Genomic DNA, 72,089 nt, shown 5'->3' on the forward strand with positions numbered 1-72,089 from the left:
TAGAGTAATAAATCTGTAGAAACATATATCCAGGTGGTGTGGGAAGGGAAGGAGGTAAGCCGGGGGGGATGGGGAGGGGGAGAAGGGGGAGAGGAAGGAGGGGGCTCAGTGTGGGAAGGCCTCCTGGAGGAGGTGAGCTGTCAGGAGGGCTTTGAAGGGGGGAAGAGAGCTAGTTTGGTGGATGTGTGGAGGGAGGAAATGGGCACTGGGCATGAAGGGGGCATGAGGGGTGGCCCTTACCTGGCAGCGCCGTGAGGAGAAGGCCCCCACATGCGCGCACGCCCCCGCCGCCTCTGATGGTGTTTGTTAAGTGCTTACTATGTGCCAAACACTGTTCTAAGCGCTGGGGTAGATAAAAGGTAATGAGGTTGTCCCGTGTGGGGCTCACAGTCTTAATTCCCATTTTACGGATGAGGTAACTGAGGCACAGAGAAGTTAAGTGACTTGCCCAAAGTCACACAGCTGATAAGTGGTGGAGCCGGGATTAGGACTCACGACCTCTGACTCCTAAGCCCGGGCTCTTTCCACTAAGCCACACTGCTTTCAACCTGGACACAGTCCATGTCCCACATAGGGCTCACAGTCTTCACCTCCACTTTCCAGATGTGGTAACTGAGGCACAGAGAAGCGAAGCGACTTGCCTAAGGTCACACAGCAAACAAGCAGCAGAGCCTGGATTAGAACCTAGGTTCTTCTGACTCTCGGGGTCGTGCTTTATCCACTCCATGATGTTTCTCATGAAACAGCTTAGTACAGTGCTTAGTACAGCACTGAACAAATGCCACAATTCTTCTTATGAGAGCTGGAGACCTACCTCTTTAGCTCCACTGTTCTCCAGGGATCCTCCAGGTTTTGGAGGTAGCCACTGTAGCCACTGTGGCCGTAGGTGGATCGGGGTGATCCACCACAGATGGTCAGTGTACACGGGTGAGATTTTGTTTTGGATTTTAGGTCAGAGCTCCGCCAAAACTGCTGTGCATGAGTTGTTGCTTCAACAGCAGCTACTGCCTATTTGAGGTGAAATCGGGGTCATTACTGCAGTTCCCGTGGGAGGCAGTTGCTATTTTCTGTGACCGCCATACTGACTGTTCCCAACAGTGGACATGGACCGTGAGCCCTTTTCTAGACCGTGAGCCCATTGTTGGGTAGGGACTGTCTCTATATGTTGCCAATTTGTACTTCCCAAGTGCTTAGTACAGTGCTCTGCACATAGTAAGCGCTCAATAAATACGATTGATGATGATGATGATGACCGTCTCTATATGTTGCCAACTTATCCTTCCCAAGCGCTTAGTACAGTGCTCTACACACAGTAAGCACTCAATAAATACAATTGAATGAGTGAATGAATGAATGAATGAACACCCCCCTCAATCATTATTCGGCAATGGATAATACTACCTCTAAAGTCTAGCGAAGCAGATCTAGGCCCCTCATTAATAATAATAATAATAATGGCATTTATTAAGCACTTACTTTGTGCAAAGCACTGTTCTAAGCACTCGGGAGGTTACAAGGTGATCAGGTTGTCCCACAGGGGGCTCACAGTCTTCATCCCCATTTTCCAGATGAGGGAACTGAGGCCCAGAGAAGTGAAGTGACTTGCCCAAAGTCACACAGCTGACAATTGGAGCCAGAATTTGAACCCATGACCTCTGACTCCAAAGCCTGGGCTCTTTCCACTGAGCCACACTGCTCCTCATCCCCCTCTCCCTGTTAACAGCAGATTAATCACTGTGCCTACCCTGAGGGAGAGGCAGGGTTTCCAGGAGGGAAGATTCCTGTTCTGGGTGCTGAAGTTCTGGGCCATTGTAACAAGGCAGAAAACATGGAGAAGCTGCACGGCTTAGTGGATAGAGCCCAGGCCTGTGGGTCGCAAGGATCTGGGCTCTAATCCCGGCTCTGCCACGTGTGTGCTGTGCAACCTTGGGCAAGTGACTTAACTTCTCTGGGCCTCAGTTACATGATCTGGAAAATGGGGGTAAGAGTGTGAGCCCCATGTGGGACGGACTGTGTCCAATTTGATACTTGTATCTACCCCAGCGCTTAGACAAGTGCTCAACGAGTACTTTATTAGTATTATTGTGAACCTGGAGGCCTTTCATCCTCCAGCCCTGCTGCCCCACCCATTTTCTAACCAGTGAATATAGTAACTAACCACCTGACTTACCTCGCTTCTACAACACAGCCCACACACTTCGCTCCTCTAGTGCTAACCTTCTCACTTTGCCTCCATCTCGCCTGTCTCACCGCCAACCCCTAGCCCATGTCCTGCCTCTGGCCTGGAAGGCCCTCTCTCCTCAAATCTGACAGACAATTACTCTCCCCCCCCCACCCCACAAGCCTTTTTGAAGGCACATCTCCTCCAAGAGGTCTTCCCAGACTAGGCCCGACTTTTCCTCATCTCCCACTCCCTTCTGCATCGCCCTGATTCACCTCCTTTGCTCTTCCCCCCTCCTAGCCACATATCACTTATGCACATATCTATAAATTTATTTATTTGTATTGATGTCCATCTTTCCCCCGGCTCCCCTTTAGACTGCAAGCTTGTTGTGGGCAGGGAATATCACTGCTTACTGTTGTGTTGTACTTTCCCAAGAGCTTAGTTCAATGCTCTGCACACAGTAAATGCTCAATAAATACAATTGAATGAATGAATGAGTGAATGAGATGGAGCCAAAGGCAACTCAGAGAAGCATTGCCTGCTGCTGGTGCATATAAGTTTAGCTGGAACTCTTTAGTCACACCTGTTGGAATTCAGCAGCAAAACTTGTGTGCAGGGGAAAGAACAGCCCTCTCCTCAGTGTTGCTTGTTGGTATACATAAACAAGCTTAGAATGTTTACATTCTTTAAACAGTTTGTATTTGGAAAAATAAATGTGCAGCTCTGGAATTTTTTTGGTCTGGCAGGGCTTTATTAGCAGGCCCAGTGATCTCACCATTGCTATTGGGTGCTGCTTTCCAGTCAATCACAGCGTGGGGTGGTGACCCTTATTTCTTTGGAGATAGAAAGAGAAAAAGATGGGTTTAGGGTAATAAAGCGTAAACTTCAGCATATTGTTTGAAACGAAATAATTCTTAATGACATAGGCTCCTATCCTATTTAACTATGGGGATAGAAGTGTGGCTTCCAGGTTTTTTGGGGAAAAGAATAGTTATCCACCAAGAAGCTGGACATGGACAATATTCTGCTTTAATCACAATGATTTTTTTTAACCCAATAAAAATATGGACCCCACACATCAGAACATCAGTGGTGACATGAAATAGGCAAACCCCAGAAACTGAACAGATGAAACATCTCCAACAGCTGTGAAAAGAGAAAGTCTGCCTTGATTCAATTCAGTTCTTGGGGCTCTTCAAATAATATATCCTGCAATCTACACTCAGTTAGCAGAGAAAATATGTTCTGTCACTTACAGCTGAAAGAGCTGGGTCACACAGGTTGAATTTGACCCTTTAAGAACATGCACTCCACTCTGATAAATCAGATCCCAGAGAACCGGCAACCTTCTTTGCAGGGACATCAGAGCTGATGCACAGCCACTAGTTGCTTTCTTAACAACTCTCCATTCAAAGGAGACTCCCAGAAGTGAGAAGGCCAGCTGGAGAAATGAAATGGAATCCACCCATTCAGGACTTTCCAGGATTCAGTGGAACGTTTTTAGAGAAGCAGCATGGCCAAGTGGAAAGAGCATGGACCTAGGGGTCAAAGCACTTGGGTTCTAATTCCAGCTCTGCCATTTTTTTTTAATGGTATTTGTTAAGCTCTTACTACGTGTCAGGCACTGTACTAAGCTCTGGTAGATAAAAGCTAATCAGGTTGGACACAGGCCATGTCCCACACTGGGGTCACAGTCTAATCCCCAATCCCCATTTGCACCCCAACCTCGTCAGGTACAAATTTTGCCCTTTCAGGTAGTGGGATAAAATCCTGAAAAGTGAGACCAGCTCACCTAATGTGGGACACCTGGTCACCTTACCTTATGTGGAAAATGTAGATTTGGGGAAAATTCATGAGTTATCAGGCATCGGAGGCAGCATGGCCTAGTAGAAAGAGCAGAGGGCCCGGGTTCTAATCCCAGCTCTGCCACTTGTCTGCTGCGTGACCTTGACAGAGTTTCATAATTTCTCTTTGCCTCAGTTTCCTTATCAGTAGAAGGGGGAATAAGATATCCGTTCTCCCTTCCTCTTCAAAATTAACCCTCTGGGGAACAGGGAATGTGTATCTACCTACCCCAGTGCATAGTTCATAGTAAGCATTCAATTAATTCTGTAATTATTATCCCAAGTGCATTGTATCCAATTAGGCCTTGTGCCATCAGAGAGAGGCTAGGTAGTGTGTGTGACTGAAGCAGAGCTGGGTAGAGACACAGGATCTCCAAAGTCCTAGTCAACTGAACTTTCCACCTAACTCTTCCATGTCCTTATCATGCCTTTAGTACTCAAGAAGTAAATGGGATTTTCATTATCTTACATAAAATTGATTCCAATGGTAAATATTTTGATTTCCTCTAGAGAGCTTATAGTAGAGTACTTTGGTTCATAGATGTAATTACCGACAGGGAGACTGTATCCAGTAGGGTTTTTTTTATGGAATTTGTTAAGCGCTTACTGTGTGCCAAGCACGGTACTAAGTGCTGGGGTAGAAACAACAACAACCTGACTGTATCAGGTTGGACACAGTCCCTATCCCACATAAGACTCACAGTTAGAATCCTCATTTGTCAAATGAGGTAACTGAGGCACAGAGAAGTTAAGTGACTTGCCCAAGGTCACAGAGCAGACATGTAGCAGAGCGGTGATTAGAACTCAGGTCCTTAGATTCCCAGGCCCATGCTCTTCCTACTAGGCTGCGCTGCTTCTCACATGCTGCTTCTCATAATTGAATCTCTGAGAGAGACTCTCTTACCCACTTCATAATTTGTCCATGAAAAGACAGTCTTGGCCCCCTGCCATTCAGTTGAGAATTGCTCAGACACCAGTGGTTAAAGGGGGAAAGGTTAGGTTATTCTCTTTCCTGGTTCCCAGAGGCATACAAAGAGAAACATCTGATAGGGAGAATGGGTGCATTCCATAGCCACAGAACAGAGTATCTCTGAGAAAGCAGCATGCTGTAGTTGCTTGAAGGTCATGGGTTCTAATCCTGGCTCCACCACTTGTCTGCTGTGTGATCTTGGGCATGTGACTTCACCTCTCTGGGCCTCAATGACCTCATCTGGAAAATGGAAATTGAGGCTGTGAGCCCCACATGGGACAGGGACAGAGTCCAACCCGATTTGCCCCCAGTGCTTAGTACAGTGCCTGGCACAGAGTAAGCACTTAACAAATACCATAATTATTATTATTATTCAACAGCCGCAGACACTACTATGCCCTCACTCATTTGTCAAGCCTTATTGAGGATGAACTTCAGAGTGGCTTAGTAAGGGGGGGGGTCTTTTCCACTTTCTTGTGAGCACCATTAGAGAAGTCAAAAACAAGAAATGAAGAACAAAGCAAAGAGTATCAGTAGCAACGAAAATTGCACAGCTGTCTTCCACATAACATAGACTGGAGCAGGAAAACAGAGGGAATGTCAGAGAAGGACATATGTGGGCAAAGGAAGTTGTGCAGAATCACCAGACTCCCAGTGAGCTACCGCTCCAGTGAGGAAAAACCTCTCTGAAAGGTTTAGGTCCAAACCAAGCAGCCATTACTTTAATGAAAATGAGACTGTTCTGTTTATTTCTTTCTAAAGTTGTTTGTTTCTTGCCCTCCGCACTCCAAGTCACCTCCAGTGAAGAAAAGAAAGTCCTCCTGCTCAGCGGATAGAACAGTTTCTAGGGGCAGACGATGCCTAAAATGCACACCACATTAGGATAATGGACCCTTTTTTGGATTTCTCAGATGGGAAGGAAACATTTTAATCAGCCCCATCCTGCTCTAACCAAAACCAAAATGATTAAATGAGAAAGAAGGCTCCTCTGCCCTTCAGCCCATTTGTGTGACTTTCATGTGTTAATTACTTGGTGAAACATCACATCTAGAAAACAGGCACAAGAGGGGAAAAAGCAAACACTGACCCATCTAATACAGGGAAAAAAAAAAACTGTTTTTGGAAGTCCTAGACCCATTTTTTTTTGTTTTGTTCTGTTTTCTCCTGCAGTTGTTATTCACACATGTTACTCCTGGGGAGAAGACTTGTTATCCACGAATAGCAACTGCCAAATAGGTTCTATCATTCCTGCCTTCAGAGACGCAAACTTATACACATACGGGCAGAAGCTACCACCATAAATCAGGTCTCAAATGCCATGTTGACAACAATGTGAAAGTAAAAAGAATATGAGCTGATACTGCCTGCTCCTTAAGTAGCTAACAAGATTGGACTACATCCTTAGAGCAAGCCAAGAAAAACACAGGCTTGGCCACTGGAGGATACTGTGAAATAGGGACAATATCAAAGTACAGTTATTCTTTGGATAGAAAAATATAGAAAACTTAAAAAATTCATGGTACGATTATATTAAAGCCAGGGAAGGATAGGTGATAACTGCAAAAAAACCCTTAATCAATCAGTGGTATTTATTGAGCGCTTACTATATGCAGAGCGCACTGTTGCCTAGTCAGGACAGACCTGGGAGTCAGGAGGACCTGGGTTCTAATCCCAGCTCTGCCACTTGCCAGCTGTGAGACCTTGGATCAGTCACTTCACTTCTTTGTGCCTCAGTTACTTCATCTGTAAAATGGGGATGAAAACTGTGAGGTCCATGTTGGACATAGGCTATGCCAAACCTGATTACCTTGTATCTATTCCAGTGCTTAGTACAGTGCCTGGCACATAGTAAGCACTTAACAAATACCACAATTATTATTATTATTACAATACAACAGAATTAGCAGACACGTTCCCTGCCCATAATGAGCTTATAGTCTAGAGGGGGAGACAGGCATTAATGTGAAAAATAAATTATAATAAATAATTTAAAGATATGTACGTAAGTGCTATGGGGTAGGGGGTGGGGCGCATATCAAGTGTCTAAAGGGCTCTCGGCAGTAATAGCATCTGTGAACGGCTTACAACATGCTGGGAAGAACAAACAGACATTAATTCAGACACAGTCAATAGATCACAATCTAAAGGCAGGGGGGCCAGGAGGGTAGATATGTGCAAAGAGAGGGAGAGACATCAACAAATTAGAGAGGGGAGAGAGAGAGAGGGAGAGAGAGAGAGAGAGAGATCAACAAATTGGACTTTGTAGTAATAATAATTAATCACGGTGGTAATAGTTAATTGCTTACTTTATGCCAAGCTCTGATCTAAGTGTTGAGGTAGAAACAGGATAATCAGGCCTCTCACAGCTCTAGTAGGAGGGAGAACAGGTATGGAATCCCATTTTGCAGGTGAGGAAACTGAGGACCAGAGGATTTAAGTGACTTGTCCAAGGTCACACAGCAGCCAGGTGGAACCAGGATTAGAACTCAGGTCCTTTGACCCCCTCCCAAGCCCGTGTTATTTCCACTCGGCTAAGCTGCTTCCCTGTAGTCCATTAAACCCATCATCCCCAGCAAGATAAGTACCACTAGAACCAGAAATCTGTGCTTAGGAATTCTTACTGACCAGTCCTAGTCTGACTCTAGTGATACCTTGCTGGAGTTAGGGACAGTTCTGATGCCACCCAAGTCAAATAAAGGGAGGGGCGAGGACAGGAGAGTTGGCTGAAGTGTGGGTTCGCTATTCATCAGGCCAAAATGCTGTGAGAGCGTGATCGATGCAGCAGGCCTCACTAGTGGTTATTGAATCTACGTGACCCACCTATTGCGAGAACTGAGTTCTAGACTAGCTTTGGATGGAATCAGAGCTACAGTGAATCTTTCTACCAAGAAATCGCATTGCCTAGTGTAGGTGCAATAGAAATGTATATCCAGCCCAACTCTCCCACTATGAAAGGAGAACTGTATTGGGATCCACAAGCACTGGGGCATCTACCGAACATTTGAGCACATATAGTTTTCCTTTGAGTTGGAAGAAGACACCACTGATGGTGCAATTCACCTGTGAGTGTCCTCCTCTTATGCCTTCATACACACCTCCACTCTCCCTATGTTCGAAGCCTTTTGAAGTCACGTCTCCTCCAAGAGGTCTTCCCCAATTAAGTCCTCTTTTCCCCAGCTCCCTCTTACTTCTGCATCATCTATGCACTTGGATGGTATCTGCCCCACCCTTAGCCCTACAGCACTTATGTACATACCTATAAAGTATATATTACCAATTATTTATTAATATTAACATCTGTCTCCCCTTCTAGACTGTAAGCTTGATGTGGGCAAGGGAATGCGTCTACCAACTCTGTTGCATTGTACTCTCCCAAGCACTTGGTATAGTGCTCTGCACGCAGTAAGCACTCAATAAATGCCGCTGATTGATTGGTGATTTAAAAGATCAAAGTGGGAACCACGGGCTGCCACCTTGTACACACAAAAATTTTGTCCCTTGTTGTGTTGTCATACATCTGGCACTGTTTCCTCTTTTGCCTCCTTGTCTCTCATTCCTTATTAGGCTTTTGCTCCAAAAGAGACACAAATTTGTTTGTAGCAGTGTGCCATGCTGCTTTATCATCAGTAATTGACTTCCAGTATTCAGCTGGGCTGCAGGAGTATCTGAGCCTTCGTTTTACCGTGTCCTAAAAATGCTTCTTCTGCCTCCCTTGTTTTCAGTTTCCCAATTTCAACTGTCCATACAACAGTTGTTTAGGTATCCTGCTGTTGTTCATTTTCCTCATGAGGTTAAGAAATAGTTCTGATATTTCATATGCAAGTTCCAGTGGAATAGTGCCTAGAAACTTGATTGTGTGTGTGTGTGTGTCTGTGTATGCCATAAATGATGACACTGACCCTGAAATTTATCCACAGGTAAAAGGCTGATGTGGAACTGACAGTCCTAACTTGAATGCACTCACACCAAGACTGCTCCTTGTTGCGGTGATGGGTTTTGTAATTTGCAGTAGCTAGCACTGTCTTTGGTTTTGCCTCTTTGTCCTCTAATCATCTCAAAGCTCCGGCTCCAAAAGAGCCACTCCATTCTAGATTCCAGCCCACCAGGCTGGTCTGAGTGCATTTTTCAACAACTGAAAAACTTCATCTGAGTTTTCATGTCACAATAGGATGTGCAGTTGGGATGTTGAGTACTGGCCATCTTCTCCCTTTGACTTGGTTAGATCAAGTGAAAAACAGCATGACCTAGTGGAAAGAGCACAAGTCTGGGAGTCAGAAGGACCTGGGTTCTGATTCCATCTCCTCCACTTATGTGCCCAGTGACCCTGGGCAAATCATTTAACTTTTCGGTTTCCCACCTGGAAAATGGGGATTCAATCCTCCTTCCTCCAACCTAGATTGCAAGCCCCATGTGGGACAGGGACCGTGTCTAATCTGATTTGCCTCTATGTACCCCAGCACTTAGTACAATGCCTGGCATATAGTAAATGCTTAAAAATTACCATAAAAAAGTGACTGTATATGTAGCTTTCCTTTGGGGTCAGTGATGCTGCACACAGTGGTGAGCTTTTAGTGGTTTGTGCCACTGACTTGAATAAGATGCGTATGTGGCAAATATCATGACAGACTGACCTTTGCAGAATTCTTCCATTTATAACCCACAGAACACAATGCTGTTTTCAGTTTTGTGCCTTGGTCTCATAATTTTTTAAATGCTTTTGGCCTTAAGAAAAGCAGCAGAGCTTAGTGGAAAGACCCCAGAACTGGGAGTCAGGAGACCTAGGTTCTAATCCTGGTTCTGCCACTTGCCTACTGTGTGACCGTGGGCAAATCACTTACCTCAGTTCCGTCATTAAAAATTAAATTAAATAGCTGGGTTTTATTGTTTATTTGTTAAGCGCTTACTGTATGTCAAGCATTGTTCTAAGGAATGGGGTAGATACAGTCACTTTCACAGGTGGGACTCACAGCTTAGGTACCTCTTCTCCCTCCCACTAACACTGAGCCCTGAGTGGGAAAGGAACTGTATCTGATCTGATTGTTTTATATCTGCCCCAGCATTCAGCACACTGCTTGGCACATAGAAAATGCTTAACAAATACCCCAATTATTATTAGTGCATTTTTAATTGCTGTATACCAGACTATTCTGTCTTTATCCACTGTGCCCAACTATGTCATGGCTTTGAGCCCTCATTTAAGGCTATGCTGGGTGCATCTTCAAAACGTTTCTTCCATCTATCCTGTCTACATTTACCCCATTTTAGGTCACCAGAGAGAAGCTGCTTGAGTATTCTGCTGTTGCCCATTCTCCTTGCATATCTCAAAGAGTGAAAGTTGATGCGATTGACATTTCTTCATTGTTGGTAGAATGCCTGAATTCTAGAACCTCAGTGCTTGTGCTCTGGTCTTGCCCCTTGATATAAAGTATGGCCCAGAGATGGTGCTGATGAGATTGATTTAGAGGTTGGATGTGCAACAGTGTTAAATCCAGATGTCACAACTGCCTAGAAGCTTGAAGACTACAATTTCTCTGCGGACCTTCAGATTCTGAAACAGTCTGCCCCCAGCAAACCCTACACCCAACCAAGGACCTCCATCAGTGACCCAGAGCTGATTGCTGTCACTGAATTCTGATACCTGGAAAGCGCATTGTCCAATGATGCAGGAATAGGCAAGGAGACAGAAAATGGAATCGAGAAGACCAGAATAGGTTTTGGGAGATGGGACTGTAATGAGCAGGGAGCATGCTGCTTTTTGGTTGTTGAAGCCACACGGTCAGTATTCTGGAAAAACCAACTTCTGAAGTTTAGGTATCAACACAACAAGTTCTTGCTCCAGAAGTAGGGGTGGTTGGGAATTACTTAATAGTGCTTTTCGGGCTGAAATTGCTAGTCCAATTTCTGAGATTCCAGGGCTTCAAATATTTTAAGGAAAGGTCAGAAATTCTGAGTAGCTGAGTAGTATCCAGAGAAGCTTCCAAGCTTTTTTTTTTAATTCTGCTATTGAGCTTGGACTAGGAATAGAAATTCTTGTTCTTCCATGGGTTTTTGACAAGAATGAAAAAGAGAGTCTTTGGCTAGCCAAGCCCTTTGACCTATTGGGTTTGGAGTATTTAAAATCAGCAAGCCATGTATCTTTCTGTGAAGAGGCTAGTTGAGCATAAGTACTGATAGATTCAGCTCTGGCAGATCTCCCTAATCAATGAACCATACAGAGTGAATTTTAAAATGGTTATGATCTGTAAGCTGTTAAACATACCATCAAGATTAAAAAACAAACACATTGTATTGTCTCAAAGCCATTTCAAATGATTTCCTTTTCTTCTTCTCCCACCAACCAAAATGCAGATTGCCAGATTAATTCTGGCATTTTTCACATCATAATAAGGTATTAGGAGAGTCTCCCCAGCTTGATGAAAATGTGAAATTTAACTCTCAACATCATCCACTGAAATGAAAAGCTTCAAAAAGAGCAGATGATATTTCAGAAGCAACTAAGTCTTCGAATGCATCTTGCACAAGAAAGGAAATTGTTTTTCTGCCCCTTTCATGTCCTAGATGAGAGGTAAGAGGAAAAAACAACAACAGAAAAACCACACAGCTAAACAAACGGGAGCCTGTTCGGCTTTTTGAGAGATTCAGCTCTTCTCGGGTAGGTTTCTGTTAGCTCTCTTGTGCCGTGGCAAATCCAAGAAAATAATTAAAAACTTTAATTTATTTATACATCTTCTCTATAGATATTATAGATCCAACAATTGCCACCTTCTAATTTATTCATACACTGTCCTTCAGGAGCCCATTGAAACTAAACGTATTAAAGCAGGAATCTGTCCCTCTAGCTGAGCAAATCAAATGCTCATATCACTGAATTATTAAGCCGTCGTCAACAGACTATCTAGAGACTTAGGAGAAAGCTTGCTGTAGTACTCCTACCATCAGGCTGTACCCAGAGGAAGCGGGAGCACAGTAAGAGCCGTCTGCGTCTGAGCATTGGAACAATTGCACTTTTCCTCATTCCCTCAATAAATGTGGCAGAGGCATTTTCAGGACTAGAACCCATTGTGTTTTATTGAATTCTCTTCAACCCTTACCGTGACAGGCCCGGAGGATTAACAGTAGTTCTTTTGCTCATTTTCCTGGCTGAAATTTCTGTGTTCTCTAAGGAGCCCATATTTTGCTTGAATGTGTAATAGCCACCTCCACCTGGGTGATGGGCACCTCCCATGTCTCTCTGGGACTACCTGACAACTGCAGGGCTGCAATTTGAATAGACTCCGAGTAGTTTTCTCCGAGAGAAATCTTAAAAACTCCCCAAGGAGAGATCATCAAGCGGAATGGTCCCTGGTGCAGGATTTATTAGCAGGCAGGATGCGGAGGTTGATTAGCCTCCGTGGCTGAACGGACATGCTGTCAGACAGGCCTCTTAATCCAATCAGTTACCTGTCGGAGGGGGAACTGTCTGAGTCCCCCCAGTGCAGCACTGCCACAGAACACCGCTCGACTCTGGTTCTTTCCTCCTGTTACCATCAGGAATGTTTCCCCTGACCAGAAAGACTTGTTTTGAACAACTGGACACCTCTGGGAATATTTTTTTAGTTTGGGTGAAGGAGAGAGTTCAGCAGGCCCAGAGCCCTCCCTTCACTGGCCTGACAGTTTATTTTCATTTCTGAATTCACCCTGCCTTGTTGCGTATGTCTGGGAATAACTGGATGAAATTTCTCTTTCTCTCTCTGTCTCTCTCTCTCTTTTTGTTTCAGTCAACAGTTCTTTCACACTTGTGTTGAGTTTGAAAATTCAAAGTGAGACTGAGGTGCTGATGGGTACAGGGCAGAGGAAGCCCAATCGGGCTCCTCAAGCCAAAGATTGCCTCCCTTCCAACCACCCAGCATGCATAGGCTAAGGCCATGTGGGGACGTGGCCTTCAAGAATGTGGGGAGAAAACGAAAGGGAGCTCAGAAAGGGAGAAAGAACTGGAGAGGGAGACTACCAACTGTTTTATTGTACTCTCTCCAGCACCTGGAACATTGCTCTGCACACAGTAAGCTCTCAATAAATATGATGGATTGATTGACTGATTGACTGGGGCAGTGAAAGGAAGTGAGGGGGTGACAAAAAGGGGGAAACATAGGAGAAACAGAGAGCAATGCCTTTACTACCTCTACCTTGTACATGCTTTGATGCTGCTGTCGCCAAGAAATCCTAAAAATTATACTGGGATTAGGGGACTGGTTAGTGGTGCCCAAGCTGGACAGTGGTGAACAGTGAGGGAGCAGTGCACAGTGGCTGCGAAAGAACTGGTCCTCCCATTGATTTGGGAAAACGGGATTCCTGGGAGGAAGAATTTCCCTGCTTGGGTGAAAAAAGGTGAAAAAAGTGTTTAAATATACTAGGGAAAAGTTGGTGGATCGTGGGTGGGGACAGTTTGGGGTTGCTTTGAATCTCACCTCCAGCTTCACTGGGTGTTCCCTGGTCCTGGGATTCTGAGATTTGATGAACAATAATTTGTGTTCTTTCTGAATATACTTTTCATAATTTCAAAAATTTTGATCAGGGCCCCTGTCAGCCGTCTCCTCTCCAGACTGAAGAATCTACCTTTCTATGGAAGCTACGCTATCCACTTGATTCCCTGGTTACCCTTTCCCAGCTTTATTATGTCCTTAAAATATAGCCATTCAAATTGAACACAGTGTTCCAGGTGTGGGTTAACCACGTTTTTTTGATTTTTTTTTTTTTACAGTGGCAAAATAGTGCCTTTCATTTAGTTTTCTAGCACCTTCCTAATGACTCATCTATCTCACTGTCGACCTCTCGCCCACATCTTGTATCTGGCCTAAAATGCCCTCCCTACTCGTATCCGACTGACAACTACTCTCCCCTCTTTCAAAGCCTTATTGAAGGCACATCTACTCCAAGAGACTTTCCCTGACTAAGCCCTCTTTTCCTTTTCTTCAACTCCCTTCTGTATCACCCTGACTTGCTCCCTTTCTTCATCCCCCCAACTCCCAGCTCCATAGCACTTATGTACTGTAATACATAAATCTGTAATTTATTTATTTATAGTAATGTCTGTCTCCCCCTCTAGACTGTAAGTTCGTTGTGGGCAGGGAATGTGTCTGTTTATTGTTATATTGTACTCTTCCAAGCTTTTAGTACAGTGCTCTGCACACAGTAAGCGCTCAGTGAATACGACTGACTGCCTCCTCACAGTGGTCAATTGGTTTGCTGACACACACTGGATCGATAATTTAAAGAAATAGTGGATGACAACTCCCAAATCTCTTTTCTAGCATATCTGATATCATATGGCCATTCATTCTATAGTCGTAGTCTGGATTTTTTAACTTCAAGTGAAGTAAGAGAGGAGATTAGACCATAAATATATTTAACCAGGGAAACAAGTTCCCTAGTTTAGGGGTTTTCCATTATTTCCATGTTTATATTATTACTACTTTTGGACCAGCCAGCAGGAGGATGGCAAGCATAATAGGCCACCTTTCACTCTGTTTTTGTTCAACCTCCATGGCCTTCCATCAGTTTAGCTAAAAAAAATCAAGGGTTACCGAAAGCATGGTTCCCCTGTCCCATGTCTTCTAGCTAAAATTAATCAGGAAGGTGAGTTTCCTCTGCATTCTATGTAAGCTCCTCTAGACTGTAAGCTCGTTGTGGGCAGGGAACATGTCAGCGTGGCCTACTGGAAAGAGCACAGGCCTGGGAGTCAGAGGTTGTGGGTTCTAATCCCGGCTCCACCACTTGTCAGCTGTGTAACTTTGAGCTAGTCACTTAACTTCTCTGTGCATCCGTTACCTCATCTGTAAAATGGGGATTAAGACTGTGAGCCTCACGTGGGACAACCTGGTTACCTTGTGCCTACCCCAGCGCTTAGAACAGTGCTTGGCACATAGTAAGCACCTAACATATACCATTATTATGATTATGATTATGATTATTACCACCTCTGTTATATTGTGCTCTCCCAAGCACTTAGAACAGTGCTCTACACACAGTAACCCCTCAATAAGTACAGCTGATTGATTGACCTAGGAAGTTGTGTTTTTGGCACGGTCACAACTGCAAAGAAGAAAAATGTGCTGAATCTCCAGGCTATTTGGAACAAAATACTTAAGCTGAAGCATTTAGATATCATTCCGATGATTGCCTTAATACAGAACTCTAGGCAGCAAAGGCCCAATTGCAGCTCCCAAGAAGAATGATGAATCAGGTTACTCTGCTGATAGCTCACATCTGAGTAGAACAATCTGTGAGATTTTCAGAATGCAGAATGGGACAACTGAGAAACTATTACTGGGAAACTACAGTAAACTGGGAGTAAAGACTAGACTGTGAGTTCCTCTAGACTGTAAGCTCGTTGTGGGAAGGGAGTGTGACTGTTTATCATTGCATTGTACTCTCCCAAGCCCATAGTACAGTGCTTTGCACACAATAAGAGCTCAATAAATACTATTGAATGAATGAATAAAGATGATAATATGGACCTCAGTTCTCTATTTTATGCCAGGAACATCCACTTCCCCTTCATGTCCACCACCGAATTTCCTCCCAGATTAGAATAAATCAATCAATAGCATTTACTGAGCACCTACTGAGTGTGGAAAACTGTACTAAGTGCTCAAGAGAATACAAAAGATTTAGAAGACATGATCCTTGCCCTCAAGGAGTTTACAGTCTAGCAGAGGGAGACGGACATTTAAAAAAATGCAGCTAGGGGGAATAACAGGGTATATATAATTGCCTCAGGGGTTATGGTAACCTAAGTGATCAGGTGGCATGGAAGGGTAGAGGTGGCAGTTAGGAGTTTAACTTTAAGGCACACAGTACTACTCCATAAATTCACCCAATTCTCATACTGTAGAGGTTTCATTCATGAAGCACTCCATGTTAAGAAAACAAATACTGTAGTACTCACCCTTTATCCAACACCACATGCATGTGAGTAACTGTTTCTTCTGACTCCATGCCCTGCTGTAACCAGACAGACATACATTGTCAGAACGATATTCCCTAATTTTGCTGTCAAGATCTATCTGAAACCCATAATGAAAACAATCAGTCTGACAAAACTGAATGTACTAAAGAATAAATGGGATCCAGGTCACAGGTGGAGGGATCAGATGCACACAGTAAGCTCCTAAGACATACTTTTTAAATGATATTTGTTAAGCGCTTATGTGCTGGGGTAGATACAAGCTAATCAGGCTGAACAGAGCCCCTGTCCCACATGGAGTTCACAGTCTTAATTCCCAATTTACAGATGAGGTAACTGAGGCAAAGAGAAGTTAAATGACTTGTCCAAGGTCACAAAGCAGACAAGTGGGGGAGCCGGAATTAGAACCCAGGTCCTTCTGGCTCCCTAGTCCGTGCATTACCCAATAGGCCACACTGCTTCCTCTGATTAATTGACTGATTTGTACGAGCAGGCCCGTAGAGATTTCCACCAACTCTCTTCTTGACCACATGCTTCAAAGTCACTAATGACACCCTCGTAACTAAGTCTAATGGACTCTGAACTCCTTAGACACTGTGGATTGTTTCTTACTCCTGGAAATGCTATCCAATCTGAGGTTTATCAATACAGTTCTCTCCTGGGTCTCCTTCCACCAGTCTGATGGCTCCTTATCTGTCTTTTTCACTGGCTTTTCATGCAACTCTGATCCTCTAATTGTTGATGTACACAGGCTCCCTTCTGAGTCCCCCACTCTCTTCACTGTACCCCATCCCTTGGGAAGCCACGAGAGAGCAACAAGGCCTAGTGGATTGAGCACGAGCCTATAAATCAGAAGGACCTGGGTTCTAATCCTGACTCCACCACTTGTCTGCTCTGTGACCTTATTTAATGATGATGATGATGATGGTGGTGGCATTTGTTAAGTGCTTACTAGGTTCCAAGCACTGTTCTACCTCTCTGTGCCTCGGTTACCTCATCTGCAAAATGGGGACGAAGACTGTGAGCCCTATGGTGGACATGGACTATGTCCAACCTGGGTAACTTACATCGACCCCAGTGCTTAGTACAGTACCTGCCATATGGCAAGTGCTTAACAAATACTGGAGCATGCCATACTGAAATTCCAAATTTCACCCCTTAAGTTGCAGCTCATCATCCCTTGGCTCTTTAGGTTAGCACCCTTGGATGTCAGGTCAGTCAGTCAATCGTGTTTCTTGTGTGCATACTGTGTGCAGAGCACTGTACTAAGCACTTGGAAGAGTGCAATAAAGCAGACACATTCCCAAGGAACATACCCAGATTTCAGCTAGACAGTTCTGCTTCCAGTGTTAGTTGCTTCAGCTCAGAGAAGTTTCCCTTCCATTTCCTGCTAGGCTTTTCCCAACCTTCTGCTCAGCTCAGACTCCGTGAAAAGTGATTCCACCTGGTTTTTAATTTGTTCCAGGTTAACAGTAGTCTCCATATAAGGCAATTTAGCTTTAGCAAAATCAATCAATTGATCAATCATATTTATTGAGCACTTACTGGGTGCAGAAAACTTGTATAGTGCAATACAAAACAATTCCCTTCCCACAAGGAGTTTACAGTCTTAGTGGGACTACACAAAATCTACATATGATGGTATTTGTTAAGCACTTATTATGTGCCAAACACTGTTCTAAATGCTGGGGGGGAGGGGGGATACAAGGTAATCAGGTTGTCCCACGTGGGGCTCACAGTCTTTATCTCCATTTTACAGATGAGGGAACTGAGGCACAGAGAAGTGAAGTGACTTGCCCAAGGTCACACAGCTGACAGGTGGTGGAGCCAGGATTAGAACCCATGACCTCTGACTCCCAAGCCCATGCTCTTTCCATTGAGCCACACTGCTTCTCATCTGGCCCTTAAAAAAACCCCGTTATCCAATGCCTAGTCCAAAACTGATACCTTTGGCAAAAGGGGGGTGACTTTTCCCCTCCTTCAATGCCTCTTACTCTCCTGCAAGTTGTCCTGATGGATCTCTTTACCTGTAAGCATCCTGCTTCAGTTCTCCCGGTTGCTCACAGACCTTCACGGAGAACCTCTATCTGACTGTCTCCTTGGGTACCTAACCCCGGATTTCTGAAATGATGAAAGTTTTCTCCTGCACCCTGTTCCCAAGGATCACATAGCCCCACTCAACTGGTCCTCCAACTAGTTAGCCCAGTCTCCTTTTTCTTCAGTCCCCTCTCTGATTGGCTTTGTCCCACATGATGACCTGAGGCAAATGACTGAAACCTATTGTTAATGAGTTTTCTGTTGGGAAGGGTAGCCAAGAGAAAAGTGGATGGCTGTCTGTCTCCTGTCAATCAATCAATTGATGGGAGTTATTGAACACTTACTGTGTACAGTGCACTGTAGTAAGCACTGGGGAAAATACAGTACAATAGAGTTGGTATAAATGATCCCTGCCTACAAAGAGCTAGAAGTAGGTGTCCCCAACATTTGACAGTTCTAAACACTGGGGGATATAAAAATAGCATGATTTGAAAATTTGGCGATCTTGTTGAATAAAATGTTTCCTACCAGGCAACCCCTAGTCCCATATCATATGTTTCCCACCAGGCAGGCAAACATCATCATAATAATAATAATAATAATAATAGCATTTATTAAGTGCTTACTATGTGCAAAGCACTGTTCTAAGCACTGGGGAGGTTACAAGGTGATCAGGTTGCCCCATGGGGGGCTCACAGTCTTAATCTCCATTATACAGATGAGGTAACTGAGGCCCAGAGAAGTTAAGTGACTTGCCCAAAGTCACACAGCTGACAACTGGCGGAGCCAGGATTTGAATCCATGACCTCTGACTCCAAAGCCCATGCTCTTTCCAACATGCCTATCCATTATGAGTTTTTCAGCTGACGTGTTGCTTTCCACCACAGCTTTACTTGGGGAAAGGCAGATAGTCTGTGGGGAACCCTTAATTCACTTAGGGTAGGTTGTTTTCATGTATTGACCATTCCCTGAGGTGTGCACCCCTGCTCGGAGGCCGATCTCTGTCATTCCAGCATTTGCTCCACCTAATCCCACTTACCGGGTGTGGTCACACTCCACTGGGTCCCTAGATTCCACCCTGGAGTTTTCCATTCCTTGCTATCTCAGTCACGGTATAAACTTTGCCTCTAAGAATTGGGTTATGGGAGGGCTGAGCGAGGAAGACTCCAATGCCTGCCTTGGAACTCATGCTCAATTTCAAAGTCATGTACAGCCCTGATTTTCAGGCTCCCCACAAATTCTGTACGGCTCCAAACCTCGTTAAATTCTAGACTGGCGAGAGCTGCTTCTCAAGGAACATCAACCATCAAGGGTCCATACTACTGGGTCACTCGAGAAACATATGTGAGAAGAAGCATCATGGCGTTGTGGATAGAGTACAGGCCTGAGAATCAGAAGGTCACAGGTTCTAATCCCAGCTCCACCACTTGTCTGCATCGTGACCTTAGGCAAGTCACTCTTAACTTCTCTGTGCCTCAGTTACCTCATCTGTAAAATGGGGATCGAGACTGTGAGCCCTACATGGGACAGGTAAGGTGTCCAACCCGATTTGCTTGTATCCACCTCAGTGCTTAGTACAGTGCCTGGTACATAGTAAGCACTTAACAAATACCATCATTACTAAGAAGTAAGGAGTCAATTACACTGACCTAGCTTCTGGTCTTCATGAGCCCCATCAGGAGCCTGATTTAAAATCTGGCTGTAATAAAATGAATAGGTTGAAAATGAGGCCATGAGAATGCGGACCATGAAGACATATTGAAAGCTCCTTGTGGACAGGACTCGTGTCTACCAACTACATTGTATTGTACTTTCCCAAATGTTCAGTACAGTGCTCTTTACAAAGGAAGTGCTCAATAAATACCATTGCTCGATTAATTGATTGATGGGTTGACATAGACGAGGATTTGGAAAGCTGTTTTTTCACTGAGCTATATGGTTGGCCTCATGTTGACATGGTATGGGTATTCTGAGTTCATTCATTCAATCGTATTTATTGAGCACTTACTGTGTGCAGAGCACTGTACTAAGCGCTTGGGAAGTACAGGTCAGCAACATATAGAGATGGTTCCTACTCAACAATGGGCTCATTCTGAGATCTTCCCACTAGCACTGTCTCTAATTCTTCTAGACTGTGAGCCCATTGTTGGGTAGGGACCATCCCTATATGTTGCCAACTTGTACTTCCCAAGTGCTTAGTACAGTGCTCTGCACACAGTAAGTGCTCAATAAATATGGTTGAATGAATGAATGGATAGAAGTATCTGGTAAGTCAATTTCATTGACACTACTATAATCGCGTTATCTACATCATCATCATCATTTATTAAGCCCCTACTATGTGCATGGGAATATACAGTAGGAGTAAAATAAAATGGTCCCTACCCCTGAGGAGATTCAATCTAAAGAATCTTAATGATTCATTTCTCATCTCCCCTCCCTATTTTCCCTCTCTTTTGAGTCTCTACAACTCTGAGAATTTAGGCACGCCCCTCCTCCCCTCCACAGCATTTCTGAACATAACCTTATATTTGAATGCTTCCCTTACTCATAGTTTAGTTTAATGTCTGTCTCCCCTGCTAGATTGTGAGCTCCTTGAGGGCAGAGTTTGCGACTACTTACCCTGTCATTCTTGCCCAAGCACTTAGTACAGAGCTCTGAACACTCTAAATGCTTAATAAGTCCAATGATGGATTGATTGATTGCTACGATGACTCTGGGGGTTGCTTGATCAGGAAGGTTGGGAATCAGTCAAGGAATGTCTCTTGGAGAAAGGTTTTTTAGGAAGCTATGGAAGAAGAGAAGGACAAGGTTTAGCCAGTTTGAAAAGCGAGGTAGTACCATGCAGAGTCCCCTCTCAGGGCCGCACCTGGAGAGTTTCCAGTATTATACCAGTCTAGGCTAAAGGAGGGAGAGTCAAGCAGAGGCTTACCCATTCCACTCCTAGCTTGGGCAGGGCTAGCGAGTGGAAGGCAATCTACTACAAGTCTAAACTAACCTTTGCTGGGCAGCAGCGGCAGGGGAGAGAGTCAAGGGCGGAGACTCAAGTTTACTGTGCAGAAGGAGGCAGTGGTAAACCACTTCCGTATTTTGATCAAGGAAACTCTATGGTTAAGCTACCAGAGCGGTTGTAGATGGAGAGCAGGATGTTCTGGGAGAGCTGTGTCCGTGGTGTCACTGTGGGTCGGAAACGACTCGATGGCATAAGCCAAGACAAGACCATGCAGAGAGAAAGAAGTGAGCAATGGGTTAGAAACAGGAATTGAGCACTTACTGTGTACAAAGCACTTTACTAAGTTCCTGGAAGATTACGGTAGAACAGAGTTAGCAGATATGTTCCCTGCTCATCACGAGCTTACAATCTAGAGGGAGAGACAGAAGCTAATATGAATAAGTAATTTACAATGTATATTTAAAGATATGCACAAGATAATGCAGGCAGTCAAAACAAAGAAAAATGGCAGACCACCCAGACTTGATGGCATTCTTGCAGAAATCTACAAACATGAAGAGAACCTAATCCTCAGATGTCTGCATGAGCTTTTCTTTCAACATGTAGATCACTGAGGAAATGCCATAAGACTTCACAGATGCCATCATAATCACCAATTTCAAGAAGTGCAGATAGCTGACTGAAAACTATAGGGAATCTCCCTTCTTTTCACTGTAGGCAAAATTCTAGCTGGAATCATTCTGAACAGACTACTGAAGAATACAGCCAGCTGTGCACTATGATTTCAAGCTGAATAAGCCTTATTGAGCCTTATTCAAAGCTCAGCATATGCAGATTGTTGCAGCACAACAGATACAGGAAAGTAGAAAAAGTAACCCCAAGATCTTTTTACCCGGTCCACTGACCTTACAAAAGCATTTAATGCCATTAACAGACTGGGAAAGCTGTCCAGAGAAATTCCCTAAGATTCTTAGGCTACTCCTGGACCGTATGGTCAGTCAAGCCAGAGTTGAAAGAACCCTGTTTGACCCTTTCCCCATCACTGCTGGAGTGAAGCAGGGTTGTGTGGAAGGTCTGATCCTGTTCAACCTAGTCTATGCTGAAATGCTTTGGGCAGAATATGCTTCCCATCCATTGGGAAACTCTTCCAGTTCAACAGGCTACAAATATTATCTTTGAGATAATGGTCCAACAACTGCTCTATGCAGATAACTGTGCTCCAGAGGCTCATGTCCAAGAAGACAGGCAAATGATTGTGAATTACTTTGCCGAGACAGCATAGTGCTTTGGTCTGACAATAAGTCTGAAGAGGACAGAATTTATGTCCCAGCGCACCCCTGGGAAACCCCAGACACAGTCAAAGGGTTTCCTCGACAACACAGAACTTAAAAGCAGTCACTGCAGTCCACTTAGTACAGGGCATTGCATCCAGTGGGGTTTTAATAAATGTTATCAGTACTAATGCTACTTGTAGTGACACAGTTCACCAGTGCATGGGTAGACAAAGAGGTCAAACCCAATAGCACAATAAGGATTCATCTTTACTTATAAGCAATGGAGGAGGTCGTGCTGACTCTGTATCCATCTTTTCAGCCACACTTTTTGGTTTACGTTATTTGTTAAGCACTTACTGTGTGACAGGAACTGTACTAAGCGCTGGAGTACATACAAAATAGGTTGAACAGAGTCCATGTCCCACATGGGGTTCACGGTATTAGTCCCCATTTTACAGATGAGATAACTGAGGCACAGAGAAGTGAAGTGACTTGTCCAAGGTCACCCAGAGTGGCGGAGCCAGTACTAGAACCCAAGTCCTTCTGACTTCCAGATCTGTGCTCTTTCCACTAGGCCACACTTGCGGGCATGGATAAGATCTCACCATCAGTAGCGGTGACTTCGAACACAAAGCACAACCCTATATATGTACTCAAAGATGATGCTGTATATTGTGTGAATGTATGTACAATAATAATAATAACAATAATGTTATTTGTTAAGTGCTTACTACGTGCCAAGCACTGTTCTAAGCACCGGGATTATCAGGTTATCAGGATGTCCCACATGGGGCTCACAGTCTTCATCCGCATTTTGCAGATGAGGGAACGGAGGCACAGAGAAGTGAAGTAACTTGCCCAAAGTCACACAACTGACAATTGGCGGAGCTGGGATTAGAACTCATGACCTCTGACTCCCAAGCCCGGGCTCTTTCCACTAAGCCACGCTCCTTCTCTGAGTGAGGAGTCAAGGGACAAGAGGCAGAGAGGCCAGAAGGTAGGCTCTAATCCAGCTGGAAGGTGAGGAGATTGACAGAGATGTAAAATATTAGAGAAAGAACTGGCTGAATTTAGAGATAGACTGAACACAGGAGGTAAATGAGAGAGGGAGTCAAAGATATCATCACTATAGACGGCACAACTGTCCTCCCTGTCTCACAAGTGGTGTGGTTCAGTGGAAAGAGCACGGGCTTGGGAGTCAGAGGTCATGTGTTCTAATCCCGGCTCTGCCACATGTCTGCTGTGTGACCTCGGGCAAGTCACTTAACTTCTCTGAGCCTCAGTTACCTCACCTGTAAAATGAGGATTAAGACTGTGCCCCACGTGGGACAATCTGATCACCTTGCATCCCCCCCAGCACTTAGAACAGCGCTTCGCACATAGTAAGCGCTTAACATATGCCATTATTATTGTTGTTGGTTAGGGACCATCTCTATATGTTGCCAACTTGTACTTCCCAAGCACTTAGTACAGTGTTCTGCACACAGTAAGCACCCAATAGATACGATTGAATGAATGAATTATTATTATTACAAGCCTGTACCCTTGGCATTATCTGTGATCCCTCTGCCTCATTCAACCAACATATTCAATCCATCGCTAAATCCTGTCGGTTCCAAAATCACAGCATGGCTAAAATCCACCCTTTCCTCCTCATCCAAACCTCTACCACGTTAATACAATCACTCATCCTCTCCTGCCTGGATTACTGTATCAGCCTCCTTGCTGACCTCCCAGCCTCCTGTCTCTCCCCACTCGAGTCCATACTTCACACAGCTGCCCAGATCATTTTTCTACAAAAACGTTCAGAACATGTTTCCCCACTTCTCTAAAAACTCCAGTGGTTGTCCATTCACCTCCATTTCGAACAAAAGCTCCTCACCATTGGCTTTAAAGCATTCAATCACCTTGCCCTCTCCTACCCCACCTTGCTACTCTCCTACTAGAACCCAGCCCATACGCTTCACTCCTCTAACACTAACCTTCTCACTGTACTTTGATCTCATCAACCTCAATGCCAACCCCTCACCTACATCCTCCCTCTGGACTGGAGTGCCCTCCCTCCTCAAATCCAACAGAAAATTACTCTCCCCTCCTTCAAAGCATTATTGAAGGCACATCTCCTCCAAGAGGCCTTCCCTGACCAAGCCCCTGTTTCCTCTTCTCCCACTCTCTTCTGTGTCACCCTGACTTGCTCCCTTTATTCATCCTCCTGCCCGGCTCCATAGCACTTATGTATGTATCTGTTATTTATTTATTTATATTAATTATCTGTCTCCCCCTCTAGACTGTAAGCTCCTTGTGGGCAGGGAGCCCACAAGACCTGTTCATTGACACATAACTTGTCTATTTATTGACATGATCCCTGCCCACAAGGAGCTTACAGTCTAGAGGAGGAGACAGTCATCTAAAACAGAAGAAAGATACAGAAAACAGCAGGCTGTAGGCTCAGCAGGGTATATGCAGAAATGAGCAGCGAGGGAGATGGGGGACAATCAGACTCTGGAAGGGATGGTTCCAGAGGCGGGAGCCCCTTGGCTCAGGAGGACTGGGTTAAGTCAGCTGCTTTCTCCACAGCCTGAGGCTAGCCCACAGGCAGCTCTGTAGCCCAGAGTGGGAGTAGGCTTAGGGCTGGGGGAACTGGCTAATTTTGGAAATCACCATTACCTTGAGGGGCAAAATGGGGTGAAGATGATATCACGTGGAACTTCACAATGCAAAACTGCATGATCGGATGATACCACATGTGTCACGTGAGGGGCTGCACTTTGAACTCCCTCCTCAGCGTTCACAGGCAGCAGAAGATGGCCCTGTAGGTTGTATGTGATTAACAACCAACAGATCTACATTCCTCTCCACCAGAGCCTTTTCATTCATTTATTCAATCGTATTTATTGAGTGCTTACTGTGTGTAGAGCACTGTACTAAGCACTTGGGAAGTGCAAGTTGGCAATATATAGGGACGGTCCCTACCCAACAGCGGGCTCACAGTCTAGAAGGGGGAGACAGACAACAAAACAAAACATATTAACAAAGTAAAATAAATAGAATAGTAAATATGTACAAGTAGAATAAATAGAGTAATAAATCTGTACAAACATATATACAGGTGCTGTGGGGAGGGGAAGGAGGTAGGGAGGGGGGGATGGGGAGAGGGAGAGGAAGGAGGGGGCTCAGTCTGGGAAGGCCTCCTGGAGGAGGTGAGCTCTCAGTAGGGCTTTGAAGGGAGGAAGAGAGCTAGCTTGGGGGATGTGTGGATGTGTGGATTCCACGCCAGGGGAAGGACGTGGGCCGGGGGTCGACGGTGGGACAGGCGAGAACGAGGCCCAGTGAGGAGGTTAGCGGCAGAGGAGCGGAGGGTGCGGGCTGGGCTTTTGTCAGTCAGTCAGTCAATCAGTCAGTCAATCAATCACATTTATTGAGCACTTACTGTGTGCAGAACACTGTACTAAGCGCTTGGGAGTGTACAATATAACAGACACAGCCCCTGCCCACAACGAGTTTACAGACTAGAGGGAGAAGCAGACACTAATATAAATAAATATCATTGCCTGTTTGGGTGCTGGGGGTGTCACTGAGGTCACACAGGGGGTTGGTGAGGCAGGAATGAGAGGGCCATGGAGTGGAAATATTTTGGGTCCATCAGCATATTTGCTTGGGACTCCGGGGGTGGGTTCGAGGCAGGTCTTATGTGGCTCAAAATTTGGGAAGGAGGAGGGAGGGTGTTCTGCCCCATTCAATTACCGCCAAGGCTAGGGAGGAGGAGTTTGGTGTGAGGCTTATCCTGAGCAGATTTAGGGTAAAAAGTGAGCTTTTCTTCTGCAAAAAATGATCTCCAAAAACATGCTCAGCCCAGACAGATATGTTCACAGCCTGAATGAGCAGACTATTTGTTTACTCGTCACTTGTGAATACCCATGGTGGTAAGCTCTGACATGATGAACCACTGGGGACCCTAAATGGTGCAGTCAGCCTTCGAGACCCCAACCATCTTGAGAGAAAAAAAGATTATTTAAAATATGTCATTTAATGGCAGGGCTGTTATTCTAATGCCACCTTTTGACATTTTTCAGATTCTATATGACACATTAAAACTGTGATCTCCTTTGCATAACACACACCATGAAGGCAAAGAAAAAATATTTACAGGAAATTCAGTGGAAAAAAAAGCCTTAGGGAAACATTTGTTGCAATAGATCATTTAGAGCTGTATAAGAATTCAGAGCATTTTATTTTTCTTCTTCAGTAGGGAGCAACCGAAAATCTTGTTTGTAAATTAATTTGATTCTTTGCTTTTGAAGTTTAAGGTGCACAGCAGGAGAAAATCAAACAGTTCCACTGTGGAACAATGAACCATTAAGAGTCTCACAGAATGTGAGTCAGAGGCTAGAAGAGGCTATGTAAAAAATTAAGTATTTTAGATTATACCCTAACAGAGGAAGTTGTGTCTTACTTGGCTTTGCTCCACTGATATTTGCACTAAAGGCCGGGGGTTTAGCTGTAGGGAAACCCAATGGAACATAATGTAACAAAAATGGCAACCTGAGATTTTGGCTGATGTGAGTTGGTCATTTGCACAGTGCAGTAAAGGTGTTTGAATTGGTGATGTCATTTAGGGTTTAGTTAATAAAATATTATCTTGAAAGGAATCTACATAGGTATGATACGGGAAGCTTGGAAAATTCGCTGTTGCTTAAAATACCCCCTTAAAAGGATGCCATCTTCTACCTTTCCAAGAAGGCTGCTTCAGGAATGTTTTTCCTTGTTAAATAAACACTGTTGGACGTAAAGGTGGTGACTTCACTGCAAAAGTGACTCCACTGGAAAATTATCTTATCATCTTAAATTCCATAGATATGTAGAATCTGGGGGCCTAGCTTATGTAGTTTGCCTATCTTCATTTAACTGAAGAATTACCCTAAATCCACTCTGTGCTGTATCCACACTTTGCCCAAGGGGAGAATCAAGATCAGCAGCTGAGTTATTCTTTTGAAGGAATGAGCTCACTTATGTTAAAGATGAATTATTGTTTCACCAAACCAGGACAATAATAACAATTGTATTTACCAAGCACTTACCATGTGCAAAGCACTATACAAAGCACTGGGAAAGAGACAAAATAATCAGGTTAGACAAAGTCCCTGTCCCATATGGGGCTCACAGTCTAAGTAGGAGGAGAACAAGTATTGAATCTTCATTTTACAGATAAGGAAACTGACAGAACAGAGAAGTTAAGTGACTTACCCCAGTTCACACAACAGGTAAGTAGCAGAGCTGAGTTTAGAACCCAGGTCCTCTGACTCTCCAATGCATAGTTTTTCCATGAGGCCATACTGTTTCCCCAACCCAGCTAAAACCACAGCTGAGCGTCGACAAACTGTCCAATTAATTTCAGCCAATTTTTACATTTGAGGCCCTGGACTGTAATTTATGGTCTAAACAGTGAGTTTTTGCTGGGTTTCTTCTGTGTTGTCTTGTGTATAAATTCAATAGTGAATGTGGCCATGCCTCATTATTGCAACTCTAAATCACAGTCCAGAGAAGCAACTGTAGCCATCATTTTTTGTTGATTTGGAAAGCCCTACTGAAGGACTTTTGACCTGAGCAAATTGGGGTGGATAAGTAAAATTAATTTTGAGGCCAAGATATTCTCTTGATTAATAACATCTCGAATTGCTGTTGATTATTAACTATGGGGGTCCCTCAAAGTTTTGGGTCCCCTTCTACTCTCCATCTATACCCACTCCCTTGGAGAACTCATGCGTTCCCATGGCTTCAACTACCATCTCTATGCAGATGGTACACAAATCTACATCTCCAGTCCTGATCTCTCTCCCTCTCTGCAGCCTGGATTAATGGTAAGAGGGCAGGCTTGGGAGTCAGGGGTCTTGGGTTCTAATCCCGGCTCTGCCACTCTTCTGCTGTGTGACCTTGGGTGAGCCATTGAACTTCTCTGTGCCTCAGTTACCTCATATGTAAAATGGGAATTGAGACTGTGAGGCCCATGTGGGACAACCTGATTACCTTGTATCTATCCCAGCAGTTAGAACAGTGCTTGGCACTTAGTAAGTGCTTAACAAATACCATCATTTTTTTTGCTTGCCTTCAAGACATCTCTACTTGGATGTTCTCCTGTCACCTCAAGTTCACCACGTCCATAACAGAACTCCACATCTTTCCACCCAAACCCTCTCCTCCTGCCGACTTTCCCATCACTGTAGATGGCACCATCATCCTTCCTGTCTCACAAGCCCCTAACCTTGGTGTTATCCTTGACTCCTCCCTCATTCAACCCACATCAATCCATCCATCATTAAATCCTGTTGGTCCCATTTTTACAACATCTCTAAAATCCACGCTTTCCTCTTCATCCAAACTGCTACCAAGTTAATAGAATCACTCATCCTATCCTGCCTGGATTACTGCATCAGCCTCCTTGCTGACCTTTCAGCCTCCTGTCTCTCCCTACTCCAGTCCATACTTTACTCCGCCCAGATCATTTTTCTACAAAAATGCAGGACATGTCTCCCCATTCCTGTAAAACTCCAGTGGTTGCCCATCCACCTCTGCATCAAACAAAAATTCTTCACCACTGGCTTTAAAGCACTCAATCACCTTGCTTCCTCCTACCTCACCTTGCTACTCTCTTACTATAATCCAGCCCTCACACTTCACTCCTCTAATGCTAACCTTCTCACTGTACCTCGATCTCATCTATCTCAATGCCAACCCCTCACCTACATCCTCCCTCTGGACTGGAGCACCCTCCCTCCTCAAATCCGACAGACAATCACTCTCCCCTGCCTTCAAAGCCTTCCTGAAGGCACATCTCCTCCAAGAGGACTTCCCTGTCTAAGCCCCCCTTTCCTCTTCTCCTACTCTCTTCTGTCACCCTGACTTGCTCCCTTTATTCATCCTCCCACCCAGCTCCACAGCATTTATGTACATATCTGTTATTTATTCATTTATTTATATTAATTGTCTGTCTCCCCCTCTAGACTATAAGCTCACTGTGGACAGGGAGTGTGTCTATTGTTGTACTGTACTCTCTCAAACGCTTAGTACAGTGCTTTCTGCACACAGTAAGCACTCAATAAATGTGATTGAATGAATGAATGGAATTGGTGAAGCCCTGGTATTTTTCCATAGTGCTTTCACCCTAGTATTCACAACATCCCTGTGAGGTAGGGAGAAGCAGGTATTATAACCCTACTTTACAGATAAGGAAACTGAGGCACAGAGAGTTATGTAACTTGCTCGAGGGCATATAGCAAGCCACTGGCATGGCTGGTTCTTATACCTAGGTCTCCTTTAACTATGTACTTTCCACTTGAATACATTGCCTTTCATACAACCCAGAACCCCTACTAATGAAGAATGCTGAGCTTGTAGTCTTCATGGTCCAAATTCAACCAATAATCCAATCAACCTTCCACCTCACTTTATGCAAGTAAGGCTAACTTACTATAGAGATGAAGTCCCTTTCACCTTGTAACCTCCCCAGCGCTTAGAACAGTGCTTTGCACATAGTAAGCACTTAATAAATGCCATCATTAAGTCCCTACTAGCAAAGTGAAGAAGAAATTAAGGTAATTATCCAGATTAATTCAAGATGAAAAGGGGCTTTTGCATGATCTTGATAGCTACTTCACTTCTTTAGATCTGGCCTCAGTGAGTTCTTTAACTTTCAAAGACTATTTTACTTCCACAGGCTCACAATAGGCTATTAACGTATTTTGATACCACACAAGCCAACACCAGCAAGTGTTGAGAGGAGAATCTTCTGGGGATTGAAAAAGTCGTTAAGCAGACCTTATTTCTGTAAAGCAAAGGCTGTGAGCTCCATGGAGATAGTTAGTAGATGAAGCCAAGAGATAGCCTCACAACTCTCTTACATGTCTTTTAAATAACTCAGTGAATATTTCTACAAGTAGAGGAGCAGCAAATCTGCTGAGGCGAAAAAGCAGATTGGTGGTAGGTCGGTTGGTAACCCAGTCTGAAATGGTTGCACCCATGCAGCAAAATCCTGGCATGGACAGGAACCTTCTGGAGTACCCAGAACCCATTTTGACCTTTGCCTAGCCCCCCAAAAGTCAAGGTGATGACAAGACACATCTATCGCATCTCAACCATCATTACAGTTGAAGGTTCGGCCCTGGAGCAGGTGGACTGCTTCAATTATGATGGATGAGAATGGTGACAGCTCTCAAGAGATATGTAGGAAGCTGGCAATTGCTCAGTCAGCTATGACTCCTCTGGTAGCAGTTTGACAAGATCAGAGCACTTTATGAAACTAGAAAGTTTGGGTACCTCTGGGCTTTAGTGCGCCCCGTGACTGTGACTAGGAGAGCTTCGAAGCAACTAATGAAGGGTGGCATTGGTGGGATCCTTTGCAACGAAGTGATTCCTGCGGGTTCCTGCAGATAAACATCAGGAGGAGGGGAAGGCAGGTCAAGGCCCAGGTGCGTATGGCACAATGCCGTCCATCGCTCATGGACACGAGGCTTTGCTAAACTTGTGGGCGGCAAACTTGTTTACAGTTGCCGACGCTGAAGCTGAAAGCACCCATTGGCCTGTGTCCAGTGATCACAGAGTGGCCATGTGGATTCAAGGTAGAAGGTTACACAGAGCCTGGGGTAGAAACTGGATGGACACTGAGCTGAACCGGATTGCTGTTCTTCAAGACATGAGCAGGATTATGAGTCACAGAAAGGCCCTCTGTAGGGAAGTTATTCTAAGGGTATGATGGCTATAAATAGTGATTGCAGTCATTTCATTCTCAAGGTGTGAGTCACACAGTTCTCTTCAGCCAGAAGTTTATAACACCTTGTCCTTTTGGGACTATTGTGGGTGGCAGGATTTCAAATTGCTGGTCTGTTGCCATTGGGTGTCATCTGAGTCACCCTTTCCTTGGGCCTCTGAATAATGAGAACGGATTCCACGATGCTGAAGGTGACGTGGACCACGAAAGACATTGTCACTGTGTGTAATTCCGGAGGAGTGATATCTCTACACTCCTCAATAAATGTCAATGGCTACCCATTCATCTACACATGAAACAGGAACCCTGAATCAATGGCTTTAAGGCACTTCATCAGCTCTCTTCCTCTTACATATCCACTCTCCTATTACTCCTTACCTCAAATTTTCCATTCCTCCCATACACTCCTCCTCACTGTGCTCACATCTACCCTTCTGCCTGAAACTCCCTCACCTTCTGAAATCCCACCTCCTCTAGGAGGCTTTTCCCGATTAATTTTCATTTTCCCCAGGTCACAGCCTCCCAATTATCATCTCAGTCCCTTGGCAACCACAAGATTGTATTTATTTATATACTCTGCTATCTATGCACTTATTCCTCCAATTTGTGATTTTTTTTTCCTGTCTCCCCTGACTAAATTGTAAGCTTTTTGTTGGGAAGGAATCATGTCTTCTTCTTCTACTGTACTCTCTCAAGCACTTAAATAAATTTCTCTGTACACTGCAAGAGCTCAATTAATAATAATAATAATAACAATAATAATGGTATTTGTTAAGCACTTACTATGTGCCAAGCACAGTTCTAAGCGCTGGGGTAGATACAAGGCAATCAGGTTGTCCCAAGTGGGGCTCACAGTCTTAATTCCCATTTTACAGATGATGTAACTGAGGCAGAGAGAAGTTAAATGGCTTGCCCAAGGTCACACAGCAGACAAGTGGCGGAGTCAGGATTAGAACCCACGTCCTCCGACTCCCAAGCCCGTGCTCTTGCCACTGAGCCACACTACTTCTCAGTAATAATAACAATGGCATTTATTAAGCGCTATGTGCAAAGCACTGTTTTAAGTGCTCAACTGATCGACTGAGTGAAGCCCCACAGCACGTATGTACATATTTGTAATTTATTTATTTATTTATTAATATTAATGTCTATCTCCCCCTGTAGACTGTGAGCTCATTGTGGGAAGGGAACGTGTCTGTTTACTGTTGTAATGTATATCTTCCAAGCGCTTAGTACAGTGCTTTGCACACTGTATACTAGACTGTGAGCCCACTGTTGGGTAGGGACCGTCTCTATATGTTGCCAACTTGTACTTCCCAAGCATTTAGTACAGTGCTTTGCACACAGTAAGCTCTCAATAAATATGATTGACTGTATATGCTCAATAAATAGGATTGAATGAGTGAATAGGCCTAAATTAATCAACTCTTTCCTTCACTTCTTAAAGTTTAGGCCTGGTCCTGAGTGGCTTTGCAAGTCAGGGGTTAGAGGAGTTTCTTCAGTCCATGTTTCCCCACTCCTTAAGAACCCCCAGTGGTTGCCCATCCACCTCCACATCACATCAAACAAAAACTCCCTAGCCGAGAGCACTCAATCACCTTGTCCCCTCCTACCTCACCTCGCTACTCTCTTACTACAGTCAGACCTGCATGCTTTGCTCCTCTAATGCCAGTCTACTCACTGTACCTCAATCTCATCTAACTCATTCATTCACTCATTCAGTTGTATTTATTGAGCACTTACAGTGTGCAGAGCACTGTACTAAGAGTTTGGGAGAGTACAATATTAAAATACTTGTATATAACAATGTCTCCCTCCCCCTCTAGGCTGTAAGCTTGTTGCAGGCAGGGAATATGCCTGTTATATTGTTGTTTGTACTCTCCCCAATGCTTAGTACAGTGTTCCTCACGCAGTAAGGGCTCAATAAATATGACTGATTGATAGTATTAGATAGAGAAGCAGCGTGGCTCAGTGGAAAGAGCACAGGCTTTGGAGTCAGAGGCCATGGGTTCAAATCCCGGCTCCGCCAATTGTCAGCTGTGTGACTTTGGGCAAGTCACAACTTCTCTGTGCCTCAGTTATCTCATCTGTAAAATGGAGATTAAGACTGTGAGCCCCACGTGGGACAACCTGATCACCTTGTATACTCCTCAGCGCTTAGAAAAGTGCTTTGCACATAGTAAGTGCTTAACAAATGCCATTATTATTATTATTATTATTATTATTATTATTATTATTATTATTATTATTATTACCCAGTTCAAGTAGAGCCATGCTAGGGTGCTAGAACTCCTGTCTCCAAAGACCCACAGGAGAGGCCCACATCAGTTTCAATTGCATTGATAATATGGAAAGGAAAAATCTCCATGGGCATAGAAAGACCAGCTCACCCCTCAAAGGGCCTTCACCCCAACCAGTAGAAGAAGCAAGACATGCTTAGTGGGTTTCTGAGGTTCAATTAACCCTTCACTATTTCCCGAGAACAGTTATGTCACTTCCCTGCTGGATATTTCATAGTTCCTGCATATAATTTAAGGACTTTAGTGTACCAGGGCTGTTGACTTTCAAGGTAATAATCTGAGATCTAGTGGGTGGGGTCCTAAAAACAACAGAAACTCACAGGACCTGGGTGGGAATGTGGATTTTTTTTCAGATGGGGAGTTGTGAGCAAGTCTAAGGTAGAGGGGAGGGTGAAGAGGAAGCATTGAGAAACAGAATTATTTTTCATAAGCAACGTTAAGACCAAAAAGGCAAATGTTGATTAAAATTCCATTAAACTTTCCCGTGCAAAATTTTAAAAGGAAGAAATATGCAAGAAATAAATATCAGAAATGGCCCCTAGTCTTCATTCAGTTCATATAATGTTGTTATTAAATGATATTCTGCAAACAGTCACATTTTAATTTCCTGAAGATCTTACTTGAGAATTGCATACAATAGACCTGCAGTCTCCAACGGGCTTTAAGATGCACTAGGTTTAAGGAGGCCCATCAACAGATGCAAATTCACTGTCACAACACTCCATCTTCAGTGTTCTCATTAAAATGCAAAAGTTAAAGCTACTTTACTAATTCAATGCGATGTTAATACATTCACATTTATCATTAAAGATTATTCTTAATATAAGGTGAATTGGGCTCTTGTTACTTCCATGAATTTCAATTAACCACCCTTCAGAGGAGAGTCCAGCCCCCTAACATAATGCTTTAGGTAGCTGGAGCAGCAAGAGAGTTAGGCAGCACTGATAGACTTCTTAGGTGTGGTGAAAAATTGCATGTATGCTGCAAACACGTTTCTATATTTCTTACTCATAAAGGAAATGTGAACTGATCTTTGAGGCTAGACTGCTGGTCTATGAATGCTGCTCCACATTATTGGGGGCAAGCTTATAAAGCATCATTTAATTGACTTACCCCCATCTTTTGCGGCTAGTGATTTTTTTAATGGTATTTGTTCAGCGCTTAAGCCAGGCACCGTCATAATTTTAATTTATAACGTACTTCTATAGGAGAATGTAATCCATGACATAGCCACTCATGATACAACCAGTCAGTCTATCAGTGGCACTTGCGTGCTGTGTGACCTTGGACAAGCCACTTGACTTCTCTCTGCCTCAGTTGCCTAATCTGTAAAGTGGGGGTTAAGACTGTGAGCCCCACGTGGGACAACTTGATTACCTTGTATCTACCCCAGCACTTAGAACAGCGCTTGACACATAGTAAGTGCTTAACAAATACCATTATTATTATTATTGTACAAGACAATCAAGTTGGTTGCAGCCCCTGTCCCACATAGGGCTCACAGTCTTAGTCCCCATTTTACAGATGAGGTAACTGAGGCCCAGAGAAGTTGAGTGACTTGTCCAAGGCCACACATCAGATAAGTGGTTGGAGACACTAGATGGCACTAAATGTTGCCATCTGTTTTAACAATGAAAATGAATATCCCTAAAATCTCTCCTACCCCTCATCAGCCTCACCCTCATGCCCTCTGAGTCTTCCATCTTTCCCAGCAGTATTTCAAGGTGGGGTTCTACTGCTTCCTCTTCCCGTGCCTCTGACCGCATCCTTTCCCACCTTATTAAAACACTTGTCCCTTCCTTCTTCTCTCCCTGGCAGCCGTCTTCAGCTACTCACTCTCCAGAGGCCCTTCCCCACTGCTTTCAAACATGGTTACGTAACCCTTTTATTGAAAAACCCCTCCCTTGAGCAATCATTATATCTTTAATTCCCTGACTTAGCCATTATTTCCCTTATCCACCCTCCTCTCTGGTTTGCCTTATGTACTTGGCTGTGTATCCTTTAAGCACTTTACCTCCTCCCCACGACACTCACATATGTAGCCTTATACTCTACTATCTGTAATTTATTCTACTGTCTATCTCCCCCTGTAGACTGCAAACTCCCTGTGGGCAGGGATTGTGTCTACCCACTCTATTGTACTGTACTTTGCCAAGTGCTTAATACAGTGCTCTGCACACCGTTAACATTCAATAAATACCATTGATTGACTGAACAATCCTCTAGCAAATGTACACATGCTGCCTCCACAGCCTCTCCTCCAATTCCCTTCTTAACCCCCCCACAATCTGACTTCCTTCCCCTTCATTCCTCTGAAACTGCCCTCTCCAAGGCCACCAATACCCTCTTTCTGGCCAACTCCAACAGACTCTACTCCATCCTAATCTTCCTAGACCTCTCAGCTGCCTTGGGGTTTGGGGCATAGAAAGAAGGGAGAAAACCACCCAGGGTCATGAAAGGGGAAGTCCAGTCGTCCACATTTCCCTGCCATCCAGGGGGAAGGGCCACTTTGAACTCTCACAGAGGAATGGGAGGAAGGAGGAGAGTCTTCTGTGGACCGGGCCCAGACCTTGGGTTCTAATCCTGGAGGACTGAGTTGGAGCAGCACCAGAACTCGAGATCTGGGCAGGCTCTGATGGCTTCTTGGCCCCCTGCCACTCCAGCAGCTAGAAGCAGGGTGTGCATGCCGAGCCTGTCATCAGTGGTGAAAGCTTTCGACAGAAAACCCACGTAGGAGCATCTCACACGGTAGACAGACTCAACAGTCATTCTGAGAATTAGCTGCCCACTCCAACTGTTGACTCATTGCCATTAGGCTGTATTCTTGAACGCTGTTCACAGTGTGCTACTCTCCTGCCCAGCTACTTGCTTGCTGTGCTTTCTGCCCGCGGAGATGAGAGAGTGCAAGTGGCGCTACGCAAACCACCATCATACGATCAATTCCTTTGAGCAGGTTCTTCACGTTGAAAGACAGGAGGTAATTGGTAATGGTGACAGGGGCAGGTAGAGGATGCTGAAGGAGGCCCTCAGTCATGAACCTGGAGGCAGGCGATGCGAAAGTTCATCACCGAGCAGAAGCGATGATGGCGTCCCTGTCCTCATGTGTCTAATTCAATCCAGACAGATGTGCACTGTAGGTAAGAGCATTCCCTAACTCCCCAGAAGTGTTTTATTCAAAAATGTGTAGTGAAAACACATTTCCTTGAAGAACTGACCATATTCACTCTACAGGCATATCCCATGATACAGTCAGGCTACATTCCCTGAAAATGTGCTTGTCTTATGGATAGCCTAGATTTTCTCATAGATTTACATGTTACAATTTAGGATCTGTGGAAGAATATTATGAATTCTTTCACGTGTTATGTACTGTAATGTTAAACACTGAGCTTGTTGTTTAGTCTTTGCCAGAAAAAATCTAATGTTCATGTAGTTACCCCCATTTCCCCTATCCCTAATCTATTTTAATGTCTTATTCCCCATGTAGACGAAAAGTTCCATTCATTCATTCATTCTATTATATTTATTGAGCACTTACTGTGTGCAGAGCTCTGTACTAAGTGCTTCAGAAAATACACTACAGCAATAAAGACAGACAATCCCTGCCCACAACAAGCTCACAGTCTACAGGAGGGGAGACAGACATCAATATAAATAAATAAACAGACATCAATATAAATAAATAAAATTACGGATATACAGGGATAATGTTGGCATTTGAGAAGTAGCGTGGCTTAGTGGAAATAGCACAGGCTTGGGAGTCAGAGGTTGTGGGTTCTAATCCCGGCTCCACCACTTGTCAGCTGTGTGACCTTGGGTAAGTCACTTAACTTCTCTGTGCCTCAGTTACCTCATCTGTAAAATGGGGATGAAGACTGTGAGCCCCACGTGGGACAACCTGATTACCTTGTATCTACCCCAGCGCTTAGAATAGTGCTTGGCACATAGTAAGCGCTTAAGAAATACCAACATTATTATAGGGATTGCATCTACCAACTCGTATGGTACTTTCCCAAGTGCTTAGTACAGTGCTCTGCACACAGTAAGTGCTCAGTAAATGCAATTGATTGATTGATTGTGGTGGTATACTTTTAATTACCCTACCACAAATTCCAAAAAGAAATCCACACAAAAATATTACAGCTAAATCAGAAAACGTATGAAGTCATTCACTAGCCTAATCCTAAACTGTGGGTGATGCAGTGAGCCAACAGCTGATCTCCCGGTCCTGCCTGGCAAGGTTTGCTGCTCGGAATGTGTTTCGTCTTCCTCCCTGCTCCTATCCGACCCTATCCTGCTGTAGTCCCATCAGATTTTCTATACAGTACAGGATTTTGGTTCTTTCACCTTTAAATCTCCCACCGTACAATTCACAGGGGCAGAACTGCAAGCTAGGAAATGGAGAGTAGCAGGGCGTGGGATGGATGGGGGAAGCCGTTAAGGCTAAAGTCAAAGGTGAATGAAAATACCAAAATACTCTTCTGAGCCCAAAAAGCTACCATCATCATCATCATCAATCGTATTTATTGAGCGCTTACTATGTGCAGAGCACTGTACTAAGCGCTTGGGAAGTACAAATTGGCAACATATAGAGACGGTCCCTACCCAACAGTGGGCTCACAGCCTAAAAGGGGGAGACAGAGAACAAAACCAAGCATACTAACAAAATCAAATAAATAGGATAGATATGTACAAGTAAAATAGAGTAATAAATATGCACAAATATATATACATATATACAGGTGCTGTGGGGAAGGGAAGGAGGTAAGATGGGGGGGATGGAGAGGGAGATGAGGGGTAGAGGAAGGAAGGGGCTCAGTCTGGGAAGGCTTCGGAAGGCACGGCGAGGAAGAGGTGGTCAGAGGGAGCTCAAGCTCGGGTAGGGATGGGGCTGGGAGGGGGAAGAACGCTCCGGCACAGGGAGCCAGGAATTGTCCGGAAGAGCTAAGAAAGGCTCTCCAGGCCTAGGTCTCTCCCCGGGCCCCACCACTCTTCCCCCAAACTTCCCCGTGCTGACGCCCTTCCTCTCCCGGACCAGCCCCGTTCCCAGCTTTTGGGCGGCAGAGACGCTACTTGGCCCAAAACACCACCCTGTAGTCCACCAACATCCGCGCCGTGTTAACGCTTTCTACAGAAATATGGTGGTGGAGGACGATAACCTGCCCATTTTATGAAATGAGCTGAAAGCTGTGATCTTGGACCAGGTTAGACTCCGGATTCTAAGGAGGTATTTGTTCTGGCGCCTTTGACACCCGTCTACGTGTCTTGTTTCGTCGTCTGTCTCCCCCTGCTAGACTGTGAGCCCGTTGTCGGGTAGGGGCCGTCTCTAGACGTTGCCGACTTGGCATTTGTTAAGCGCTTACTATGTGCCAAGCACCGTTCGAAGCGCTGGGGGGATACAGCGGGATCAAGTTGTCCCACGTAGGGCTCACAGTCTTAATCCTCATTTTACAGATGAGGGAACTGAGGCTCAGAGAAGTGAAGTGACTTGCCTAAGGTCACACAGCAGACATGTGGCGGAGCCGGAACTCGAACCCATGCCTCCAAAGCCCGGGCTCTTTCCATTGAGCCACGCTGCTTGTACTTCCCAAGCGCTTAGTACAGCGCTCTGCACACAGTAAGAGCTCAATAAATACGACCCAACGAATACGGCTCTCCGCGTGCTCTGCCGTAGTTTCGGATCCACACACACGCGCCGGGGTATTTCGCTTGGGCGCGAAGGGAGGGCGGGGCAGAAGGCGCCTGCTCAGGCTCAGTGAGAAGAGCCCGGGCTTTGGAGTCTGAGGTCACGGGTTCAAATCCCGCCTCCGCCACTTGTCAGCTGTGTGACTTTGGGCAAGTCACTTCACTTCTCTGGGCCTCAGTTCCCTTGTCTGGAAAACGGGGATGAAGACTGTGAGCCCGCCGTGGGACAACCTGATCACCTTGTAACCTCCCCAGCGCTTAGAACGGTGCTTCGTGCATAGTAAGCGCTTAATGAATGTCATTATTATTATTTTTTTTCTTCTAGACTGTGAGCCCACTGTTGGGTAGGGACCGTCTCTACGTGTTGCCAACCTGGACTTCCCAAGCGTTTAGTCCAGTGCTCTGCACACAGTCGGCGCTCAGGAAATACGATTGATTGATTGATTGATTAGGAAGGGATGGCTAGGCGGGCCGCTCAAGCTTTGTAAGCGGCCACGGGGAGCGGGAGGGAAGCAACCGCCGGGGCGGGGGGGAGTCGAGAAACGACCGCGGAGCGGGAAATGAGCGGCCCAAAGGGAGAGGAGTAGGCCTCGGATGCTCCTGGGAGCTGAGCAGTTACGGGGGCAACTCCAGGGGCAGGAGGGGCATCTCCTCAGTAGGAGATGGCTCCGGGTAAACAACGCGCTAGCACGCGGAGCCAACGAGGCACTCACATTACGTGCCAGCTTGAGTGGTTCCGGCCTGGATGAAATCGTGTGCCAGGAGAGATACTGAGTCTCGGAGGGAGGGAAACTGCCACTTCTACGTAGTCGGGAAACACTTTCCAGATGACGAGAGATTTCGAAAGGTCCTTAAAGGACGGAAAGAGGAGCGAAAAGAGGAGAACAGGGAAGAGTGTTCGTGGGAGGATGCTTCAGGCCTCACAGGTGGCGGGAGAGAAGGAACTGCAATTCAGTAGGAACTAAATAACACGGTGTAGCAAAGGAAAAGCTAAACTATTATATACGGGATAAGCCTATTTGCCCATGAAAATCCCACGAAATCTCGACATAAAGGAGGGCAGGCAGGGGTTGAGTGAGAGGGGGTAGTGGCCAGGAGAGTGTTGATTTACCTGCAGGGATTGGATGAAACTATTGAGGCAAATTTTACGTAGCCTGGAATGTCAATCTCTGGTGCAGGACGTATTCCTGCGTTGAACATATCATTGGCCCTGCCCTGTGTGACTGATTATTGGAGCCCGGGGCTCCATCTCCCTCTATAATCCTTTCATTCATTCAATCGTATTTACTGTGTGCAGAGCACTGTACCAAGCACTTGGGAAGTCCAAGTCGGCAACAGACGGTCCCTACCCAGCAACGGGCTCACAGTCTAAAGGGGGGAGACAGACAACCAAACAAAACACGTAGACAGGTGTCAAAATCATCAGAACAAATAGAATTATAGCTATATGCCCATCATTAACAAAATAAATAGAATAGTAAATATGTACAAGTAAAATAAATAGAGTAATAAATCTGTACAAATATATACAAGTGCTGTGGGGAGGGGAAGGAGGTAGGGTGGGAGGGGATGGGGAGGAGGAGAGGAAAAAGGGGGCTCAGTCTGGGAAGGCCTCCTGGAGGAGGTGAGCTCTAATAATAGTCATAAGAAGGGTGGGATTTGTTAAGCACTTACTATGTGCCAAGCACTGTACCGAGCTCTGGGGTAGACGCAAGCTAATCGGGTCCCAGGTGGGGCTTACACTGTAGCAGGAGGGAGAACAGGTATTGAATCCCCATTTTGCAGGTGAGGTTTGGAGAAGTGAGGTGACCTGCCCAAGGTCACACAACAGATAAGGGCGGAGCCAGGATTAGGATCCACATCCTCAGACTTCCAGGCTCATGCTTTTTCCACTAGGCCGTGCTGCTTCTCGTAGGCTGTAAACTCCTTGCTGGCAGAAAACAAGTCTACCTCGGGGCCTCAGTTCCCTCAGCTGTAAAATGGGAATAATAATAATAATGATGATGGCATTTGTTAAGCGCTAACTATGTGCAAAACACTGTTCTGAACACTGGGGAGGTTACAGAGAGATCAGGTTGTCCCACGGGGGGCTCACAGTCTTCATCCCCATTTTCCAGATGAGGTAACTGAGGCACAGAGAAGTTAAGTGACTTGCCCAAAGTCACACAGCTGGCAATTGTCAGAGATGGGATTTGAACCCATGACCTCTGACTCCAAAGCCTGTGCTCTTTCCACTGAGCCATGCTGCTTCCATATGAATGGATAAAGACTGTGAGCCCCACGTGGAACAACCAGATGACCTTGTATCTCCCCCAGCGCTTGGAACAGTGCTTGGCCCATAGTAAGCACTTAACAAATACCAACATTATTATTCAGCACTTAGAACAGTGCTTTGCACATGGTAAGCACTTGACGAATACTATCATCATCATTATTATTATATAGTACTCTCCCAAGCCGACCCCTGGCCCGCATCCTACCCCTGGCCTGGAATGCCCTCCCTCCTCAAATCCCCCTGTGCTCTGCACATAGTAAGCGCTCAATAAATACGATTGATGATGATGCTTCAAAGCCTTACTGAAGGCCGATCTCTTCCAAGAGGTCTTCCCAGACTGTGCCCCACTTTTCCTCACCCCTCCTGTGTCACCCTGACTTCGCTCCCTTTGCTCTTCCCCCAGCTCCCCGCCCCACAGCACTTATGTATTTATCTGTCATTTTATTTATTTGTATTGATGTCTGCTTATTTGTGTTGATGTCTGCCTCCCCGCTTCTAGACTGTGAGCTCGTTGCGGGCAGGGATTGTCACTCCTTATTGCCAAATTGTACTTTCCCAAGCACTTAATAATAATAATAACAATGATGGCATTTATTAAGCACTTACTATGTGCAAAGCACTGTTCTAAATGCTGGGGAGGTAACAAGGTGATCAGGTTGTCCCACGGGGGGCTCAAAGTCTTCATCCCCATTGTACAGATGAGGTAACTGTACCTCATCTGAGGCACAGAGGCACCCCATCCCCTCCCACCCTACCTCCTTCGCCTCCCCACAGCACCTGTATATATGTTTGTACAGATTTATTACTCTATTTATTTTACTTGTACATATTTACTATTCTATTTATTTTGTTAATGATGTGCATCTAGCTTTCTTTCTATTTATTTGATGACTTGACACCTGTCCACATGTTTTGTTTTGTTGTCCATCTCCCCCTTCTAAACTGTGAGCCCATTGTTGGGTGGAGACCGTCTCTATCTGTTGCCAACTTGTACTTCCCCAAACACTTAGTCCAGTGCTCTGCACACAGTAAGCACTCAATAAATACGATTGAATGAATGACAACAGAACAGAGTTGGTAGCTCCATTCCTTGACCACAGTGAGCTTCCCGTCTAGAAAGGGAGACAGAGGTTAATAGAAAGAAATGATTGCTGTGAACATAAGTGCTGTGGGGCTGAAGGGGGGGGGAAATTAAGGGAGCAGGCCTGCAGACCCGTCTCAGACAGTTAATAATAATAATAATAATGGCATTTGTTAAGCACTTACTATGTGCAGAGCACTGTTCTAAGTGCTGGGGGAGGAATAAAAGGTGATCAGGTTGTCCCATGTGTGGCTCACAGTCTTCATCCCCATTTTACAGATGAGGTAACCGAGGCCCAGAGAAGTGAAGTGACTTGCCCAAAGTCACACAGCTGACAAGTGGCGGAGCCGGGATTAGAGCCCATGACCTCTGGCTACCAAGCCCGTGCTCTTTCCACTGAGCCACGTGCGCTTACTATGTTCCAAGCACTGTTCTAAGCACAGGGGTAGGTACAAGTTACAAGTTACAAGTAGGTACAAGAGAAGCAGCGTGGCTCAGTGGAAAGAGCCTGGGTTTTGGAGTCAGAGGTCGTGGGTTCAAATCCTGCCTCTGCCACTTGTCAGCTGTGTGACTTTGGGCAAGTCACTTCACTTCTCTGTGCCTCAGTTACCTCATCTGCAAAAATGGGGATTAAAACCGTGAGCCCCCCGTGGGACAATTTGATCACCTTGTAACCTCCCCAGTGCTTAGAACAGTGCTTTGCACATAGTAAGCACTTAACAAATACCATCATTATTATCATTATTACAAGTTAGTTAGGATGGACACAGTCCATGTCCTCCATGGGGCTCACATTCTTAATCTCCATTTTACAGAGGAGGGAACTGAGGCCCAGAGAAGTTAAGATCATACAGCAGACGTGTGGTAGAGCCAGGATTTGAACCCAGGTCCTTCTGACTCCCAGGCCTGGACCCTATCTGCTAGGCCACACTGCTTCCCTTAAGAGTCTGAGAGACCTTGCCCTGTTCCCACCCGGCTCCCTCATTAATAATAATAATACTAATAATGATAATAATGATGGCATTTATTAAGCACTTACTATGTGCCAGGCACTGTTCTAAGCACTGGGGAGGTTACAAGATGATCAGGTTGTCCCACAGGGGGCTCACAGTCTTCATCCCCATTTTCAATCAATCAATCAATCGTAGTTATTGAGTGCTTACTGTGTGAGAGCACTGTACTAAGCGCTTGGGAAGTACAAGTTGGCAACATATAGAGACAGTCCCTACCCAACAGTGGGCTCACAGTCTAGAAGGGGGAGGCAGAGAACAAAACCAAACATATTAACAAAATAAAATAAATAGAATAGATATGTACAAGTAAAATAAATAGAGTAATAAATATGTACAAACATATATACATATATACAGGTGCTGTGAGGAAGGGAAGGAGGTAAGACAAGGGATGGAGAGGGGGACGAGGGGGAGAGGAAGGAAGAGGCTCAGTCTGGGAAGGCCTCCTGGAGGAGGTGAGCTCTCAGTAGGGCCTTGAAGGGAGGAAGACAGCTAGCTTGGCGGATGGGCAGAAGGAGGGCATTCCAGGCCAGGGGGATGACGTGGGCCGGGGGTCGACGGTGGGACAGGCGAGAACGAGGTACAGTGAGGAGATTAGCGGCGGAGGAGCGGAGGGTGCGGGCTGGGCAGTAGAAGGAGAGAAGGGAGGTGAGGTAGGAGGGGGCGAGGTGATGGACAGCCTTGAAGCCCAGGGTGAGGAGTTTCTGCCTGATGTGCAGATTGATTGGTAGCCACTGGAGATTTTTGAGGAGGGGAGTAACATGCCCAGAGCGTTTCTGGACAAAGACAATCCGGGCAGCAGCATGAAGTATGGATTGAAGTGGGGAGAGACACGAGGATGGGAGATGAGAGAGAAGGCTGATGCAGTAGTCCAGACAGGATAGGATGAGAGCTTGAACGAGCCGGGTAGCAGTTTGGATGGAGAGGAAAGGGCGGATCTTGGCAATGTTGCGGAGCTGAGACCGGCAGGTTTTGGTGATGGCTTGGATGTGAGGGGTGAATGAGAGAGCGGAGTCAAGGATGACACCAAGGTTGTGGGCTTGTGAGACGGGATGGATGGTATTGCCATCAACAGTGATGGATGAGGTAGGTATGATGAGGTAGGATGAGTTACCTCATCCAGATGAGGTAACTGAGGCACAGAGAAGTGAAGTGACTTGCCCTAAGTCACACAGCTGATAAGTGGCTGAGCTGGGATTTGTAACCATGACCTCTGACTCCAAAGCCCATGTTCTTTCCACTGAGACACACTGCTTCTCATTCATTCAATCATATTTGTTGAGCGCTTACCCTGTGCACAGCAGTGTACCAAGCACTTGAGAGGGTACAGTACAACAATAAGCAGACTCATTCCCTGCCCACAACGGGTTTACAGTCTAGAGGACTGATTCCCTCCATCAGTGAGGAAGAGGCCATTAGGGTGAGCTGTTTGGGCAGCGGGATCCCGGACCCAACGGGCCCCCTTTAGTTTGAGGGACCCCCTAAGCTGGTCCGTGCCTGAGCCCAGAGAGCCCCCATGGGAGTCAGGTCTTGGGGGCCTGAAGAATAAGAACAATTGGGAGCTTTCATAATAATAATAACAATAATGATGGTATTTCCTCCCCCTTCTAGACTGTGAGCCCGTTGTTGGGTAGGGACCGTCTCTGTTGCCGACTTGTACTTCCCAAGCTCTTAGTACAGTGCTCTGCACATAGTAAGCGCTCAATAAATACGACCGAATAATAATGATAGCATTTATTAAGCGCTTACTATGTGCGAAGCACTGTTCTAAGCGCTGGATGAATGAATGAATTTGTTAAGTGCTTACTATGTGCCAGGCACCGTACTAAACGCTGGAGCCATTACCAGCAACTCGGGTTGGACCCAGTCCCTGCCTCATGTGCGGCTCCCAGTCTCAACCCCCGTTTTGCAGATGGGGTAACTGAGGCACGGAGAAGTGAAGTGACTCGCCCAGGGTCATACAGCGGACAAGGGGCGGAGCCGGGATTAGAACCCTGGACCTTCAGACTTTACTAGGTGGCTTCAGCATGGAGAAGCAGCGTGGCTCAATAGAAAGAGCCCAGGCTTTGGAGTCAGAGGTCATTGGTTCAAATCCCGGCTCTGCCAATTGTCAGCTGTGTTACTCTGGGCACTTATCTTCTCTGTGCCTCAGTGACCTCATCTGGAAAATGGGGATGAAGACTGTGAGCTCCCCGTGGGATGACCTGATCACTTTGTAACCTCCCCAGTGCTTAGAACAGTGCTTTGCACATAGTAAGCGCTTAAGAAATGCCATTATTATTATTATTATTCGGCCCCTGGACGAACCAGGAGTGAGGTGGCCGCCCCTCCATGAAACCTTATCTGTTTCCTTGTGGAAGAGGAGGAGGAGGAGGAGGCGGCGGGGGTGGGGGGGCTGGGCTCAGGCTGCAGGGTAGGGGATAGTGGGTCCGTTTCCAGGAGGATATCCTCAGGGGGCTGTGTGTCATGGGCTTGCTATCTGCCGACTTGGGACGCAGCCTGATCTGGGTTTTGGGGGGAAGGGGTGGTGCTGGGAGGAAGCTTTATGTAATTATTGGCTGACTCTCAGGTAATTGTTTTAATGAACTGGACTGCAGCTTATTCAGAGGCCTGTTTGGCAGAAACAGCTTCTCCCTCGTTTGGGGGATTATTCTCCCCACCTTTAAAGCCTTTTTGAAGGCACATCTCCTCCAAGAGGCCTTCACTGACTAAGCCTTCATTTCCTCTTTTCTCACTCCTTTCTGTGTCACCCTGACTTGCGCTCACTTTATTTACCACCCCCCTTCAGGCCCACAGCACTTACGTCCATTGCCATCATTTATTTTATTTATATTAATGTGTGTTTCCCCTTCTAGGCTGTAAGCTCGTTGTGGGCAGGAAATGTGGCTGTTACTGTTGCTTACTCTTCCAAGCATTTAGTACAATAATTATAATGATGGCATTTGTTAGGCGCTTACTGTGTGCAAGGCACTTCTAGGCACTGGGGAGGATATAAGGTGATCAGGTTGTCCCAAGTGCGGCTCACAGTCTTAATCTCCATTTTACGGATGAGGTCACTGAGGCCCAGATTGGTGAAGTGACTAGCCAAAAGTCACATAGCTGACAAGTGGTGGAGCCGGGATTAGAACCCATGACCTCTGACTCCCAAGCCCGGGTTCTTTCCACTGAGCCACGCTGCTTCTCTATGCTCTGCGCACAGTAGGTGCTCAATAAATATGACTGATCTATTTATTGATTACTTTGGACTGAGCCACCCGCAGCCTCTTCTGCCTCTGCCCAGCCCCTCCAGGATTCTAGGAATTCTCGGACTCTTTTCTACCACCTGGGTGCAAATAATAGCGTTAGGAAGCAGCGTGGCTCCGTGGAAGGGGCCCGGGCTTTGGAGTCAGAGGTCATGTTGTCTTTCTCCCCCTTTTAGACTGTGAGCCCGTTGTTGGGTAGGGACCGTCTCTGTATGCCGCCAACTTGTACTTCCCAAGCACTTAGTACAGTACTCTGTACACAGTAAGCGCTCCATAAATACGATTGAATGAATGAATGAATTTCAATACCGGCAACTCAACCATTTAAGGGCTGCTTATTTAGTGTTTGGATTATTCTGAATTTTCCTCCTCTTCCCCTCTCCTGCAACTGTTCTTTTGTTCACTTACCTCCAGCTCAGGGTGGCAGGCCCAAAAAGAAGTTAGAGTTGAGATCATTCACTCTGCTGCTGATCAGTAGTTCTGAGTACTTGGTCTATGGTTTAAATGAGGTTAGGAATTATTGAGGTATTGTAATCCTCCTTGCTATTCCTGTCCTCTACAGATCACCATGACTCCTTCCATTTGAAAAGCATATGCCACTCTGAGACTACTATGCTGACTATTTAAGAAAATAACACTTTCCACATTCCTATATATTCAGTGAAATTTGCTCCAGTGACAACAATGGAGCTGAAGGCTATATAGCCTTATCTGGAGGATCTTCTGATTGTAATGAAGGCAGTGGCAGTTTTCCTTGTAAAACACTCTTGTGAACAGTAGCAGCAAAGAATGCAAATGTCTGACACAGAACACAGAAACAATCAAGCAGAAGACATCTTTTCCAGTGTCAATGTGCTTATAATGAACAAGTAATTTATGTCCTAAAATCAACAGAGCCTGTCGTACAGGCCTTAGTTGAAATGTTACATAGTAGAAAATCTTATTGAAGGTCAGTGCCCCGCTGTTGTCATTGTTGAGGTTATTCTGTAAGTGGTGAATCCTTAGGAAGGGCTTCCAGTTGTCCTGGAGACTATATTTTGGGGATAATTCTGAATACTCCAAGAGGTCGGTGAAGTTACCGGGGCTGATTGAGGAATTTATGGCTACAATTTCTGTGAGGCAATCCCAGAAATTCAGGATTTCTTTTACTGAAAGAACACGTTCGGGGTCTGGGCCATTTTAAAATGGGGAGATTTCGGTTCAACCTCCAACATGAAAAATATATCATTACTATTATCATTCAACTTTATAGTAGTTATAAGATAAATACCAATAAATGTGATTAGCCCAAAGACTGTTTTAATGAGGTTAGGGCATTTTTAAGCTGAATTCTGTGAAAGCTTGCATGGGTGGAAAGCTTCGGAAAAAGACAGCATTTTCCTTTACTTTGATTATTTTAAGCAATAAGCAATAAGTAATGTATCATTACCGCTCTCCTCATGTCAACAACATCACCCTTTTTAGCTCCATTTCCTAGTTTATACTTTGGGTACGGGAATTTCTGACCCAAAACGTGATCAATAAATTCTGAACTGAGCCATGCATTTTCCCTGACGTTTTCCCTAAGCCCTCATTTCCTCTTCTCCCACTCCCTCCTGTGTCACCCTTGCACTTGGATTTGTACTCTTTACTCTCCCCTCCATCAGCCCCACAGCACTTACGGATATAGTCGTAATATATTTGTTTATGTTAATGTCTATTTCCCCCCTCTAGACTGTAAGCTCCACGCAGACAGGGAACATATCTACCAACTCTGTAGCATTGCATTAATCCAAACACTGCACACAATAAGCGCTCAATATGACTGATTAATTGACTGACTTGGGCAGGGCCTCTGGGCATGGAGATAGTTGTCCACCTATCTAAGCTTTAATGGCCACTGAGAAAAAAAGGGGGGAGCAAGGGATTCATTTTTAACCCAGGATTGAAAATGGGAAATGGATCCCAACAGGGGGCCCAAAACTGGTCTGAGGATGATTGGATGCTCTTTCTCATTCTGAGATTCCAAAGGTCCAGATCTGCCTGAATAACTTGGGTTCAGATTCTCCCCTGGGAGGAGTCAGAGTCCCATTCATCAGCAGGGGCTAACAAGGGATACCCCAGAAGCAGCATGGCTCAGTGGAAAGAGCACAGGCTTTGGAGTCAGAGATCATGGGTTCAAATCCCGGCTCTGCCAGCTGTCAGCTGTGTGACTTTGGGTAAGCCACTTAACTTCTCTGTGCCTCAGTTCCCTCATCTGTAAAATGGGGATTAAGGCTGTGAGCCCCCTGTGGGGAATCTGATCACCTTGTAACCTCCCCAGTGCTTAGAACAGTGCTTTTCACATGGTAAGTGCTTAATAAATGCCATCATCATTATTATTATTATTACCCCATTCCCAAGACTCTAGAGAGACTGCCCTAGTTCCTTGAGGGCAGTGAATGTGTTTACCATCTCTCCTGTACTGTACTCTGCCCATCCACCTCCATATCAAACAGAAATTCCTTACCATAGGCTTTAAAGCACTCAGTCACCTTGCCCCCTCCTACCTCACCTCACTACTTTCCCACTACAACCCAGCACACATACTTCACTCATTCATTCAGTCAGTCAATCATATTTACTGAGCACTTATCATGTGCAGTGCACTGTATTAAGTGCTTGGGAAAGTACAATACAATCATAAACAGTGACATTCCCTGTCCACAATGAGCTTACAGTCTAGAGGCAAGGAGAGACATCAATACAAATAAATAAAATTACAAGTCTCAGTGTACCTCGATCACATCTATCTTACCACCGACCTCTCGCCCATGTCCTGCCTCTGGCCTGAAATGCCCTCCCTTTTCATATCCAACAGAAAATTACTCTGCCCATCTTCAAAGCCTTACTGATGACACATCTGCTCCAAGAGGCTTTCCCCGATTAAGCTCTCATTTCCTCTTTTCCCACTCCTTCTGCGTCATCCTGACTTGCTCTCTTTATTCACTCCCACCTCCAGCCCCACAGCATTTGTGTATATATCCCTAATTTATTTGTGTTAATGTCTGTCTCCCCCTCTAGACTGTAAACTCATTGTGGACAGGGACTGCGTCCGTTATATTATGTTGGTACAGTGCTCCGCAATAAACACAACATTGATTACCGTGCTCTGCACACAGCGAGTGGTCTATACCATTGATTAATTAATTGATTGACATGGCTCTGGGATCCTAGGTGCTAGAGGTTTGGTTGGCTGTTCAGAAACCTCACAGATGGCTGTGGACCCATTCCTCTCTTTGTCTCCTTTATCCTCCCTCCTGGCACCATAGGAGGAAGGTGGGAAGACTGCTGGGATAGGCGCTGGAATGTATGAGCTTGAACTGCTTCCCATTCTCACTGGCCCCAACTTTACTCCCAGGAAACCCAGGTCCCAATTTGTTTGGCCCAAAGATTTCTAGGGGACTAGTTACTGCCATTTGACCCAAAAAAGAAAATCTGCTAAACATTTGCTTGAGCGCCTGGTCAGAGGACAGAGGGAAAAGAGAGATACTTCAACTCTAACCACAAGTCAATCAACCACTTGCCTTTATTGAGTGCTTACTTGGGAGTGTGGTCAGTTTGGGTAGACATATTCCCTGCCCACAAAGAGCTTACAGTCTAGAGGGAGGTGACAGCCAACAATTCCACATTCATAAAGAACATAGAATGGATTTAAGATCTGTGGAGATCTGTTTAATGCTTGTTGATTTTTTTTTATGGTATTTGTTAAGAGCTTACTGTCTACCAGGTGTTCTAAGCACTGGGGTAGATACAAGCTAATCCCTTTGGACACACTTTGTGTGCCACACGGGGTTCACAGTCTAAATAAGAGGGAGATGAGGTAACACAAACACAGAGAAGTGAAGTGTCTTGCCCAAGGTGACACAGCAGGTATGTGGTGGAGCCAGAATTAGAACCCGGGTCTATCTGATTCCCATGACTTCTGACTTTTGACTCCAATGTTCATCTGTACCAAGTGTGACTTAAAGAATTAAATAGTCCAGTTCTTTGTAATGCTAATTTACCCAAGAAAAGGAATGTGGCAGTTGGCTAGAAATAGTGAGTGGCTCTGGGTAAATCATTTAACTCCTCTCTGCTTCATTTTCCCCATTCAGTTAATGATACCTCCCAGGATTCTTGTGTGGAATAATGACAATGATTGTCAAGCTCCTTACCTTGCATGAAGTCCTTAATAATGTATGAAAATCACTTTGTAAAATTGTCCCAGAAACACAATTCATAGGTCAAATTATCCAGATAATTTGGGCCCCCACATATATATATAGGCAAGTCTTGTGCCACCTAATACTTTAATAATCCTTGTTATACATTTGAGAAAAATAAAATTTAAATGATACATAAAGCATGATTCATAAAGTTTTACTTCAATATGAATGTATTTCTTCTCACTGCTGTTATTGATTTCATTTCAGCTAACCATAGCACACAATTGACCTTTTCTACCATCACCAGATTTGTAAGTAAAGGATCTGAAATAAAAAATATGGCACTTAAAATATATGGCTTGAAAATTATTTCAATAATGCTATAAAAATTTGAGGAATTATGTTTCTAAGTACCATTTAGGGTATCCTTTTATCATATTCACTTCATTAAAAGTTATAAACATTTAAAGTATGAACATCTTGGTTCCACTTATCCAGATATTCCAGGTCAAAAGTATGTTTCCACCTGAAATCTCTGCATCTCATTTGACTTAGGAAGACTCGGTCGTAAAGAGAAATTCAAAAATCTATTGCTTTTGGAATTTGTAAAAATGAACAATGACTGTTTTGAGTGTCTTTACCCCATTTGGGCCAACTTTTGTCCAGAATCTTAACACTGTCACAAGCAAATTCTACATTGTCAGAATTTCCTGTACAACTCAACAACAACAACAAAAGTACTCTAGGCAGAATATGGTTTGAGTTACCTAATTGAGGGAAGAGGGTTTTTTGGCTGTACTATCCAGATAATGAAAATTCCTGCTTAGTGTTCTTAATTGAGTTCATAAAAATGCCAATGCTGGAATTCCTTATTAGGATTGACAGATGACTCCAGGTCTGAAAACCTGTGCAGCGGAATAGAGTGTTGAGCAAAAAAGAGCATTAAACCAAATATAGTTTCCCAAAATGTAAATTGCATTACTGCATTTCCAACATCTGAAAAATTGGTCAATGCAATGCAAGCATTTTAGAAATAATAAAAAACAAAGTATAGTTAGCAATCATCAGTAGTACTTATTGAGCACTTACTCTGTGCAGAGCACTGAAATAAGTGTTTGGTAGAGTACGATAGAGTTAGAAGACAATTCCTGCCCTCCAGGAGCTTACAGTCTAGTGGAGGAGGCAGGCACAAAATTGAATTTCAGCTATGGGGTAGCAATGAGATATAAAGATATGTACATAAGTGCAACAGAGAGGGGTGTGAGGGATGCAGAAGTACTAAAGTGATAGGAGGGGGAAAATAAGATGGGGAAATGAGTGATTAATCAGAGAAAGCTTCCCAGAGGAACTGTGATTTCAAAAAAGCCTTGAAGATGAGGAGATCAGGTTGGTCAGATGTGAAGAGTATGTGTACATATGTGTACATATATATGTGTACATATTTATTACTCTATTTATTTTACTTGTACATATCTATTCTATTTATTTTATTTTGTTAGTATGTTTGGTTTTGCTCTCTGTCTCCCCCTTATAGACTGTGAGCCCACTGTTGGGTAGGGACTGTCTCTATATGTTGCCAACTTGTACTTCCCAAACGCTTAGTACAGTGCTCTGCACACAGTAAGCACTCAATAAATACGATTGATTGATTGATTGATAAGAGGGAGCCAATGGTCAGGAGATTCTGCTCTCCATGAGAGGAATGAACAGCCATTGAAGGTTGTGGAGGTGGGGGGGTGGGGTGTGAAAAATCATCATCATCATCATCAATCACTTGTACTAAGTGATTGGGAAGTACAAGTTGGCAACATATAGAGACAGTCCCTACCCAACAGTGGGCTCACAGTCTAAAAGATGTTAGATATTTTTTATTTCAGTCATAAAAAAATGATGTTTTAGAAAAATCATCCTTATGGCAGAGAGACATTTGGTCTGGATAATCGAGAGACTGGAAGCAAGGGAGGCCTGTGAGAAAACTGATGCAGTAATTGAGTTGGGAGGTGAAAGGTGCTTGGACCACATGGTGGCCTTTTGGCTGGAGAGGAAAGAGTGTTTTCTGGAGCTGTTGTGAATAACTAGCAGGATTTGATGACTGACTGAAGATGGGAATTAAAAAGAGAGAAGTATCCAGGATAATGCTAAGGCTGTGAGCTTGAGAGATGGGCGGGGGGATGGTGGTGACAACTGTGATCATAAAGTTAGATGGAACAGAAAATTTAGGAGGGAAGATGAGGAGTTCAGTTTTGCACATGCCGAGCTTGAGGTACTGGTGGAGCATTGATATAAAAATATCCTGGATACAAGAGGAGATGCAAGATTAGTAATAATAATTATGGTATTTGTTAAGCGCTATGTGCTAAGCACTGTTCTAAGCACTGGGGTAGATACAAGGTAATCAGGTTGTCCCACGTGGGACTCGCAGTCTTAATCCCCATTTTTCATATGAGGTAACTGAAGCACAGAGAAGTTAAGTGATTTGCCCCAGGTCACACAGCAGACAAGTGATGGAGCCAGAATTAGAACCCATGACTTCTGGTTCCCAAGCCCATGTTCTTGCTACTAGGCCACGCTGCTTCTTGATTGATTGATAAAGATTGATAAAGAGACAGGTCAAGACTAATGAGGTAGATTTGGAATCATCCATACATACGTGGTAGTTGAAGCCGTGAGAGTGGTCAAACTCCCAAGGGAGAGAGTGTAGAATGAGAACAGAAAATCCTCACCATTGGCTTTATGACACGCAATCGGCTCTGCCTCTTCTAGCTTATCTCAGTGGTCTCCTACTACAACCCAACCTGCACACTCCACGTGTCTAACACCTTCCTTCTCACTGTATCTAAATCTTGTCTGTCTCACCACTGACCCCTTGTCCACAACCACTCCATGGCCTGGAGCCTGTTGTTGGGTAGGGATCATCTCTATATGTTGCCAACTTGTACTTCCCAAGTGCTTAGTACAGTGCTCTGCACACAGTAAGCGCTCAATAAATACGATTGAATGAATGAATGGAATGCCCTCCCCTTTCACATTCGGCAGACAGCCACTTTCCCCACTTACAAAGCCCTACTTTGTCACATTTCCTTCAAGAGGCTTTCCCTATTTAAACCCCCGTTTCTCTAATTTATTCCTCCATCTGCATTGCCTATACACTTGGATCTGTACCCCTTAAGCAGTTGATATTCACCCCAGCCCCAGCCCCATGAAACTTAAGAACCATTGATTGTAGAGAGGCAGTGTTGCCTAGTGGATAGAGCACAGTCCTGGGAGTCAGAGGATGTGGGTTCTAATGCTGGCTCGGGCACATGTCTTCTGTGTGACCTTGGGCAAGTCACTTCACTTCTCTCGACCTCAGTTACCTCATCTGTAAAATGGGGATTAAGACTGTGAGCCCCTTGTGGGACAGGGACTGTGTCCAACCTGATTACCTTACATTTACCCTAGCACTTACAACAGTGCTTGGCACATAGTAAGTGTTTAACAAATACCACAATTATTCTTATTATGAACCTATCCTTATACTCTATTTTCCCTCTCCATGATCTATTTTATTTTCTGTCTACCCCTCTAGACTGAAGCTCCTTATGGACAGGGATTACGTCTACCAACTCTGTTGTATTATTCTCTCCCAAGTGCTTAGTTAAGTGCTTTGCACAACATATGTGCTCAATAAATACCATTGACTGATTGATTGATTGATTGATTGAAATAGAAGGAGACCCAGAAATGAGCCTTGAGGAGCACACATAAGCTGGTGAAAGAAACCAAGGAAGAGGAGTCAGAGAGGTAGAAGGAGAACCAGGAGAGATTAGTGTCAGGGAAATTAAAATTAGATAACTTTTCCAGGGGAAAAGAGCGGTCCACTTTATCAGAGACAGTCAAGATGTCAAGGAGGATTATGACGGAGAGAGTCCATTAGATTTGATGAGAAGGTGATCATTGGTGACCTTGGAGAGAGTGATCTCAGTGGAGTGAAGAAGGCGGAGTCTGGATTGTAGAGGGTCAATGAGAGAACTGAAGGAAATGGAAGCAGCAGAGATACCATGAAGCCCATCTGACATTTTGGACAGCAGTCTTCCTATTTGGCAATTTGGCAGGCTTGTAAGGGGAGAAAAACACAAGATACACTGAGTGCTGAGTTACACAGTACCCACCCTCCCTCATTCAAAACAAGAGGTGATTGTGTTACTGACACCTCAAAAGGCAGTTTTTTCTGCAGTCGTATAGACAGGTAGATTTGCCCACCAATCAGAGGAGGGGGCAGGAGGGGCAGATCACAAACTCATTTTCAATCGGAAGAATCCAACAAGTCCTCCAGTCATTCGCATTTACTGAGCGCTTACTGTGTGCAGAGCACTGCTCTAAGCACTTGGGAGAGTACAATATAACAAGACACATTTTCTGCCCAACCAGAAGCCTATCATTTGTTGGGGGTGGCATAGTGAGCCAGCCTCACACCTATCATGTAGCTGCAGCAGATGTAAACAACCCATTCACAGAGTTTGTACAGAAATGGTAGGAGGCAAACAGGGAGATAGCAACTTGTGGTGCAGTGAGGTCAGGAGAGGGTTTTTTAAGGATAAGGGACAAGAGGGTGTGTTTGAAGGCAGAGAGAGAGTGAGTGTTGGAAGATAGAAATCAGGGAAGGAAGAAGAGTGAATGCAAGTGTTTTTATAAGGGTGAAGGGATGTGGTTGGATTTAATGATTATAATAATAATAACAATAATTATGGTACTTGTTAAGCACTTACTATGTGCCAAGCACTGTTCCAAGCTCTGGAATAGGTACATGTTAATCAAGTTGGATACAGTCCCAGTCCCACTTAGGGCTCACACTCTTAACCTCCATTTTACAGATGAGGTAACTGAGGCCCAGACAAGTGAAGTAACTTGCCCAAGGTCACACAGCAGACATGTGGCAGAGCTGGGATTAGAACTCAGGACTTTCGGACTCCCAGGCCCCCATTCTATCCACTAAGCCATGTTGCTTCAGGTGCAGGTACAGATGGAGGGAGAAGATTTTGTAAACAGGTGGAAAATGTTCTTTTAAGAGACAGCTAGGAAGAAGAAGAGGTTGGATGGGATGTGGGAGAGGTAACAGGGAGCTGGGGGGAAAATTTTTGGGTAGTTAATGCCTGATGGTTTTGATTTTGTTAACAAAGTCAAAGCCAGGTCATTAGGAGTGGAAGATGGGGGAAGATGGGGCACTAGGGTTTTAAAGAAGTAGTTAAAGGTCCGAAATAATCAATGGGAACAACGGGCATGGCAGTCAAGGGCAAGTGAGGATGAAACTGATGTGGACAAGATCAACCTGATACCTAGATTTTCACCAAGAGAATTTCAGAAAGTGAGCACGACACCTTTTATTCACTTACACGACCAAATATTAACGTAAATATATTCTAATAATATTACATGCACATTAGAAAGCTAATTATCCTCACCTGAGTCTAGATAGGTCTGCACATCAAATTTAACTACCAACCCTAAGTATTTTCAGTGTTTTGGTAACATGCTCTGAGGTCCAGATGAACTGTACTATATCTATTCAAGGGACAACTTCAGTAAGAAACAGAGCAGCTATGTCTTGGTGCATAGTGATTTCCTAAAGGGCTTATGTATAATAATAATAATGGTGATGATGGCATTTGTTAAGCTGTTACTATGTGCAAAGCACTGTTCTAAGCACTGGGGAGGTTACAAGGTGATCAGGTCGTCCCACAGGGGGCTCACAGTGTTAATCCTCATTTTACAGATGAGGGAACTGAGGCACAGAGAAGTTAAGTGACTTGCCCAAAGTCACACAGCTGACAATTGGCGGAGCCGGGATTTGAACCCATTACCTCTGACTCCAAAGCCCGTGCTCTTGTCCACTGAGCCATGCTGCTTCTCACATGCCCAATCACAATACATGCATGCAGCTCAGAACACATGTGCAGCAAAGCCAGAGCAAATGAGAGAGCATGGGAAGAATCACTGGCATTAAAATTAAATAGTGCTATAGCAGAAAAACACGAAAAGAAGAGTGTTATAAGGGGGGATGGTTCTCCAGTGAATTTTAGCAATGGAGACTGACAATCTGAATACTTTAGGTCCAAGGATCCCTATGTTTTCCTGACAAACAGGATTTTTAGGGTGAATTTTCTGTGCCTCTACATTTTCTTAATTATAAGAAATTAAGCTGTCCATTTTCAAAGATGACAATATCTATGTTGCCACAGCACATGCTATTTTTAAATGGACAGTTTATATTTATAACAACACTTTTTCTCGAACTGTTAATTTCCTTAGATGTATCACCCACCCTTTAGATTATTAAAAGACAGTATCTTATCTTTGAATCATTAATTTTTGTTGCTTTGCTATTCCCCTGTGAACCACCTCTACTCTGAAAAATTCCGATTATAAATATTTCAATAATACATGTCCTCCTTATTTTAAGACTATGACATATAATTGGAAATCTGGACATAGAGGAAGTTAAAGTTGATGCCATAAAGAGGATAAAATAATTAATCACCTTGCACTGGTTAATGTTTTCAAGGACACAGGAACATCCTTAATGCCTGGGGATGATCTCAAAATGTCTGTAACATAGACAAAAGAACATGATCTCCAAATTTTCTTGGGTGACAGTGTTGATAGGCGACACAAAGAATCAAAATTAAGCCTGGTCCTAAACACAGTCCAGCTGGCTTTTCTGTGATTTTGTGAGTCTAAAGATATTTAATCGTTTACCATAGAAATAAGCTCAGCACACACATGGCAAAACACATAGTTTTGTCCAGCAGCAGAGCTGGAAAAAGAGAAAGAGACAGAGCAAGAGAGAGAGGGAGAGACAGAGAGAGAGAGGGCGAGATGGAGCCAGGCTCGCATCCTTCACTGATTTAAGGCCCAATATTAGAGTTAATTCCTTCGATATCTGTGTGCTGCCTATTTCAACTGTGCTTTCATTGGCTCATCATAAAGGCCTCTAGGGATCACTCAGGTCACCTCGCTAAGTTAGAAGTATGATCAGATTTTCCTGTTTCTCCCCTCTTCATGAAGATAGACTGCATTCAAAGGGGTTCCTAATGAAAAGAACACTTAGTTTTCTTTGCTCCTTTCATTCTGTACTCCCTTCCCTAGTGAGTGTGAGTAATGGTTTTGAACTTGGATTGCTGCCTTTATCCCTTCTTGGACACGATTCAGACTTTTGGGTGCTCATGAAAACCCCTTTGCTTTGTCTATTCAGAGTGTCTTCTAATTGCCAGAGAAGCCAGAGAAAAAGGAAAGCCGTTTCCCATAAAAGGAAATCGGGTTTGTGGATTTGGGGCAGAAATATTGATGGATTATGATGGTTTAGATGACTTTTGGTAACCTTTATGATGAGCCTGAAGATAATTAATCAGGAAAACACTAGGAGATACAAAATGTCGTGTATCTTATTCACTTCTTGAGTTTTGTAATCATTTGACTGATTTTTCACCAAGGCCTTTACAGCTTGCTTTCTTTCCTGGTTTTTATTTCATGCGGTATTCGGTACTGAAGTGATGGAGGTGAGGGTAGGCAAGTGAGAAAATGCATTAGCAAGGATTACTAGTAGGTCAGAGAGGGCAAATAACTTACCAAAATAGTCTATAATGCCCTCTCTACGGAGTCTTATTGTCGGAATGTAGTAAGTCAAAGTTACTGTTGCATAACATTCCCTTAAAGCTTCCTGGTGTAAGTACTTTTGTGATAAGCAGTGTTTGCATCATTGAGGGTTTGGGTTATTTCTTTACCTGATGGCATGTCTCAAACATGGTTACAGGGGTCATTTAGCCTTATATTCAACTTTGGTCTTATTTATGTGTTTCGGTCTGAAGCCTTGACTAGCTAAGATCTGCAGTTGTATGGTCCCATTCCTGCTGGGATGAGGAAGCTTGCTGAATAAGGTAAGCAATGCCTTGCAAACAGACACGGTGCAGGGTTGGGGTGGGGGACAAGGCATTAAAACCATTAATTTCATAATGAAGTGAATTATGCTAATAATAATAATAATGGCATTTATTAAGCGCTTACTATGTGCAAAGCACTGTTCTATGCTAATGTCTTTTTAAATTGTGCGATTGGCTCTTTACACACCAATTGCTCAGAGTTTTCATTTTGTTTGGCTCTACTGCACAACAAAAGTCACCTACCCAGATCTCTGGATAGACATAGTTGAAAATTGAATGAAAAAGGCCAGCATGGCTTTTGAGGGATTGACAGTTTGGTGACAACTAGTATATTGCAAACCTCTTGGTGAGACTCTTGGCGAGAGTCTTGCCAAGAGTGAGATGATACATTCAGAGTGATTTTTCAGGAAGATTATCTGTGCAGAGTGTGGACTGATGGAAGGAGAGACTACCTTTTGCTCTTGGAGAGATTTTGCTTCTGGTGTACTCTGCCAAGGGCTTTTATAGTAACCTACATATGTTGTCCTTGGAATCCTGTGGCACTTTCTCCATTTTTCATGGAAGAAACGTGCCATGTTCCATGAGGATAAAAACAGCAGACAGGCGATAAAGAGACCTGAATTTAGGAGTCAACATTATGGCACCGAGGTAAACAAAATCTCCAAGACAGCTCACGGAAATAGGTGCTGGAGGTTCCTTTTTTTGGAGAAGTCTTCCTGCCTTTGAACGAGAAGACCTCTCCAAAAGAAGGAGCATGGATACCATGAAGGCCCACAGTTGTGAGCTTTGCAGACAATCACTTGTCTCAAGCTTTTCTACTCTGCTTCTAAGCATTAGCGAAGGCTTAATGACTCTAGGCCTAGCTCAAAAATAGCAGTGTTGTGCCACAACCATCAGCACATATGCCCCTACCTTGACCGACACCAATGAGGAGAAAGAATGATTCTCTAAGGATCTAGACAGACTCATCACAGCAGTACCAATATCTGATAAGCTGAGTCTCATGGGAGATTTCAATGCACACGTGAGCAGTGGTGCAGAAACATGCAGAAAATTCATTGGTCAACATGGGATTTGCAAATTGAACAGCAGTGGTCTACTCCTGCTCAGTGAATGTGCCAAGCATCGGTTTGAAATCACAAATACAGTTTGTCTTTCACCAAATAGGACAACTTGGATGCACCCAAGGTTTAAGCAATGACACCTTATTGAATTTCTCTTCAATTGATAGAGAGACCTGAATGATATCACATTACTGCTGCTATGCATGTGCTAAGTACCGGTGTGATCATCATCTGATATGTTCTAAACTTTTGCCCAGATAAAGCCAATTTATTACAGAGTGGCATTCAAACTACCCAAGTGCCTGAACTTCAAACTCCTGGAGGACAGAGAAACATGCAAGAAACTCCACAGCAACACTGAAGCATTCTCCATCTCTACCAATGATTGGGTGTCTTTAAAGGAGTCTTTCAGACTGCAGGTAAATCCATAGGAAAACCTCAGGTCTGGTTTGATGCAGAAAAGTAATATATAATACCTTTCAAACCTTCCCAACCCTGACAATCAGATGCTTATGGAAGCCTACATATTGGAATAGAGAACATGCTAATAAGCATGCAAGACAAGTTGGGTGTGTCAAGGCCAATGACGCAGCGAAACCAAGGACTTCTACACATACCTGAAAAGTGTTTATGAGTCCATGGCAGCCCTGAAGGGCAGAGATGGCCCCACCCTCATCAAAGACAAAGAAGGAATCTGAAAGTAATGGCAACAATATTCAGTGATCTCCCTAAGACACTATCCTCATTAAGGATGACACCCTATATGAAGAATAATTCGCCTGGCAACCGGTGAATAATAATAATAATAATAATAATAATGGTATTTGTTAAGTGCTTACTATATGCCAAGCACTGTTCTAAGCGCTACGGCGGGGGGGGAATACAAGGTAATCAAGGTTGTCCTACGTGGGGCTCACAGTCTTAATCCCCATTTTACAGATGAGGTAACTGAGGCACAGAGAAATTAAGTGGCTCGCCCAAGGTCACACAGCTGACATGTGGCGGAGCCGGCATTCAAACCCATGACCCCCCAAGCCCGAGCCCTTTCCACTGAGCCATGCTCCTTTTCGACAAATGTTTAAGGGAGTCATCACTGTAGTTAGAACCATGAAAAACATTGAAACTCCCAGATCTGATGAGGTCAGATCTAACAGCAAATGAGAGTCAACTTAGTTGCCTTCAAAGGCTGTTCCTGAAGGCTATCCTCAACCTCAAATGGCCACACAGGAGCACCAAAAATAAAATCCTGGAATCCAGTCAGCTCACCAGCATTGAAGCAATGTTCATAGGGGCACAGCTTTCATGAGTGAGACCTCTGAGGTGAATGAGATAACTAACCCAAGTGGCTGCTGTGTGGTGAATTGAAATGGGAATATGCAAACGGTGAGGACAAAATGAACATTTTAAAGACATATCAACGATACTGAAAACTTACCCTGTGGAGAACACTAAACTAGGCTCTTGAGGGACATACAGAAAGCATTTAAAAGGAAATTGTTTGTCCTTATGGAAGTTCTAAGCTAGTGAAGCCAAGCACAGTGCAGTTCTCTGCATACAGTAAACACTCAAGAAATACTATTGATTGATGAAACAGGGTGAAGTGAAGTCTCAAGCAATGAGTGCAGCAACAAGCTACTAGGGCACAACTGCAGCAGACCAGCTTTGTGAAGCCTTACTTTCCTTTGAGAAAGGGTTTGAGAAAAATGGTAACCAAAGATTAAACCCTCAATTCCTCTACCAGCCCTCCTCTCTGTGTCGACTATGCACTTGGTTGTATAATCCTTAAGCACACTGGTACTTAAGTACATTGGTACAGTCCCCTAGCACTTATGCAAATTTCTTTTTACTCTACTATTTCTCCTATCTACAATTTACGTTAATGTTTGTCTCTCCTTATGGGCAGGGATTGTGTCTATCAACTCCATTATATTGTACTCTGCACACAGTTAAGTGCTCTGCAAATACCAAGATTGATTGACAAAAGAGGTAGATTTGAAAACAGTAACAGGTGCTTCAAATGCCAAACATGTGAGTGTTGCTAAGAAGCACTTTTACATGTTTACAGTGTGGAATGGAGCGTTGAGAGCAAAAGGGGTTTTTAAATCACTACTGCACATATGGCTAAGATCTCAGCATCAGTAGCATTGTCTTTAAATACAAATGATAGATGTGTGTGTACACATAGCACCTATATCTGAAGATGCCACGACTAATGGTGCGATGTTATAAATGTGACTTTAGAACCTAAGGCCGGTGTGATGACTCCAGGACAGCTCCAGCAAAACCAGGAACCTTCCAACAGTTTCTTCTCTGTCCTTATCCTCCTTGACCTCTCAACCACCTTCGACGCTGTTGACCAATTACATCTCTGTAGAATGCTATCAGATCTTGGTTTCACTGACACAGTACTCCTGTGATCACGTCTCAGTTTCATCCACTGGCTCCTCCACTTCTCATGCCCTAACTGTGAATGCCCCACAAGGCTCTGTTCTTGGTCACCTGTGCTCACATGGTTTCACCTACCACCTCTATACAGATGACTCTCACATCTACCTCTCCAGCCCTGATCTCTTCCGCTGTTCAATCTCACATTTCCTCTTGCCTCCAGGATGTCTCCATCTAGCTTATCTGCATCTCAAACTCCACAGATCCAAAACTGAACTTGTCCCTCCTGATTTCCAGAAGCCCACACCATGATTTCATCTCGACTTCTCACTGTCTTTCAGTTCTCTTAGTCGATCGAAAGATGAATCCTGCCAGTTCTTCCTGGATCGTTGATTTCAACCCAAACAGCCACCACTCTGGTTCAAGCTCTTGTCATAACGTGGCTATCTATTGTCTTCCTCATGGCTCTCCCAGTCTCCAGTCTCTCCTTCCAGCAGTCCACACACTGCACAGATCATCTTCCTGAAAAATCACTCAGGATGATTCAGTGAGTGAATAGTTGAAGTGATAAAAAACTATGAAGCAGGATTCAAATTAAAGGACAAATGTAGTTGGCCAAAATGAACAATTACAGGAAACATCTCACTCTTCAAAAGCCTGTCAGTTCACATACCTCCACATCAAAAAACCTTATTACCTCTCCAGCCTGCCCTCTTTAATCCTCCCAAACTCATCTTCTAACTCGTTTTCATTGACTCACCAGCCTCCAACACTTTACTCCATGTTATTCTCCCAGTCCAGAAGTTCCTTTTCCCAAATCTGCCAGACTTCAGCTCTCCTCGTCTTCAAAACCCTTCTAAAAATCCTGCCTCCTCCAGGAAGCTCTCTTAAATTATCGCCAAACACCTCAAGTAGTATCAACCCAAAAGCCACCTCCATGATTTATGTACTAAGCATTTAAGTACAGTTCTCTGCACAGAATGAGGGGACAATAAATGCCACTGAATGATGTATCTATATATCCATCCTTGGCATGTATGCCTTTTCAATTGTACATTCACTTATTTATTCTGATATGCTACCCTGGCACATTTGCTCTACTATACTACCTATTTGATCCATGTTCACCCTCCTGCTCACACTAGTTTAAAATCATATTTTATGTTTAACTCCCCCATTAAATTGTAAGTGCCTTGTGGGCAAGAAACATTTGTCTTACTTCTATTATACTTTACCAAGTACTTAGTATGGTATTTTGTGTTCAGTGGGTGCTCAGTAAATTTCACTGATTGATTGGAAAGCCTCGGCCTTTTGGGGAACGCTCAAAATAAGAAGTGGCCCAATCTGGAGCAGCTCCTCCCCTCTAAAACAGCACCTAGATCTCCAGCAGGGATTCCAAGATAACGCCCCAAGGGTCTGGAGGCCATAATCATATAACACTAGCCTAAGGTTATTCCAGTTTGGGGGCAGTCAAAACTATGCCTGGGGAACCTGACCCATTGAGAAACTCTTACTGTTCAGAGAGCCAGTCATCTTCTCCTCATGAGCATCATCATTAATGCCATCAGTATTTGTTGCAGGACCCCAGGTTGCATAAAACTCTAGTCATCTCTGCTGCCAGGCTAAAGTATGTAATCTTCTGAGCAGGTGCACCCCTCTTTATCCAAAGGCTTCAGTTCCAAATGCCCCTGAAGTGGCCAGGGATCCATTGTTCGGTAAGGACCGTCTTTATACATTGCCAACTTGTACTTCCCAAGTGCTTAGTACACTGCTCTGCATAAATATGATTGAATGAATGAATGAACAGATCAAGTGACAGACCAAATGATATTCCCATAGGGGGAACAAAAATATTTCAATGTTACTGTATACCAGCGTGTAGTGAAAATTGCTAATAATGTTTTCATTTGGGATATCTCCCAGTACAGGATGCTACTCTCTAAAGCCTAGGGTAATCTGGCTTGTCTGGTTTACCCAGTGCTTTGGAAAATGTCATATCTTTGAATTCATACTTGGGCAAAGAAAACATTTTAACCTTCATTTTTTAACACTCGCCCAGATTTTCCTATAGGTCAATCGACCACTCAATATCATTGATTGAGCCCCCTCTATGTACAGAGCAAAGTGCTGATTACTTGGGAGAGTACAGTAGAATTAGTGGACATGATCCCTGCTCTCAAGGATTTTACAATTTAGTGGACTGAGAACATTTTTGTTTTGGTGAATCGGGAAGTTAGAATTTAAAAAACCCATGAAGTTTTGCAAGTACTGTTTTTGACTTGAAAAAAAAATCCCCCTCCTCCCCCAAGATGTCTTGTTCCTGTTGAAAGGAATAAAACTTTGTGTGTCCATAATTTGGAACAATTACATAAAGTACTAATTTACATTTGAAGATGATTTCCATTATGGATTTACAACCATTTCAATAAGGTAATACATATACATATATATACATATATATAAGATCACTATTTCATATGCTAGCATTTTTGAAGTGCCAGTAGCACAAACAAATTTATGCTTCATAGAAATAGTTGAAGTGATAAAAAACTATGAAGCAGGATTCAGATTAAAGGACAAATGTAGTTGGCCAAAATGAACAATTACAGGAAACAAAGGGAAAATAACGACTAAAGATCTTTCATTACAGCCAGCTAATTATCATGAGTTCTGGACTTAACTGTTCAGGCATAGAATTAAAAACCTTAATTATATTGTCACCTTTGTCTCTCAGCTCCCATTGCCCACAAATTAATCCATTTACTGTAACTGCCGCTGATGAGAAGAAATTGATGGCAGTCCCAGTGAGGTGGGAGAGAGGAGCGCCTGAGTCAAAAAAAAAAATGTGAGAGGCAACATTGTCATGGCTGCACAGCTGGATGACATCTACATTCCAGGACATTATAAATTAAAAACAGTTTTAATGAGACAAATACAGGTTTGATGGATTTCATGATTTCTCTTTTCCCCCTTCAAATTGCTAACAGTGTTTCTCTTTTATCTTTTCGTTTTATTAAAGCAGGCCTCTTGTGAAATGATCACATTGCCTTTGGAGACTATGAGCTATCTTAATCTGTCCAACCAAGCCTGAGAATAGGGTGGACTTAACTCATGTTTGCATGGGAGATGCAAAAAGAAGCAGTGCCGGTCCTGTCCAGGGGATAGCCGGGAAAGTCTTTCTCTTCTTGAAGAAGACTGCATTTTATTACTCTAAGTTTAGTCATTTGGCTTAAGAGTTTTTTTAAGCTAATTTCAACCCAGGTATATTGTCACCCAGGTCCTAGGCCAGAGGAAGGCTTAAGACAGCTTTTAGAGATGATAACTGTTCTTACACAGACATTCTAGCAACTCAGTATAAAGAAAATTAAACCCATTTTACTAAAATGTATTTGGGGGCATCTTGAAAGACTCTTCTGTGTAGATAGGGATTGTGGGCCATACTGTCATTAGGATGTACCCTCAAACCAGGCAGATAGTTTTTAGCATGCCAAAATGATGGAGATAAGGGAAAGTAGGGGAAAGGAGTTCATGTGGTGGAACTCATCAGCAGTGCAGAGATGATGGTTTCAGACACTGACCATTAACATGAGCATAATTGGAACAGCAAGTATCCTACATTCATTCATTCAGTTGTATTTATTGAGTGCTTACTGTGCAGAGCACTATACTAAGCACTTGGGAGAGTACAATATAACAATACACAGACACATTCCCTGCCCACAGTGAGCTTAAGGCCTAAGGAGATGGTTATTACCTTCCCACACCGGCCAGTTTCCCATGTGTAGGCTTCAGTAGAAAGCTCTCTTCTATTAGTTCTTAGAACATCTTTTTTAAGTACCCTGACATTACCTCCAAGTACACTTCATCCAGTCACTTCTCAGGGGCTGCTGGTCAAAGTAATTCACCTGTTGAGCCAATCAGCTTTCTCATTCCTTGATTCTACCAACGCTTTTATTTTTCATAAGGGAAGTAACAATTTACTCTCCAGTTATTTGGGGAAAGGAAGACTGCTTAGGGTGAAGATGGTGTCTTGGGGGAGCAGACTGCCCTTTTATCTCAGATAACAATAAGATGAATGTTAACGAGAATGTTAACGAGTTTTACTCTTTCTAAACTAAAGGTCCTGAAACTCAGTACAGTGCTCTCAGAGAAGGCCTTGTTGACACCTGGTGAATTTCAGAGGGAGAACACCTGATCAGGGAAGCTGCTAGCCCAGCCATCTCTGGCAACGATGATGCTGCAAGAAAGACAAGAGTGCCTCCAATCGGGATCCAGCCTTCTGGAGAAAGGGTCAGATAGGCTGCACCAGGGGAATAGGATAAGAGCTGAATGTTATGGGGCTTGTGTAAAGTTCAGAGACAATACAGCCAGCAGGGAGCCTCCTCTCAAAACATAGGCACTGTGGCTGGGACACTTAGGACAAAGGGTAGATGGAGAATAAGTTCCTGCTGGTTATGAGTGAGAATTGGAGATTAGTGTTGTTTGGGGGCCTCACTGTGAAGCCAACAGTTCCCTGAAACTTGAGTTCCATTTAAATAGCAAATAAAACTTATTGATCCTTGTATGTGACAGGCTCCTGCTGAACTCATGGCTGGGGATTGCTGTTGGTGAGGGTATCCACTGTATTTTGTTTATTAATAAACAAGTTCATACTTACATTACCTAATAATTACTATCAGGCTGGACACAGCTGGTCATGACCAAATCTGCCCAGGACAAAATGATTGCTTATTGAAACAAAATTCCAAGACCACATATTAATGGTACAATCACTTTCACCTTGATTTTCAATCCAACCTAAGGGAGAGTGGCAAAAAGTAAATTTTATAATAGTTCAGGATTGGATGTAAGTTGGAGCCCACATAATCCATTTATGGCCTGGAGATCAATTGCTTCTGCCTGACTCCTGATTAGCTCAGTAATCCACCCAATGTCCAGGAATGCTAGAGCTTCTAGGCTCCTCTTGCTCTGCTGCTAGCCTGCCCATATTCTAGGGTTGCCACACTATTACTTCTAACATTTATTATGCACTTCCAATGTGCAAAGTACAGTACTAAGGATTGGGGAAAAGACAAGAGCACTACCCAATATCTGGTTCAAGGAAGGGATTGCTCTCTTGGGCAAAAGCTTGGTGAAGATAATAATAATAATAATTGTGGTATTTGTTAAGCATTTATTATGCACCAAGCACTGTACTAAGCTCTGGGGTAGATACAAGTTAATTGGGTTGGACACAGTCCCTGTCCCACACAGGGCTCCCAGTCTCAATCCCCATTTTACAGATGAGGTAACTGAGGCACAGATAATTTAAGTAACAATAATAACTGTGGGATTTGTTAAGCACTTTCTATGTGTCAAGCACTGCTCTAAAAGCTGGGGTAAATACAAGCTAGTCAGTCCTTGTCCCACATGGGTTCACAGTCTTAATTCCCATTTTACAGATGAGGTAATTGAGGTTCAGAGAAGTGAAGTGACTTGCCCAAGGTCACACAGCAGACAGGTGGCAGAGTCAGGATTAGAACCCAGGTCCTTCTAAGTCCCAGGCCCATGCTCTATCCACTAGGTAACACCGCTTCTCATGATACAAAGAGGAACACTGTATGGTACAAATTCATTAGCAGAGCAAGGATTTTCCTTTTTATGTGCACAATGCAGAAGGGAGTACTGGTCACATATCAGTCTTTTCAGTGAGTTTTGCAGTTCTGTATAAGTGTGTTGATGAGAACAGGGAAGGATTCAAAGAGACCCTTTCAAAATATGCCTTGTTCTGTATAGACCTGGTCAATCTGTCATTTTTCACTATGGAAGAAGCTGCGCTGTTTAATGGAAAAGGTGAAGGCGAAGGCCATGGACTTTTTGCTTCCCAAATAATAATTGCAATACTAATGTGCTTACTATGTGCCACGCCCTGGGGTAGATAGAAGTTAATCAGTTCAAACACCATCCTTGTCCTATATGGGGCACACAGTCTAAAGCTGAGGAAGAATTTTATTTTGTTAGTATGTTTGGTTTTGTTCTCTGTCTCCCCCTTTTAGACTGTGAGCCCACTGTTTGGTAGGGACTGTCTCTATATGTTGCCAATTTGTACTTCCCAAGCGCTTAGTACAGTGCTCTGCACATAGTAAGTGCTCAATAAATACAATTGATGATGATGATGAAGAATGGCTAGTGAATCCCCATTTTACAGATAAGTAAACTCAGGCACCAAGAAGTTAAGTGACTTACCCAAGGTCCCACGGCAGACAAGTGGGAGGGCTGGGAATAAAACCCAGGTCCTCTGACTCCCAGGACTCGGTTCTTTCCACTTAGCCATGCTGCTTCCCTCTAAAATTTCACAAGATTTCACTTTCCACCATTTCTCTACCTATTTGTATTTGGTCCATACTAATTTATTGGTTATTCCTTCTGACCTCTGCCTAGGTAAATACTGAATGTTAGATTACCCCATTTTACAGACAGTGATAGTGGAAGAATGAAGGGGTCAAGCCAGTCAGGCGAATGATCTCATGCACAGGTGTCTCACATATTCAGTCTGTCACTAAATTCTGTCCACTTTACCTTCAGAACAGTTCTAGAATCCACCCTTACTCTCCATTCAAACTACCACCATACTGGTCCAACCCCTTTTTTTTTTAATGGTACTTGTTAAGCACTTACTATATGCCAAGCACTGTTCTAAGCACTGGGGTAGATACAAGGTAATCAGATTGGATGCAGTCCCTCTCCCACACGGGGCTCACATTCTAATTATATCCTGCCTCGGCTATTGCATCTGCCTCCTCACTGACCTTCTTGAGCCAGCCTCTCCAGTCCACACTTCACTTTGCTGTCCGGATCATTTTTCTACAAAAAGTTCACTCCACACTTCCCAACTCCTCAAAAACCAATCTATCTCCGCAACAAACAGAATCATTTTACCATAAGCTTTAAAGCACTATATCAGCTCTCCCCTGCCAATCTAACCTTGCTCCTCTTCCACTACAACCCAGCTCACACTCACCTAAGACCATCGTGCATACTGTACCTTGATCTTGTATCTCTCACCATTGACCTCTTGTTCACATCCTCCCTCCAGACTGGAAAACCTCCCACTTCAAATCTGACAGACCACCACTCTTCCTTTCTTCAAAGCCCTAATCAAGTCATAGCTCCCCCAAGAAGCCTTCCCTGACTAACCCCTCATTTCCCCACCATATTTGCTCTCTGGTCTGTGTCATCTATGCACTTGGGTCTGTGCCCTCTAAGCACTTTGATACCCCACCCCAAAACCAACAGCACTTACCTACATTAACCTCATACTCTGACCTTTCCCCTATCTATAATTTAATCAATCAATCAATCAACCAATCATATTTATTGAGTGCTTACTGTGTGCAGAGCACTCTACTAAGCACTTGTCATATAGAAGAGTTGGTGGGCATGTTTCCTGCCCACATGGAACTAACAGTCTAAAGGGGGATATGGACACTAATATAAAGAAATGAATTATATATATGTACATATGTGCTCTGGGACTTTGGGTGGGGTGAATGAAGGGTGCAAATCCAAGTGAAAGGGTAATGCCGAAGGCAATGGGAAAGGAGGAAATGAGGACTTAGTCGAGGAAGGCCCCTTGGAGGAGATGAGATTTTAATGAGGCTTTAAAGGTGGGAAGAGTGATCACCTGTCAGATATGAAGATATGAAACTCAGATCTAAAAGAAATTAATAACAAGGCCAAAAGATATTTAAAAAGGTCTGCTCTGGTGTTCATAAGAATGGGTGTTTGTGGGTGGATTCTTAAGCTTGGGGTAACAAGGGTAAGTGAAATGAAATTTGAAGTAGTTGTCTGGATAATTTGCTCAATGGAGGCAAACCAATCTAAGTAAACCAGGTCCCAAACCCAGAGTATGCTTCAGTGATAACTTTCTGGGGTTAAATGACCATCACAATTGCCTCAACTCTCCATCTCAGTAGTTGTTAACACGTGTGAACTGGGTTTGACTCCAACTATAAACTCCTGATCCCTTACCCTGATGAGAAGAGATTTGGGGACTGAAGGTAGTATATGGAATTTCGTAAGCCTGTAATTATTCAAATTTTCCTGCAAGGCTGAAGGAAGTGATTTGCCTAAAATCTCAGAGATGGTGAAGCATCCATATGTAACAACAACAATAACAATAATGTGGTATTTAATGAAAGTGCTTTTTATACTCCAAGGTACAATACAACGAGATCAGGACACAGGTTCTGTTCCACACAGGGTTCATAATCTAAGATGCAAGGTGAGCAGGTTGCTAATCCCTATTTTGCAGATGAGGAAACTAGAGCACAGATAGACTAAGTGACTTCCCCAATGTCACACAGCAGCTCAGTGGCGAAGTTGGGATTAGAACCCAGGTCTCCTGAGTTCCAGTCCCATTCTCTTTGCATTAGACAAAACTGCCTCATGCTACCAGGCCACATTTTCCACTGGACCACATTTCCTCTCGATGGCAGGAGAGAGAAGAGGCAGTGCATAGAAGAAAATAATGAGCAAAGAATAGTACGGGGGTGGGGGAAGGACAAAAGAAAAGGAGTTGTTCCAGAGCGTAATGCTAATTCACATCAAAATGCAAATAAGAAAAATGTTTTCTTCAGAAAAGAAAACAAAGGGCCCTTTTTACCACCTTTTTAATCTCTGGCTGAAGCCCGAGTCCCCCTTCAGATCAAAATTTTTTGGTCAGGGTATCCAGAGATTCAGTGATCAGGAAGAGGCTGGCTCCAAAATCACTGCTGGAAATCCTGGAATGAATGCTTAAAAGCAGGGAGTAGGTAATTAGGGACCTTGAGGAATGAAAGCTTTTGTAGATCTAGCTTCCACCCTGCTTACTCTCTCTGCACATCTCCTTGCTTGCTTTGAATTCTGAGGTAGAAAGGTGCCACTTAGATACAACACAACCCTGCCCTTACAGTCACTGGTTCACTGCGGTTTTCCTTGTGTTCTCCTAGGCTTGTCCTCCAGCGCTTAGAACAGTGCCTTGCACATAGTAAGCGCTTAACAAATACCAACATTATTATTATTATTATTATTATTACCCTGAGAGTCATGGAGAAGAAGATTTCACTAATGATTTGTCCCCAGCATGCACTGCTATACACATAGAGGAGCAGCATAGCCTACTGGAAAGAGCATAGTCCTGGAAGTCTGAAGACCTGGGTTCTAATCCTGGCTCTGCTACTTGCCTACTCTGTGACCTTGGGCAAGTCACTTAACTGCTCTTTGCCTCAGTTTCTTCATCTGCAAAATGGGAATTCACTCTCTGTTCTCCCTCTCATTTAGACTGTGAGGCACTGTGGGACAGGAACTGTGTCCGACCTGATTATCTTGTATAATAATGATGGTATTTGTTAAGTGCTTACTATGTGCCATGCACTGTTCTAAGTGCTGGGGTAGATGCAAGGTAATCGGGTTGTTCCACGTGGGGCTCACAGTCTTATTCCCCATTTTACAGATGAAGTAACTGAGGCCCAGAGAAGTTAAGCGACTTGCCCAAAGTCACACAGCTGACAAGCGGCGGAGCTGGGATTAGAACCCATGACCTCTGACTCCCAAGCCCGGGCTCTTTACACTAGGCCATACTGCTTCTCCTAGTAGATCTCCATGTAGTTACAGTGCTTGACACAAACCCTTAACAGACACCACGATTATTAGAGAGTGGAATAGAGATACAGAGGGAGCACCTGGGGTAGTAGTGTACCTTCTGAGGAAAAAAGGCACACAGAACAGAACACCTAGCATGAAAACTGGAATGAAGGTTAAGATGAGATCATCACCTCTAAAATATGCAAGGTCTACAATCATCTCCTGCAAATTGGTGGTCATTAAGTAGAGTTCATTCCCTATTTGGAACCCCATCATTGCTTAATAAATACCGCAATTATTATTATTGCATTGTGGTAACCTCATGTGTTAGTCCAGGATTCTCTAAACTGCAGCATGTCAGAGCCCTCACTGTCCCCCTTAACCTTTCTCTGGCTTTTCATGGTGAGACAAAGC

This window comes from Tachyglossus aculeatus, chromosome X4 (assembly GCF_015852505.1).
Source record: "Tachyglossus aculeatus isolate mTacAcu1 chromosome X4, mTacAcu1.pri, whole genome shotgun sequence".
Classification (NCBI taxonomy): Eukaryota; Metazoa; Chordata; class Mammalia; order Monotremata; family Tachyglossidae; genus Tachyglossus; species Tachyglossus aculeatus.